The sequence below is a fragment of the Perna viridis genome, chromosome 2 (genome assembly GCF_037379345.1).
Source record: "Perna viridis isolate PV_CMFRI_1.1 ecotype Kerala chromosome 2, ASM3737934v1, whole genome shotgun sequence".
NCBI classification, from domain to species: Eukaryota; Metazoa; Mollusca; class Bivalvia; order Mytilida; family Mytilidae; genus Perna; species Perna viridis.
The window spans coordinates 31,112,099-31,184,187 of NC_142446.1; the positions used below are offsets into that span (position 1 = coordinate 31,112,099).

At 33.5% G+C, this 72,089-nt stretch overlaps 4 protein-coding genes and 1 long non-coding RNA gene across 16 annotated transcripts in view; 2 read left to right on the forward strand and 3 right to left on the reverse strand.

The window, feature by feature from the left end:
- Window positions 1–1,295: 1,295 nt before the first annotated feature.
- On the reverse strand, window positions 1,296–27,947 carry LOC148624620 (uncharacterized). 6 transcript variants are annotated; one of them, XM_088567369.1, is made up of 9 exons: window positions 27,802–27,947; window positions 25,231–25,781; window positions 24,116–24,152; window positions 23,586–23,657; window positions 22,151–22,243; window positions 7,042–7,232; window positions 2,636–2,810; window positions 2,293–2,366; window positions 1,296–1,601 (listed from the first exon to the last, which is right to left on the reverse strand). In XM_088567369.1, the coding sequence occupies exons 1-7, from the start codon at window positions 27,860–27,862 to the stop codon at window positions 2,793–2,795; spliced, it is 1,023 nt and encodes a 340-aa protein (XP_088423495.1). In that variant the 5' UTR covers window positions 27,863–27,947; the 3' UTR covers window positions 1,296–1,601; window positions 2,293–2,366; window positions 2,636–2,792. The 6 variants fall into 6 exon arrangements, with proteins under 6 accessions (XP_088423495.1, XP_088423496.1, XP_088423497.1 ...); XM_088567370.1 differs by having other exon boundaries at window positions 1,296–1,611; XM_088567371.1 differs by lacking the exon at window positions 2,293–2,366.
- A 2,215-nt stretch (window positions 27,948–30,162) lies between these two features.
- On the forward strand, window positions 30,163–31,762 carry LOC148624621 (uncharacterized). Its single transcript, XR_015920169.1, has 2 exons — window positions 30,163–30,444; window positions 31,596–31,762. It is a non-coding gene; the product is annotated as an uncharacterized LOC148624621 (long non-coding RNA).
- An 8,242-nt stretch (window positions 31,763–40,004) lies between these two features.
- LOC148624622 (uncharacterized) lies at window positions 40,005–44,082 on the reverse strand. The gene is made up of 4 exons (XM_088567373.1): window positions 43,324–44,082; window positions 42,295–42,331; window positions 41,925–41,993; window positions 40,005–41,366 (listed from the first exon to the last, which is right to left on the reverse strand). The coding sequence occupies exons 1-4, from the start codon at window positions 43,963–43,965 to the stop codon at window positions 40,990–40,992; spliced, it is 1,125 nt and encodes a 374-aa protein (XP_088423499.1). The 5' UTR covers window positions 43,966–44,082; the 3' UTR covers window positions 40,005–40,989.
- Window positions 44,083–51,170: 7,088 nt separating this feature from the next.
- On the reverse strand, window positions 51,171–65,275 carry LOC148624623 (metallo-beta-lactamase domain-containing protein 1-like). Of its 6 annotated transcripts, none has more exons than XM_088567377.1 (8): window positions 65,206–65,275; window positions 62,045–62,165; window positions 61,200–61,276; window positions 60,859–60,926; window positions 58,778–58,876; window positions 57,982–58,145; window positions 54,596–54,710; window positions 51,171–53,488 (listed from the first exon to the last, which is right to left on the reverse strand). In XM_088567377.1, the coding sequence occupies exons 4-8, from the start codon at window positions 60,908–60,910 to the stop codon at window positions 53,223–53,225; spliced, it is 696 nt and encodes a 231-aa protein (XP_088423503.1). In that variant the 5' UTR covers window positions 60,911–60,926; window positions 61,200–61,276; window positions 62,045–62,165; window positions 65,206–65,275; the 3' UTR covers window positions 51,171–53,222. The 6 variants fall into 6 exon arrangements, with proteins under 6 accessions (XP_088423503.1, XP_088423502.1, XP_088423504.1 ...); XM_088567376.1 differs by having other exon boundaries at window positions 61,969–62,165; XM_088567378.1 differs by lacking the exon at window positions 62,045–62,165.
- Window positions 65,242–72,089, forward strand: part of LOC148624624 (metallo-beta-lactamase domain-containing protein 1-like) — an 8,722-nt gene continuing 1,874 nt past the window's right edge. The window contains exons 1-6 of one of the 2 annotated variants that reach the window (XM_088567375.1): window positions 65,242–65,319; window positions 66,154–66,219; window positions 68,069–68,167; window positions 68,788–68,951; window positions 70,108–70,222; window positions 71,918–72,089. The exon at window positions 71,918–72,089 is cut by the window's right edge and continues 1,874 nt beyond it. In XM_088567375.1, the coding sequence (XP_088423501.1) occupies window positions 65,298–65,319; window positions 66,154–66,219; window positions 68,069–68,167; window positions 68,788–68,951; window positions 70,108–70,222; window positions 71,918–72,089 (638 nt within the window). In that variant the 5' untranslated portion in view covers window positions 65,242–65,297. Of the gene's footprint in view, window positions 65,320–65,489; window positions 65,548–66,153; window positions 66,220–68,068; window positions 68,168–68,787; window positions 68,952–70,107; window positions 70,223–71,917 lie in introns of those variants that run through there. The other variant, XM_088567374.1, reaches the window with a different exon arrangement.

A 72,089-nucleotide genomic window follows, 5' to 3' on the forward strand; every position in this document is an offset into this window, starting at 1 on the left:
AGCAGTAATTAATCATTATCTTTTCCGCGTATGATTACTTAAGTGTCACTCTCTTTCTGAACGAGGCAGTTGTCGAAACATGGTATGGAAAAAAAATGAAAGTGTATTTTACGGTGCCCTGTTAGTGCCATGCAATAAAAAAATAATTCAGTAGTGCACACGCAATATGAAGTCGTGCGCATGAAATTTTAAAATGTGCGTATGAAATTTTAAATTGTGCGCAGGAAATATTAAAATGTCCACACGAAATAAAAAATTGCGCGCACGAAATACAAAATCGTGCGCACAATATACCATATTAAATATGTCAAGGCGTGTGCACGAAATATTAAAATAAGCGCTCGAAATAATAAATCGTGCGCACAATATACTATATTAAAAATGTTAAGGCGTGCGCATGAAATCATAAATTGTGCGCTCAAAATACGAAGTCTTGTGCACAAAATACTATATCGTGCGCACAATATACCATATTAAAAATGTTAAGCCGTGCGCACGAAATACTAAATAGTGCGCGTGATTATGGGAAACAAGATATAGTCAAAATATTAGGGAAAGGAAAGTCCTTGCATGCGCATTAATATTTTGTGATTTATTACTTTATGTGCACGATTAAGTATTTCGTGCGCATGACTTAACATTTTGATATGGTATATTGTGCGCACAACTTAGCTTTTCGTGTGCACGATCTAGCATTTTGTGCGCATAATTTATTATTTGATGCACACGATTGAGTAATTCGTGCGCATGATTTAGTATTTCGTGCGCACGATTTAGTATTTCACGCGCACGACTTAACATTTTTAAACTGATATATTGGGCGCACGATATAGTCTTTAGTGTGCACAATCTAATATTTCGTGCGAACGTGCGCACGGTTTCATATTTCGCGCCATGACACTTACAGGGCTCCGTAATATTTTGATTATCTGTACCATCAGAATAAAGGAAACAATACAATATTTTCTATATCATTTAGTTAAAATGGGTTATAATTTTATTGAAATGAATATAAAAATGAATATTTCAAGGGCAGATAACTCTGTCAAAAACCTTATTTTTCTAATATTTTCTTGTGAAATCTCTGGTCAAATCCATTGGTTGCAGAGTCGAATAGTGGTATTTTCAAATAGAGAAAGCCTTTCTTGAGTGAAATTATATTGTCAGATTGATGTGGTTTTGACTTGCATGTTTCTGATTTTTCCTATTTTGCCTGATTTTTACCCCAAAAAAACTTACACTAAACAAACATATTTCGATGTGTTGCAAGACAATTAATGAAAAAAATATACGTGTCACGTCGTATCGCCTTTTATTTCTTTTGAAAGGTATTTAACACAAAAGCTTTAATTTTATCAGCACGTCCATACCTTTTCCCTGAGGGTTCTCCAAAGACACAATTTTTTGAAATGTCACAAGCGTATTTTAAGGCTGGGGCCTTACGCCCTTATACCTCTGCAATTTCTCTGAACAGTGATGAACAATTCCACAACATAATCCAATATACTGGACACCAGCACATTTCGCGTCCTCTGCGAAGTGGCGTATATCTGCCGAATTGCAGCACTTACTTTCAAGATCTTGTGGGTATAGATATTTTCCTGAAAAACACTGGTGAAATTAGCAGATTTCTAGGTTATGTCCAATAAAAATGAAACATCAGATCCTTCTCCTAAAAATCAAACTATATTATCGTTGACCCACAACATGTTAGGCTGGAACGTCTGTAAGTTAAGGTTGAAATCCAATAGGGCGATAAAAAGGGTGATCTCGGAACAGTTTTTGTACACGAGGGACACATATAAAAGTGTTTGTACATAGATAGGACCAAACAACGTCTCTTGGTGTCTCCCCCTTTTTCACAAGGGTGACAAATTTCATTATTGTCTGTTTCATTAATATATAAAAATAGGAGATATAGTGATTGTTTAAGTCATTCCAAATACAATTATTATTATCAAACTGCGTTTGTACCTATGAGGATTTTTGGTATGTGTATGTCTAAGTATGAAGATTGTACCAAAGAACCCATATCAACAGAATCCACTTGGTTCAATCTACAAGTACCTGTGGAATGACAATATCGAGAAAAATGACGAATTTCTAGGCTCACCAAACCCTTTTTTCCACGGAGAAAGGAATTAGGCAACCTAATGCTTTGTCCTATTTCTCCGTTTGCCCCTTCTTGCGTTGTCATAGAGTGAAAACAAGGCTTAGTGTTCAACAGATCACAATAATTTCCCATTAACAGTTTTGAAAGTCCAAAACGAAGGAAAAACTACAAAAAAATACCTGTCTCGGGGTCTTTCAAGATTTGGAATGAGCGCGAATCACCGAAAGGGAACGGAAACGGCCGCTACCGGTCCCTAAAAATTAAAAGGTGGTTTACAGTTTAGTGATTCAAGTACAAATTTGAAGAACTTGTACAGTATAACAATCAATCCGCAAATATTTTCCTTTTTGGAGGTATGTAGTAAAAATGCAAAAGTCATGTTCTTTGGATTGGTTTTTAAAAAACGTACAAATGTACACAAAAAAAAGTATTTAACCGACAGCTTCATTCCGTTGTCAAGAAAATTCGTTTACAACAATATACAAGGAAACAATTCAGAGGATGAAAGATAGTATTTATTACCTTACTGGCTTTCTTGATTTCTTTTATCAACGGCATCATAGTTGTAGGGCCCCTTGAACATTTCAGTCCAACTACATCTGCGCCTGCGTCCTCTAACTGCTTCATTGCTTCCGGATAAATTAATTCACCGTCATATCCGTTAAGTATAGAGTCATTGTTATAACTGCCGGTAAACCTTGGAGAAAAATAAAAAGTGGTAATACAGGACGGGAGAGCTATACTATATGAACATGTTGCGTTTTGTACCAAAAAGTGCCATTTCAATTATAAGAGGTGATGTGATTACATGGACTGATCGCCTGTTGAAGGGATAGTTTACTTTTAAATGCACGGTATTCCGAAAACTTCTAACGAAATATTTTGCGCGCGTTAGAAAGATCGCATCTGTGATTGGACTTCTAGTATACAACACAGCCAAATCGACTTATCAGATACTATTAGACTTGCCGTTCCCATATTGTTTAATACACTCTTAAGCGAACATTGCTTCATCGGAATCGTTGTATGTTTCTCCAATTATGTAATCAGCCTTCTCGTCGACTGCCCATCCGATTTGCTCCTTTTATGAGAAACAATTGACTGTAATAATGGTATACGTATGTCCACTGCATTGCATTTGGGCACATTGACATTTCAAATGGGCGCATAATTTTTTTCAATGGTATTTTAACATGTACATTTCATTTTTGTAAGCTTAGATTTGTATGACTCGTAAATATATAACATTGCCGTTTTTGTGGTCATTTGCCAGCAAAAAAATCTCATCCTTGTTGGTTTGAATTGTCATGGCATCCAAAGCAACACGAACATCATCCCTTGATTTCGGAAGTGTCGGTATCTCTCGCCGGTGCTAGCGATATACAGCAAGAGCTACGTTTCTGGCATCTTGTGGTTGAAGGCAGGAATCTGGGAAGTCCTGAAGCTCCTGTCGAATGATTTTGGATGGTTTTGACGATATATCATCAGAAGCCTTTCGCTTAACAAACACACGCAATGTTTAGTCTCAACTTTTCTCTCTGAATTGTCATGGTTGTGCTCTCCCGTTGCCTTTAATATAACGTTGGATTCAGCATCTGTTCAAATTCTCGGCTTATATGTCGTTTTCTTTCAAAACGCGGTCAATTCAGAAGGTAATTTCATTATAAATCAAAGACTTTTTGCATCTGTTCGTCTCGGACACTAAAACATCCATCTTGATCGAAAATTGATATAAATAAAATGAAAAAGATACATTTCTTAGTCTTTTGAACACTTTATATACACGTTTTTTTAACCTATTCATATGCTATACCAAATTTACTGAACCTACCTGTAATTATAATTACCTGTAAATACGCCCAATTGAAAGGCGGAGATTCAAAATCTTTGCGCCCATTTGAAATAAAAAATAATGCGCCCAATTGAAAGGAAGTAAGTTTTTAACATACGCTCAAATGCAATGCAGCCCGTATGTCTCAAAATTCACAAATCAACACAAAATACAAAACGCACATACACACATATTTATAGGCGATTTTAAACTTGCCGAGAATAAGGTAGATCATACCTAATATTCATAGTAGATAGATTTTCCTATTTTTTCTTAGATGGCATTGAATTGTTATGCTTTAGAAACATATAGGTAACCGAACTTGATTTCGAGATAAGTAAGCAATAATAATGAAGGCAATTTTTTTACAATATTTCATATGGATTCTGTAGGAAATTATCAATATTTCCTTCACTACGGTATTAAAAAACTGGTTGATAAAATTCCTTTTAAATCTAAAAAGAAACAATTAACTGGCATTCTTCCAGAATTTTTTCAGAAAGAAATTCGGGGGTCACCGAATTTTCTTGTAATAATAAAAAAAAACCTAAAATTCCCATTAGATCTCTAAAGAACATTTTCCCACTAATTATCCTTCCTTGAAAATGGCTTTTCACAGTTTTTTTTGTCATATGAACTTTTATGTCAAATATATATTTTCAACATTTTTTTATCATTTGAACACTATTCAATAATTGAATATATATCTTTTTTTTGTTCGTTTGATCAAATGAACACAAGAAAAAATATCTGTTTTTATCATAATATGTAAGACTGTCGTCACCAGCCACAGCAGGAATTTCTATATTCATTAAACAAATAAGGAAGGAGATGACACTACATTTATACTAAATAAACCAGCATTTAGGGAACTGCACATGTTTCTTAGCCTGGTATGTATAACATTAACTTTCCTTTCAGCAAAATTGTATTACTCGGGTTTTTTTCCCGTTGTCGTTTTTATGATTATTTAGAAAATGCTTATGTTCCTTGCATTTGTTGTCTCTGAAGTTAGCTGATTCCAGTCTCTTACTGTTGTATAGAAAAATGACCTTTTGGTACTAGTTAATCTGAAGTGGGGTATGATATAATTATACGACGAAATCTGTTAAGTAAGTGGAAGCATAATATCGCTTACATGTACGTATTGTGGAAACAGATGTTTATGAATAGAATAAAATTTGTTAAGACGTTTGAATCGTATTTTATATCCCCTCCTTCGGCTAGTTGAAATCTAATGAATCCCCTAACTGAAGTTACTGATTAACTTTTTCAGCAAAACTGGTGACATATTTTCTTAATTAATAGCAATAACAATTCAGCGTTTGAATTTAGAAAATAATGTAGAAACAACTTTTTATGAGGTTTGTATTTCTATTTATGTATATGAAACGGAAAATACGCAAATCCGACGTGTCATCGGAAATACATCCTTTAATTTCTATCTTCTCAATCTATCAACAATAAGACCTATCGGTTTTTCCATTCAGTCTTTACATGTAGGCCTACATGCTGTGACTAAATAAGTAAAACAAATAAATGCAGACATTATTAAGCTTAGTACCTGTGTACCTAATTGTACTTATACATTATTAAAGTGCTAGCTTTTTTTCTGTAGTCATGTTTGTCTATGAAATAAAATGTTTGCTGGGGGCAGCTGTCGAACTCTGAGCTACTGGAGCAAGAATGGACACACCACTCAAGCTTGATGTAGCTCTAAAGTTTTATTACGATAAAATATTTGCCACAGGAAACAAATTTAGCCAGAATTTTGTCGGGCCTTTTTGACTGCTAATACATAAGTGGTTACGATTACAACCTTCCAAAATCTATCAAAGCCTTTCGATGGCTGTATGGCACACTGTGGATAGAGATCCATTCCCTTATTGTCAAGTTACCGTCTGGAAATTATGAAAATGCTCGTTTCTGTCCCTTTTTGGTCCAGAATTCCTAAACGGTTCAAGTCTACCAGACCCCTAAACAATTCCAGACTTCCTTTTAGGGTACGACATCTTGTGGTACACTTTTCAAGAAATCGTTCGCTTATAGTCAAGTTATTGCCCGGACATAATAAAAATGCTTGTTTGTAGTCCTCTTTGACTATTTCAAATTAAACTTAATTAAAATTAATCCTAGCCTTCCTTTGGATTTCTTTCAGAGTTGTCAACTTTCCTTTCATCTGTGACAACATCCCTTCAGCACCTACGTATGGAGTGTTCATATCATAACTCATACGTTATGCCACAGCTTGCCGAAACTACGCAGACTTTTTGTGTCGCACTAGAATTCTAACAAGTAGGCTTCTTGGACAGGGTTATGTTGCTACAAGATTGAAATCATCACTACAGAAGTTTTATGGTCGTCATCATGAACTCGTGTATCGTTACGATGTATCCATCTGCGCCATGAAAACTGATTTGTTCAACGTGTCATAGTTTGCCTTTCCTCTTTCGACTACCCCGGACTTGACTTTTTATGAGCAACTCGGCGGCTGTTTCTAGAAACACAGAGGACGTTTACCATGCCGGTGCACCTGGTCCATGCTACAAGTTTTAGTGGAGTTCGAGTTGCTCATTTGCTTTTGTTACTTTGTATGTATTATTTTAGTTACTTTATGTTCTTTGTTGTGTATGTTTGTTTTCCATGTCTGGTCTTTGTCCCTGGATTACATTCTTTTGATTACCGCTAAAATCTTGGTTCCTTGATTACTCTTTGATAGTATGGGACCTTATGCTACAATTTCATAAAGATCTATACTTATAATAAAGATATTGTCCTCGCATGAATTGTCTACGGACGACGATAACGACGCCAACGATACCGATAGCATGATACCATTCAAAATACGGACGGAGCATTATCAACGTTTTTCATTGGTTTACAAAGATGAATTATTCTGTTAAACTTCCCTTCCGTCAAAAATACCGCCCGCTCGTACCTATTTTTTATTCCTCCGTCCCGTTGTCTATTTTTTCATACTTACGAGAAAACATAACATCAGACGATAGTTTGTTAAGAATGGAGAATGAAATGTAAATGAAGAACCTATCTAACACGAACTTTATGATATTCAGTATAATATAACAGTAAAAAGTACCGTAAAAGCTTGAACCACGTCAGATCCAGAGTGTACGAACTCGCGGTGCATTTCTTCAACGAGATGAGGATATTCAAGAAGGACTTCCGGAACGTAACTGCCGTACTGTAGGTAGCCACGCCTGCCGAATTCCCACATGTATCCTTCAGCATTCAAAATGGACCCTCCATTTTTGAGAATATCTCGTATATCTGAGCAAAGTTAAAAGAAAACGTAAATTATGTTTGGTTTAATGTCATGAATAATTTGTTAGTTTTGTCGTGCAGATACCAGTAACTGTTGTTCACTGCCGAAATTGCATAGACGTGATTCTTTAGCAAGAAATAAAAACCCACTGAGATCATAAATACTTGAGTATTCGACTCCAGAGAGAAATTATAAAGAGGGATGTTGAGTACCAACAGGAAGAGCTGTTTCCATATATTTCACGGATCGATGTTCAAAATTATTGGTGGTCCGAGGTTCGGGACCCCCGATATCTGACTTTGGAGTTTCAAAATTTATTTGACATGGGTCCTTGATATTCAACCCAATAAATCGACAATTTTATAATGTGGACTACTAGTATTGCATTTTTTCAAGTGGAATCTCGATTTAAAAAAAATGAAAAATACCCAAACCCTCCTGCTGTATCAACCATGGTTTCGTAGTAGCATTTACATAAATTAAACCTAAGCTTTCTTTATATTAAACCGACTTGCCGAGAAAGAATATTCTATTATTTTAGTCACACACAGAAGATATTTTATCTTTCATCCCTTTTAAATGAATAAAAAACAAATTATAATATAATCTTAATCTTAACAGATTTTAGTAGGTTGTCATTTCAACGACTGTGTTTTACTGACAATTTCGACAGTCGGCATTCCAATGGGAACACATCGTTCTCCTCTACTTGCTGATCTATTCCTTCAATCTTATGAAGCTGACTTTATAGCCGATCTGATCGTAAAGAAAGAATATCGTTTAGCTAGATATTTTAATCTCAGTTTTCAATATATAGATAACGTATTATCGTTAAACAATCCTAGTTTCGGGGATTTGATATATCGCAGCTATCCCAAAGAACTTGAGATAAAAGAAACTACAGACACTGCGAAGACAACCTCATATCTTGACCTACACTTAGAGATCGATGGTAAAGGAAAAGTACTGACCAAACTTTACGACAAACATGATGACTTTTCATTCAGCATTGTCAACTTTTCTTTCATCTGTGGCAACATCCCTTCAGCACCATCGTAAGGAGTTTTCATACCACAGCTCATAAGTTATTCCACAGCTTGCCGTAACAACACAGACTTTTTGTATCGCGCTAGACTTCTTAAAATTAGGCTACTGGAACATGGTAAAGTTGCTACAAGATTGAAGTCATCACTACAGAGGTTTTATGGTCGTCATTATGAACTCGTGGATCGTTATGGTGTATCCACCTGCACCATGAAAACTGATTTGTCCAACGTGTCATAATTTTCCTTTCCTCTTTCGTCTACCCCGGACTTGACTCTTTATGAGCATCTCAGCGGTTGTTTCTAGAAAAGCAGAGGACGTTTACCCTATCGGTGCATCTGGTCCATGGTCCCAGTTTTAGTGAAGTCCGAGTTGCTCATTTGCTTTTGTTACTTTGTATGTATTTATTTTAGTCACTTAACGTTCTTCGTTGTATTTGTCTGTTTTCCATGTCTGGTCTTTGTCCCTGGATTACATTCTTTTGATTTCCGCTAGAATCTTGGTTCCCTTGATTACTCTTTCGACCTGAAGGGCGATAAATTGAATTACGACTTGCACATATAGAAACGGGAAAGTGGCAACTAATAGTTTGTAGTTTATTTATGCAGGATGCCGGACAGTTGTGTGTTCATTCATCTAAATATTTCAGGTAAATCGACAAAGATCCTGAATATTGCACAGACTGGCGCACTGCTGCGGTGCCGCCTGTATTTTAGTGTGATTTTTAAAAGATAAATAGAAAGTCATTAAAGAACAACATCAAGAATATCGCTCGATTAGTTGAAGTAGATCTCCATTCCTTCCTTTTATGTTACGCCTAATATTGCAATTTGATATTTTTAGGTGTAGAAATTTAAACAATCAATAAAAAATGATTCAGTACACGAGTACTTTGACTTAAATTTTATGTCGCCATTGAAAACTGAATCACTGTGAATTCTGAAAATAAGAAATTTAGCGAAATAAACAGCACATTTTTGGCTTCAAACGTAAATATTATTTGGACTATAAAGGGATTATGTGCTTAAAATCGACTAATATATTGGTACCTTTTAGAAATAAACAAAGAAATGTTTAAAACCAAGAATGAGTTCAACAGAACCCGAACACTATCAGTGTATCAAATTCCTTTATGCTAATAATTTATTTAGCCTAATTGTATGATTAAGTCAATAATATCAATGATCCTCCTAGAGTAAATCAGGATATCCTACTTAATCCTAAAGTAGGAATTGAAATTGTTATTTGAGCTGGATTAAACTAATAGTACGACAAATTGTAATGTTCCACTATAAACTATGAGGGAAAAAGAGATTTTAATATTGACCCATATGAACCATTTAAGCATTCAAATAAATATCAATCGATAATTAATCGTCACGAATCTGAAGAAATAATCCGATTCACACACAATTAAGTATGATAAATCACCGGATCATGATTAGCAGCGATTATGAGCTACGTGCAGACATATATAGGTTATTCACCTATGGAACATATTATTCCGTCTGTGAAAATGTTCGTGCAGTCCAGGTCTTCCCTATTTTAATCATGCATCATTGTCACAGAAGATTTAATACCAATGCAGTGCTCAATTTGACAAATATGGTGAACATCCCGAGAAACCAATATAATTTTATTGAGACTTATTTAAATAAGTTGTGTACATGACTAGTACTAAACTGCTTAAGTTCAGCAGTTGCAGATTACACCTGTACATTCAGCTAATGTTGACTGCACATAACATTTGTATGATTATGTGTGCATGACTTTGAAGCGAATTGGTTTACGTGAAGAGATTGTCTTTTATGTAAATCGCACACATGTGTTAATATTTACCTTTAGTAGCCATTATTCCTTTCGCCTACACTCAACAGTTCTCGTAGTAAAAAAGAACCCCTTTTGTTGATAAAAAAAAAAATTGAAGAGATGTATGGAAGCCCATTCCGGTCATAAGCTTCAAATTGTGTACATTTAAATCGTAATTGAAAAAAATGATCACTTGCAAAAGCACAGTCTCTATAGTTTTGATCTTTTATGCTTTCTTTTTTAAATCTAAGACGCTCCATCTTTTTTTTCTTCTGATGGCCGTAATATTGGTCTTGTCCTTAAAGTCCTCCCATACAAAGTATGTAATTTTTACCTTATTTAACGTTGCCGACTATCTATATTATTTACAAGGCGAGATCTATAAATAATCACAAGCAATCATATTGATTCAAATGAACAAAGACCTGCGCACGTACCAGATTCCCCTTCATTTTTCTATTTTCTTTTTAAAAAGCCATAGTGCCGACTAACTAGTGCTGGTATTTATATTTTTCTCTTGATTACTCCTTCACGCCACTGGGTCGATACCGCTGCTGGTGGATTTTGTCCACGAGGTTATCATCAACCCAATAATACAATTTTAAAATTAATGGTTTTAACAAGAGGAATGAAAGAAAAACTGGCTCGGACGTCCCCCAGTATAAAAAGGTCCGAACCTGACAGCAGATCGGACACACCGTTGTCTTGTAAGACTGTTGTGTCCCCAGATGTGAATCTTAGCACGCTCACATCTGGTATAGATAGTGCCCCGACCATTCCAACAAAAAGTACCCAATCACACGTTCAGTCTGCAGACCATCTATTCCAGTTCAAAAATTCTCACTATTTCAAAATAATCAAACCATGTTCCATTACTTTACATGATATATTTGACTACAATGATGACGAACCACATTGTACTACATCAAAATGTGGTATTAAAAATTTTAAAACATGCAACATTCTAATAAAGGACTCTTACTTCCATACAAAAAGTCACGACGACTTAAGTCGCAAATCAACAAACTTAATATATGGATTAGAATGCGACTTATGTGGTTTTGTATTTGTCGGTGAAACACAAGAATGATTAAACAAAGAGTAATCAAGGGAACTAAGGTTATAGCGGTCATCAAAAGAATGTAATCCAGGGACAAAGACCCGACATGGAAAACAGACATACACAACAAAGAACATAAAGTAACTAAAATCATACATACAAAGTAACAAAAGTAAATGAGCAACTCGGACTCCACTAAAAACTGGGAGCATGGACCAGGTGCACCGGTAGGGTAAGCGTCCTCTGCTTTTCTAGAAACACCCGCCGAGTTGCTCATAAAAAGTCAAGTCCGGGGTAGACAAACGAGGAAAGGTAAACTATGACCCATTGAATAAATCAGTTTTCATGGTGCTGATGGATACATCATAACGATCCACGAGTTCATGATGACGACCATAAAACTTCTGTAGTGATGACTTCAATCTTGTAGCAATATAACCCTGTTCCAGAAGCCTATATGTTAGAGTTCTAGCACGATACAAAAAGTCTGCGTAGTTTCGGCAAGCTCTGGCATAACGTATGAGTTGTTATATGAACACTCTATACGCAGGAGTCGAAGGGATGTTGCCACAGATGAAAGGAAAGTTGACAATTCTGAATGAAAAGTCATCACGTTTGTCGTAAAGTCTGGTCAATAGTTTTCCTTTACCATCGATTTCTAATTGTAGGTCAAGATATGAGGCTGACTTTACAGTCTCTGTAGTATCCTTTATCTCAAGTTCTTTTGGGTAGATGCGATGTATCAAATCCCCGAAATTAGGATTGTTTAAAGATAATACGTCATCCATATAGCGGAAACTGAGATTGAAGGATCTAGCCAAAACGATATTCTTTCTTTCTGATCATTGTTTTTGTATGCAAAACGTTGTACATCCAATGTTTATTATCAGAGGTAGATGTAGAAAATAATAGCAGTGATAAGACCTATACTGCTACCACACTCTCCAAAAAAGAGATTGTGGAAATCCACAAATCTGTGGTATCCTCTTTTGGTCTCTCTACCAAGGACGACGCTTGTGATTTACCGTCTATGTAATGGATTCCTAAACTCCACAAGAGTCCATACAAACAACGTTACATAGCTGGATCTGCACTATGTACCACCAAACCTCTGTACTCACAGCTCTCAAAGAGGGTCTCCAGTCCTACCACAACACTTGTTACTCCTGTAGTGGTATTAATTCAATGTGATCCTGAAAAATTCGAAAGATCTTTCGGAGACAATCAGTTCAAGACTATTATCAGAATATAATAGCATTAAAAACCTCCATACCGATCCACAAGATCATGATGACGACCATGATACTTCTGTAGTGATGACTTCAATCTTGCATATGACATAACCCTGTTCCAGATGCCTAGCCGTAAGAAGTTACATAAAGTCTGCGTAGTGAACTTGCATGGTATTTCTGATTAGACCAAAGTTTTAGACGGAATTTACAAAAAAATCGCAAATGAGTGGAGTCCGGGGTTTGGATTCATAGATCAAACAAGCATGTCAAACAACAAAATAACATGACAATTGTGACACACAGAGGTGGTTGTTAGGAGATTTGTTTTGCTGGGGGCGGTTGTTAGTGGTTACAGTATATTATTACTATTACCAGAAACAAAACCGCTCTAAAGCAATCACCAAGTATTGTAATGTATTGCCTCTTTACATGCCTTTCGGGATGCAATTAATATCTTGACATTTTTTAAAAGATAAAACAGATATATATCGATTTGACATGGATGTTTATATTACTACTGAATGATTCATATTTCTTCTGTGAAATTAGTTTTCCGTGTCGTCGCGTTACTTGTAAATGTTCGTGAAAATTTTTATTGAATAATAATTTTTTTAGTGAAAATTTTAATTTTTGCATTGTTTAATTTTGTTATATAAGAAATTGAATTTAAAGATTCTCAATGTTATCAAAACTAAATTCAATTTTTTATGTAACTTTTTTTCTTGTGTATTTTTGTGTTACACTAAGAAGTTGTCCTAGTATTCCTGTATATTGCCATAGCATTTAAAATTAATTTGTCGCAACTGTGATTTTGCCCACAGACTGGTGTGCAGATCCGAAATTTTAAGGGGTCAGAAAAAAGAGTGTCACAGGCAAATTTCATTTACGTAAAGAAAACAATATTTTTAAATGATTGGGTTCCACCGGACACCCCCTTCCACCTTGATTTGCCAAGGGTCTGACTTTCACTAAATGTATCATTTCTTGACTTATATATGTGAACATGCTGTTATGAAGCCATCCTTTTAGATTTCGTCACACTGACATGTAATTTATATTACTGAATTGGCTGAATAGACAGTTACAATGATGACCCGTATACTGCGGTGAATGAGTCACCAACCTTTTAACCAATGTCTTATTACATTGAAAACTATGTTAAGTGATATAAAAAATCAGATAGCTGGATAATTCATCTATTTGACACAACAGACAACGATGTTCACACCTCGAAGACCGCTACGGAAAAAACAAATGCATTACCCCTAATTAAAGAGATAAGTATAAAGCAAAGTGAAACATGAATAACATAAGGAAATAATTCAACATTTCAAATTATTCAAAAGTAAATACTCCTTATGTGGTTAGCACATCAGTTGGTGAATAAGAAGCCTGAAATGGAATGCCCATAGCCCAAGACGGTTTCTACATGTTCGGCTGTAGTTAAAAGAAATCAAAATTATATATAACAAGGCAATGTCGTCGGCGAATGAGGGTTTCCGCATGCAATTTCGTTCAGTAAAACTGCAAATGGCGAACATTCTAAGCTGAACAAAAAGTTATCAATGTATAATTTGCACAAGAAAGTAGATAAGACTCCTCCCTGCCGCATACCTCGGTTTATTGGAAACCATTATGACCGTTTACTATATTCATCATAACTGCATTGCTCATGTTTATATAGCTTTGGTCAATAATGCGTAACATTGAACCTTTAATCCAAGGATCATATAGTTTACTAATCAAACCGGCATGCCACACCGTATCAAAAGCTCGTTTTATTTTCAAAAACGCTGAATTCTTCTCTAACATTGTTATAATAGTTTCGGTACACACAAACGACGGACAGTTCAAGTCCTTTGTGAAACCTTGCTGCTTTTTGTTTGGAAATGAGTCAGCATACAAGTCACACTATGTTTGAGTTCTTATGAGTAAAATACTTCGAAACAATTTGTAAAATGACGATAGAAGTGCAATTGGTCTATACGAGTCACATTTGTGCATCGGCTTAGATTCGCCTTTATGAATAGGAATGATAAACGCCTTCTTCCACGATGACGGGATATAGCCAACCGCCACGATCGAGTTAAGAAGTTTCGTGATGGCGATGATCAGTTGTTATCCAGCATACCGTAGGTGTTCATTTTGGATTCGGTCAACTTTGTTTAGCTTAAGTTTTCGCACATGAATAAAAGCTTCCTCAAATGTGATTATACTATCGATCAGTGTATCTTCTGGTTTATCTGCTATATCACCATATTAAGCATTATAACTGTCGTCATTACTGGAGGATATTTCACTATAGTAATTTACAAAGCATTCTACAATTTCAGTAGGAGATCGGTAGGTTAAATCAGAAAATCTGATTTCTTTATACACGTGTCATTTAGCTTTTTCATTTCTATGCCACATTCTCCAAAATGGGCGTATGTCACTCTGTGGCTTCATTCATTTTTGGGCAACGTTATCTAAGGACTTTCGATAGGCCGCATCGTACGTATTTTTTCATGTTCTTTTCCCATGTTTATAGGTCATGTAAGCCACATATTCAAACCCTCGTGGACGCCCTGTGCTATCCACATTTTTCTCATATCTCTAGCAGTCCTGTGAGCTTCCCGAACATCCTTTGTCCAGAATGTTTTCTCACTATTGTTGAATCTAGATACTGGAACTGTTTCATTTGCCAAATCGACTAATATGCGTGTGATTTCGGTATTCAGTTTTCGTTATATTCACAGTTTTCAGTATCATCATACTTCATAATGGCACAGCGAATCTTGCAGTCAACATGTAGCTGATAATTAACGATGTTCTCAACAGTAGATTTCTTCCAAAAATGTTTCTCGTTGTGATCAAATAATGTATGGTAACGGTCAACAAGAGTGTTAATTTTGCATAAGATAGGTGTATAATCAGATACCAACTCAGCGTCTTCATTTCTTTGTACAATGCATGTACTGACACAGTCAATAAACGGTTCAAGATATAACCCAGAGTAGTCTTTCTAGGTGTAAAAGTGTAGCCAAGTCCTTTGCACAGGTCAGCTTTGTTGATTGGAATCAGTGTATTATTTTGCTATGAAGGTAATATGAGCCGAGACTTGCGTTGAAGCACTGAAGAGATCGGAACAGTGTCATATTGTGCATTAAAATCTCTGTACCCAGATGAGAGCAGTAGTTATACAAGTCGTTAATATATTCAACACAGCTACTATTCAGCCCCGTGCAGGTAGCTGGGGGCTAGGGCGCTCTGCCCACAGAGCAACTGGGTTGTGTGCAAAAGGTGGTAGAATGGGGTACCCCTGACGTGTAACATGCTGGGATTATCAGGCTATAATACGGAAAACCTGACCGCAGACCATATTGGTGCACCGTGTTGGGAAAGATGCCACGTTCCTCGCACGATAAAGACCCCTACAGTGGTATTCTCCCGGAGTAGGAACCATAGGGCTCCGCCAAAGGAATTTAAATTGCCCGACCCTACCCACTTCTCCCTATTTCAAGTGACAATTAAATTTTGTCGACCCCTTTATCATTGTGTCCCATCCCATTTGTCATTTCCTCATCATTTCATGTTCATTTTATCATCCACTTCATGTTCATCGTCTGAATATAGCTGAAATATTGCTGCTCGGGCGTTAAACCCCAACAATCAATCAGCTACTGTACATATCAATATCGTTGTGGTGGAATATATACACCAAACACAAATATTGAACTGTTAGTGTTAGTTATAATGTCAAGCCCTTGAAGACGTTTTGTGAGGCCAGTTTCAATAATATTTATACCATAATATATGACCCGCTTCACAAGAATAGCTCATTTTCCGCTACCAACAAAAAATCTTAAGTCTGATTTATAGGTCGTACACAATTCGTAGTTTGGATGAAGTGATTGAAGAAACGAACAACTTTCACTTAGTCTGAGTTCTGACAAGATAACTACATCACACTTAAATTGTTCAAGAAGATTGTTTAAGCTACGAGAAGATGAAATTATCTCCCTGACATTCCAAGTAAGAATAGCCAGTTCCATTATGGAGATTAGAACAAACAAAATTTCATTGTTCTATTCATTATGTGTTCATGTATCACCAATTTGTATCGTTTGAACCTGCTTGATTCCGGTCCGGATCATATCTATAGGCTAAAAACCACTAATTCCACTTCCCATAGGCTTCTATGCTAATTTCACAATATTCAATGGCTTCTCTGGACTTTACCTTAACTTTAACCTGCAGAGGACTATATATCAGCATGATTCTACATATGTCAGCTCACAATCCTCAGAATGGCATGTGGGGTTAGCAGACTTGCAGTGCAGTACTGGTCACCGGAAGTGAAGGGTCTATAAATAGCATGGGAAATCCCAGTGTTTTCACAAGATAGGGGTATATTTAAAAATCATTATGGAGATTAGGCTTCACATCACAAGAAGCAAAATTCACCTATAAAATGTACAGAAATGTTTTTCCTTTCAGAAACTGTTTCAATTTTTTAAATAAGATGAGAACTTTTTTCACAGCACTACGAGGAACAGGGGTAATTTCTGCGTAGGACTATTTTTGCGTACGTTCCAAATGCTCATTGGTTGAATTGGTGGTCTGTAACCTAAATAGTCACTTTTTGTCTTAGAAAAAATAAATAACTATACAGGTATCTTCCTACACACATACTGAATGCATTTGCAAAGTTTCAGTGAAATGTGACAAGCACTTTTTTAAATATTTGATTTTTAAATATAGGGTAACCAAGTTGTGCGAGCAAAAAAGTGACAATATTCTACCATACTTAAATGCATTCAATATTTGCAAAGAACTTTTTCTGACTTTTCAAATAAAAAATATCAATCACAACTTGTTTTTTAACAATATTAATGAAGAAATAGTTTTAAAAGTAATCATTTTCTGAGAAATTGGTCTATTTTTAAAAATTTATTTCTGACATGCCTCCCCCTTTTTCTTGATCACATGTCAAAAATCCTAAATCTTTAAATTTTCACAGAAGGTGATATATTTGGCTTTAAATTTGTAAATATAGTGTTTTCACATTAAAACATGACCAGTAAAGGGCACCTAAAGCAAAAAAAGTGCTCAATAATGGATTTTCCATGTTGTCATAGGGGAATGCTTGTATGGCCTTAACCGCAATAATGAAAGTGAGTTTTTCCTCATTTTTAACCTAATTTTTGCTCAAATCTACACAAAACTTGATTTCAAGTGCTTATTACCACCATATTTAGATAAATATAGCCCTCAAAGTTTAATATTTGATATTTTTACTAAATTTTCTACACTTTTTACAAGATAGGACATAAAAATCAGCCAAAAAGACCAATTTTCCATAATTTGGACCTATAACTTAAAAAAATGCATATTTTGAAGGATTTTTGTAGTGTATTCCTCTCATGGCAAAGTTAACAAGATCTTCAAGTAGTTTAAAGCTATTTCAAGAAACTTTTCATTTTGCCATGGCTTCATCTTAAGGCTAAAAACCACTAATTCCACTTCCCATAGGCTTCTATGCTAATTTCACAAAACTGTTTCAATTTTTTAAATAAGATGAGAACTTTTTTCACAGCACTATGAGGAACAGGGGTAATTTCTGCGTAGGACTATTTTTACGTTCCAAATGCTCATTGGTTGAATTGGTGGTCTGTAACCTATAGCGCCAGTAGTTAGCGGACATTCAACGTCTTATTCGAATATTTGGGAACCAAAAGTCAGAGTTTTCAAGCTAGCTGTGGGCCATTATCCGAGTCAATGTTGATTTTGGCTAAAAGTGTATTGTTCCGACTATTGAACATAGCGACGTGGGATGCCTCTAAATCTTTATTCTCAATAAAAATCACAATACCAGCTTTAGTTGATCTGGCATCTATGTTTCCGGTTACAGAAAATAAGCGGCCTTTTACGTCGAACTACTCAAAGGAACAAATCAGAGTTTTCTGCACAGTTACTAGATTGGAGGATGTTCCGTCAATGCAGAAAGGGATCATATAATTAGCATGTTCATTGTTCACTTTAGTTCCGTTGCGGATCAATGAGTGCTCATTATTGCGTTCAATGTAGATCGTTCGGTATAAATTGTGCTGATGTGTGTATTGTGATTAATGGGTGGATTGAACTCTACAGATGACTGGTGGACAGAACATTTTGTCAGTCTTCACGGCATGATGATTTGTGTGACTTGTGTTCAGTGTCAGCTTTAGTATCAGTCGTGTTGGTCTTGTGGTGTGTTGGGGGTTCACTAAGGGATATTTCTTTCAAGATAAATTTTATTTTGTTGTTATGTGGCTTGATACTCTGCTATAATGACGGCATCATCTATTCAAAAACATCAAAGTTAAATTCGCCGACAGCTTGCAGTTTAGCATTCACAGTTTTCTAATAAGATACTGGGATTACAATCTTAGATTCAACGTCGACAGAATGTTTTTACAACGAAGTCTGAAGCTCGGCGATTTTATCAATCGCGATTTTCAATTCGATGGACATCCGTCGGACAGTCTTTTTCTGGTCTTTTAGTTCAGATTCAAGCAATACGATTTTGTCAGCTAGTGAATGTACATTAATATTGTCAACTGAGTTTCTGGGTTGAACAGCATTACTGCCTAACGGGGTCCCCGTAAAAGATTGTGTATTGGACTTACGTGAATTTCAGACAGATTCCCCAGAATAAACTGATTCAACACAAAACAGTCTTTTGTATACTTGTAACTGCTTGTCTTATTCTCTTGTTTTTCTGTTGACAAGTTTACCTTTTGAGCAATTGACAATGGAAGCTGCTCGACTAGCACGCATTCTTCCATAGGTTATCGTCATAGGTCAGCATCTATTTTATCAAGATGTGTTTCTATAAATGCATCACGGGACAAGTTAAGCAAGGACTTGTCGAGGTCAAAAATAAATGACTGATATGGTATTTTACAGAGCAAGGACATGGGACTTTCATCATGGTGACTGATATTTTGAGTAATCGGAGTGATAGGCGCATGCAAATTTGTATTGCCTTCACTAGTGGGCCTAGTGGGAGTGTCACCAAACATTACACTGGAATTATCTTACAATAGAAATCCTTCAAGCTGGACTTTTGTCCACAGAACCAAATGAAATGTCACATAATTCCGATTTTTCAATATCGTCCTGATCACAACTACCGCGGTCGCCATCTTTGTTTTACCTAGTGAAAGATGAATCGATGAAACGAGGTTCATAATAGGCAAAAGTGAACGTAAACATTTCACCACGGAAAAAGCAACATACTATTTTTTTTATTTTCTTCGTCACAGTGTACAAATACTAAAAAGCTGTCAATTTCCAGTAAAATGTATAATATTAAATACAAGTAAAGTACAATTAAAGGGAAAGACCACATTTGTATTAAGTTCGGTTCTTGTGATAAATCATACCAACGTAAACAAAAATAAATAACTTTTAACGCAAAATGCGCTTTTATAAAATGCTCAAGGCTACACAAAGTTCGAAATCTTTGGAATATATGTAAATAGCCATCTTACAGAGCTCTCCTTTCTGAAGGATGATCATAAGCAGACTTTATTGATTTTAACCGATAGCTTTCGATTGGCTCGTGACGTCACTAAGTCGGTTTGGTACTATTACAAGTACTGCATATAATGTGAAAACAAAGAATATTCCGTTAATATTTCTACGATCCTGTTTATCTAATCACCAAAACATGTTGTCTTGTAAAGCTTACGATTGCATGAATGATAAAAGAGAACATTCTAAAAGTTTTTGATCGGCAACACGAACATTCTTTGGATGTAGATTTTCCTATGACACACTATAGTCTTCTGGGAGCAAATCCCGTTGTTCGTCATTGTTGTCTGACATTTGCTTATATGTTGTGCCTCATTCTCTTAATTCTTCTGTTTACTCGGGGTTGAAATTATACGGGAAAAGTCCCAAATTTGAGATTTCTTCGGACATCGTAATCAATTACCTACTTTCACTTTACAAACCGACTTCGTGACGTCACAACTCAACCGATCATGGTGGCGCCCATAGACGCGGGAAATTCAACTGGCCTAATTTTAAATCGCGATTAATTAGTTAAGAAAAGTAAATAATTTTGTTTCAATTTAATTTTCATGAACATTTAAAAGATTAGTTTCGATATTTATGACTTGCACAATAACATGGTCTTCTCCAGTTAATTTACATATAATTCGCAGATTGGTCATTTATCAAACTGATGAGTCGCTACAAATAAAAAACATACAAATTGACACACTGACCTTAATGCATGTACGGATTTCCTTTGTTACGATACTCAACAATTTGAAGTCCTTTGAACTAAACTAATTTTGCTTTACACATAGCTGGAGCAAAGTAACGATAGTACTCTGTAAGCAACAATCGGATGCTTTATTGGCAACAGACTGAATATTTGTTGTGCGTAACATGGTAATTGCATTTATTTCACTTGCAGATAGTCAAAATTAATACAAGAAGTACTAATAAAAAGTATTAATAGAGATGAGACATTTTAAGGAACGGGATCGTGCGAAAAATAAGTACAAAACATAAAGTAACAAAAAATGAAAAAAAAAACAAAAAACAAAAACAAAACAAAAAAAAACAAAACAAAACAAAACACGATTCAAAAATGTGCATTTAAATAGTGATTAAGTTATACACATGTGTATTAAAATTACAAAATATTTACAAAATTATACACCTTTGTTGGCATTAAGATGCTTTCCTTATAAAAAAAATTCGGTTAAATTATGAATTTTTAAGTCATAAAAACAAAGACATAAACAAAATGATATCAATATCAACTCAAAAAAGAAACTTTGTTTTTTTTTCATAAAATTTGCAGTTGTAAAAATATTCTAAAATCTTTTACATACAAAAGTAATGTACAAGAAAATAGAATAGTATATATTGTGAAAGTTTTACCTACTATAAGATCAACCACTTGGTTTCAAGGAAAAGTTCGCCAAAATGGATTGTTTTGTGTTCATTTCAAGTTGATATTAAAGTGTCCCCATAATGAAAACTAATGGTTTGTTGTCTACAAAACGCTTAATTATGTACAGTGACACCTGTCTCAATCAAGCGCTGGGTAAACCAAACCAAACATCTCTATTAAAAGTCCATATCCGTTTAAAATATACATTGAGCAATTGCGTATGCCTAAATCGAACAAATGGTAGACAGGTTTAGGCAGGTTTCATTGAACGTATGATGATCGATAAATACACAAAATTAAAATATCTTCACTAGAACACATTCATGTAAAACTGACAATATTTTTGTAAAGCAATTGTTTACTATACAAATTATCTTGACTCATTTTCACACCGATGGCTCTATCAACGTGAGTGATAATCTCGACTACATTCTTGTAAATGCAGTCACAACCTCTGATTGACCTTTTCTGGCAATACCCGAATTAATTCCAAGCTAACATGTGTACTCAGACAAGTAACTTTAACGAGGATAATCATCCGATAAAAAGCTTTCAAACCTCACAGCATAACTATAAATAGTTTGTTGTGGTCATTAATCGATTTGAGAGCACTACGATTGTCTATCCTTGCCGATATCTTAGTTCCGTTTTTCAATTCGCTATATTTAACAATCTGAAAAGGGATATTCATAATTTTAGTATGAGTAATCGGTCTGCACTCTTCGGACTTCTCTCCATTTGCGGTTTCAAACATCAAACAAACTAAAACCCGGATGTAGTTTTTATGTAGATTATCTGAATATGTGTTTGTTGTCAAGGAAAGCGTAATGACATAGGTACCTTCATTTGTAAACGTAAAATGGCCAGTTTCTATGTGGTGTGATATGAAGGAGTTCGTATTTACGCTTCCTGATGCTCTCCAGTGAACCAAATCTAAAATAAAAGAATACTTTAATCAAAATACACTAATGACGTTGTCGTATTTCTCAATCGCTGGAACATTGGTGTCCGGCTCTGGAATTCCTCCTATTCCAACATATATTTTCATATGTTTTAAACATTTGGAAATATGCTTTATTAAAAGAAACTATATGGAAACCACAATGATCAAATGTTATATACAATATCATATATTTAAATGAATATGTAAGGTTTTATTTGTACAATAAGTGATTTTTACACCATATTTGAACATTTAATTGCATATCCTATTTCGCATTTTATACATAAAACTCCGTTAAATTAGATAGGAAAGCTTAGTGGAACCGCCTAAGGAACACTTGAAGCGTGTAACATGAATATATTCTTATTGCATAAAAATACACTGTTTAAGTATAAAATACACATTTTTTTCATTTACTACAAAAGAGAGAAAACCTTAAGATATGTATTTCTTTATTTTACACAGCTGATTAATAAAGGTGTCATTTATTCGTATTGGTCTTGAATTATGTGCTCGGACAACTCGAACTGGGCCTTGTTTAGCTGTATTTTGCCTAAGCGTTGTCTCGGCTCAATACCGGTACAGCAATCCTAGGCTCGATACGACTGTCCTTGGACACAATACAGGGCCAATATGACAAAGCATATTCTATAATAACCATACAATATTTAGCATGTTTTTCCTTCACCTTTAAGCTTGATAGTGTTTTTCATCTTGATTCATGAAGTGATTGTTAGAAGAAAGCCATGATTTATATATAAAAATGTACTGAATATTACATGTCAAAATCTGTATCGCATGCTATATCAACCCGAGACACCCATTTTACCACAAGGGCCACCGGCCCGCGGTTTGATATAGGTCGATTGTTGATACAGCATGTTATACAGATTTTGGCATGTCATATTCATTATATCATATGTTTCAATTATACTTCAAGAGTTGTCTGTGAAAGGGTGCTATATATCGGGTATGCGATGTAGGTTTAGGGGTGTGATATAGAGTATGCGATATAGGTCTAGAGGTGTGATATAGGTTATGCGATATAGGGTGGACGATATAAGGTTTGAACAAACGCTTATGATGCACATACAAAAAAAAGTTATATTTTAATCTAAATATATGATACATAAACATATATCATATATTTCATATTAGATCGGTGAATATTCTATGTGCATGTTTTAGAACTTACTCATTTTGCCCGATTCCTTCAAGGCCCTGTAAAACCACCTACCTAATTCTAACTAATTGAATGATATGCACTTAAGGAGGTAGACCTAGGGTAAGGGACATAACTCATGAAATCATGAAAAAGCTTATGACACATACCAGTATTTCCTATGGTCCAGTTCCTGGAGAAATCTGCTTCGAATTCTACGATGCGGGATCCATTATAAGTGCCTAATTAACACAATGTCATATAAAGTTGTTTTTCTTAAGATGCTTATTGTGATGAACTGCTCCTTTTGTTTTAATACTTGAGGTGGCTCATTTCTTTTAACATTCCGAAGATAAGGTCTCAACTGATTCATACTCATATATTGCATGGAATTTAATCGTAATTTACAGAATAACTTCTCATTGCGTTTAAGAAAATCTTATATATTGGAATGGTGTTTCTCAACATATAGTACTCAATACATTGTGCATTTTAGAAACCATGGAATGCGAGGGAATGGGCTCGCTGAAAATGTAAAATCACGGACTGCATATTTCGTAACTTTATGATCGATTTTGTGTTCGTATACATGTGTTTTTTCTTTTTACTAATGATGTTTGTTTTTTTTTATCTTTTAATCGGTACATTGTTAGTTTACTTTTATTACCCGGCCCCTGGTCCTATGATTTGTAACACTTACTGTGACCTGAGCGGAGGCCTGGAGTAAACTTTGTTTCCTAAAAAAAAAGAGAAATAAATAAAATAAATAAACACGAAGAATATGAAAATACCTCAGTCACCAAACGTACGATTAGTCTGACTTATGATTTGAAAGATTACATTTGGGCGTAAAGCAATGGGAATGTTTGTTATTTCACAATGTTTCTTACACTGTATATTTTATTTTGTTTGTGGAACTTTTGTCATTTGCAATTGTTAGTTTCCTCGATCCTTAGACAACACACTTAACGTATTTGAATATCTTCCCGTTCTTTTAATCATTGCTTTTTAAAAATGCATTATTACATAATACAAATCAAAACTATCATGTTGTATACAAAAGGTGAAGGTCATATTTAAAAGTCGCAGGGGTATTCCCAAGGTGGAAACCATTTAACAACACATACGCAAAGAAATTTCCTTTCTCGTAGATTAATTGATATTTCATCTCGATTTCATACCTTTCTCACACATAACTATTGTTGAGGTAATGATTTAAATCTCCATTTTCTTTGCAGGAGGTACTGAACTTCTCTGAAGATGAACCATTAACTACTTATTTTACAATGACAAAGCTCTCTATACATCAATTCCAGCTTCCTGTAGTGTGGTAAATCCAGTGGTTTACGGTTAACATCGAATCGTGGCATTTTTGTCTATTATTGAAATCTAGTTTGCATTCTTTTCGGTAAGGTTCATGATACTATAAATATGCGAGATATATTCAAACCGAAAGTGCTTGAGTTCTGAGTTAGATCCGTAAAATGGCAAAATGTTGAATAAATAGCTGTCACATTTTAACGATTATTTTTTACATTTTGCTATCAATTACAATACATTAAAAACGCGTAGAACCATTGACTACATGGGCAGTGAAATAGAAAAAAAATCGTTAAAGCATCATTTAATTTTGCCATTAATGGGTCTAACTCATCAACTCAAGTCCATACATGTGATTCAAACAGCGAATTTTGCTATCGAGTGCATCCGAAATCTGGATGTCATTACGATAAAACCTAATTATATAATCATGAAAAAAGAAGCGGACATCGTATCTTACGCTCGTGCATTTTTAACAGTTTAAGGGATACGTACTTTATACTCTTTGATTGGATCGCTAATACAGCACATGCCATTTTTCTTTTGCTTTTCCTGAATGTTTTTGGTAGCGTCACAGGTATAACAATACAAGTTTGTTCTATTGTCCGAGTCGTCACTAGTCTTGATGAAGCTCCAAATTCCTAAGAAAAGTCCTATTGCGCATCCCAATGCCAGAACTAAATTTACACTAGTCTGTGGTCTAGTTAATAACTCGCCGAAGCTGGAACATCTCTGAATGGATTTCTTCTTTGGAAATTGAGGCTCGTCTAATGAAATAGGTGTAACACGCCCCTTCTCGTCTTGGTATTTAATCATTTCATGGCAGTGTCCGTCTTTTGGAGGCATATAAATCACCACGTTGCCATTAACTTTCAGCTCCTTTGTCGAGTTTACAGCATTGTCTTTTTCGACATCATTTAAACAAGTGGTAAGCTTTGACAATCCATGTTTCTTCTGTGGGGTTCCGCCATCGATTTCATCACTTCCAGACTTTTTCAAGAACGGGTCGTTTTCATCATCTGGTTCAATTTTCTGCACCTTGCTTTCTTGACGAATAAAAATGATATCATTTGTAGATTTCTTGGTTATACTTGCCATTCTTATTCACTATTTTGTGATTAACCAAGTTTGACAACGTTAAAGTCACCTGATATTATAATTTCATAAAAAGAAATAATATAAAATTTTGTTCCGGTCTTATGGTATCAGATTTTTGTAGTGATATCTACTAAGATGGTTAGAAAATTTAAGAAAAATGAAATATGCAAAGGTATGACGTAGGATGTTTGTTTCGGAAAATCCCTCGATCTTAGTTTCCGCATGTACTTAGTGACAAAGTATATAGTTTCAGTTTTAAAATAGGTCAATACTATACAATTAACTATGGGATTGCCCACATGAATGGAGAATATGATCACGTGTACAAGGTTATGGTCGTGATTGACCGATATATTTTATAAAGAATAATGATTTGTGTTACTTAAGACACAATACAATTTTATTTTCGGATGATGGGTTTTCGTTTAGTGATTTTTACACTGTAAAAAAATAATTGGCTTAGGTTTGAAATATCTAATGAAGAAAAAAAGTAAAGCTCTAATGAAATGGTATGACTAAGCACCCCGAACTTTTCCCGACACCAAGCAGTAAAATGTACTTTTTAATACCGACTTTTAAAGTTAAGACTGGTCAAACTAATATTCAATTCATATATTTGAAACTTTTATCTAGATGTGCTTACTGTCCTAGTGTGGATTAGTTTACTTGTCGCGTTTTGTGATAAAATTTGTTCTTTCTTAAAGTAAAGCCTGGCAATTTCTTTTAAAATATAAAACATCGTACCCCCGTGCACACCTTGTTAAACATTCACCTTACTTGTTGCCCTTGTTCTTCACGAAAACTATTAATAGGTGTTCCTAATCAGTCCATTTAAAGAAGTTAGAATTTTGTTTATTTACATTGACGTAATCAACTTGTTTACTTTTCTACCTGGTGCCCTAACCGTTACCAGTTAGCTGAATTTGGACCAATGAATATCTTCATTGCCTTTTGTTAACAAATACCATTTTTTTTTGTTTTTGTTAAAATACTTACTGTGAAATCTGTCAAAACCGAACCAAACATATACATCGGAAACGTGTCGAAAACAAGCGCTATTTGTATGATATTCAACCACCCCTGTCTAAACTAAACAGGATTACAAAATTTCGAGGAGTTTAATAAAAAAAATATATGTTTTTTTTTCCAATATTAACTTTTTAATTTTAAGGACATAAGTATTTAATCAATATGTCCCAGTTCTGAAACATTAATAAACTATCTTCATATCAAAATTCTCTAGAAATCGGATCTTAAATGTCGTGTGAGCAATCAAATATGTTGAAGAAAGACGGGAAGGATTGAAAATTTAGCTCTATTATTTGACACTTCGAACTAAGATGGTCTTAGAAATGATGAAGGTTGAGTGGAACTGTATCTAGGGTTTTAGGAATATAGATATTCATTTTTTGTCGGCCAGTGAAAGCCACTGTAACGGGTAGTTGATTCCATTCATCAATTGACAGTTCTGGCCGGTCTTTACCAAAGAAGGTCAGAAGTGCACATGTTTGCTTTGTATATGACAGGAATAGTTCAATTTTTTTCATACAAGAATATCTAAGGCATAGACCCTAAGGATTACCGAGTTCATTTAACGACTATCATGTATTCTGTTTTTTCTGTGATTTTTTTTACCAATGTTAAAATATGAAAAAAATAGCACAAAATTCTGCAGATTTCTGGTTTCTAAATTTTTGGTTAAAGCTTAAAAAGTTATAACTTCCATCGCAGTGTATATGGTTGGTTGATCTACTATTGACCCTTGCATCCGGGCTTGCAGTTACACCATAACGTGAACTGATAATATGTTTGATTAATGTGGGTGTCCCTTTTTTTTTGTTTTTTTTTTGTTTTTTGTTGTGTGTGTGTTGTTTTTTTTTAGTACTAGAAACAATAAAAAAATTAAAAATAACAATAACTGCTTATGAATTATATCAATTATGTTGTGAATTTAAAAAGACAACTTACGTTTGTGATATGTTCCCAAGTTAATGGAAAGCAACAGGAATATCATGAAATTTAAATACATCGTCGTAAGTCTTTATTTAGATACAATGAAGTTTGGAGTTACCTTTGGTCCGAATCACAAGTCTGAGTCACAGAGTAATTTGTGGTTTCTCTGTGATTCACGTTCTAATGGCGGTCTTAAATGTCTACAGCAAAGAGAAACCTGCTGTTTATGACATTACCAATATATCTAGCTTTCCAAAATGAAATATTTTAGAATGAAATGAAAAGTAATTTGATGTAAACTGTTCGATATTCACATTTTACGCATTTAGTCATTTTGACTTGTCTAGCTAGCATGTATACCTTCCTATGGTCATACATTGAATGAGTATATAAGTAAACCATGAACATGGTAAAGTGGCAAAACACCAATAATTGAATTTGAAAATTTGTTTTGCAATATTGATATTTTACATAATTTTACATATACACGAATTCAATATTACGGACAAATCCCATAAATAGGTGGTTAAATGGTTATCTGACATCCTGCCCTCAAACTCTGGAGAAACCACATTGTTTGTAAAGAGAAAGTAGATATGAATAACCTCCAATATGTGTTAATTAGTGGGGGATCTCTGGTCAACATTGTGCGACAGAAATATCCTTGTGCATACACCTCTGTTACATGACAACGTCTTATTCTGACATTTCTTAGAAAAATGTTTTTCGTCTAAGTCTTATAGACTTAAAAAAGTTTTTTCATATCCCCGACTTTCACTTCGCTTTCTCAGCTATTTTAAGCAAAGGGAAGTAACCTTCCAACCCAACAGACTGGTCTACTGTCCGATTGGAGCAATGGACACCAGTAAACTTCAAATTAAAATATTTGACTTATTGTATCTGCGGTAAGTACTTGGTTACTGTTGAATTAATTTTAAACCATTTAGCTACTTACCAAGGTGTTAATAGTTTCAAAGAAAAATGTTTACTGTTCTTCCTTTCCCCAACGAGACCGCCAATCAGGTTGTCGGGTATTGGTGGGTTACGTCCCTTTGAAAGAGTAATCAAGGGAACCAAGGTTATAGCAGTAATCAAAAGAATGTAATCCAGGAACAAAGACCAGACATGTAAACACATACACAACAGAGAACATAAAGTAACTAAAATCATACATACAAAGTAACAAAAGCAAATGAGCAACTCGGACTCCACCAAAAACTGGGAGCATGGACCAGGTGCACCGGTAGGATAAGCGTCCTCTGCTTTTCTAGAAACATCCGCCGAGTTGCTCATAAAATGTCAAGTCCATAGTAGACGGAAGAGGAAAGGAAAAACTTGCTAAAATGGCTTGCATTTCGTAAATATGAAAAACGACTAATGAAATTTTGTGCATGTTTGAACGTTATGCCACAGAAAAAACAGCTGAAAGTCAAGCTTGCGACAATGAAAGATACGCAAAGTGAGTACGTATGAGGACGAATCACAGGAGCTGACTATATGACAAAAAGATGGCTTTAAATGAAATGAACGGTCTTTTAACTGTGAATTGACTGATGTATGGCAAGCCAAAGTGGACAAAAATCAATATTTTGTAATATTAGAAAATTAATTTTTAGTATTACAAAATCATTATTTTGATATTAATAATTCATTTTGTAATATTAAAAATTCATTTTTTAATATTACAAATTTCTGATTTAGTAATATTATAAAGCATCAAACATTTTGTAATATTACAAATTGAATTTGTAATATTACAAAGACACTTTGCAATATTGCAAAATCAGTCACATTTTTTAATATTACAAAATGATTTTTTAATATTAAAAAATCGTAATTGAATACGACAAAGCCATTTTCTAATATTAGAAAACAATTTCTAATATTATAAAATCGTTTTTTAATGTTAGAAATTTAATCTATTTTTTAATATTAGAAATCTAATTTGTAATATTGAAAAATTATTTTTTAATATTAGAAAACACTTATTTTGTAATATCAGAAAACTTACTTTTTAATATTATAAAATCATTTCTTAATATCAGAAAATGTTCTTTAATATTAGAAATTCATTTTGTAATATTAAAAATTCATTTTGTAATATTACAAATTCCTGATTTAGTAATATTACAAAACATCACACATTTTGTAATATTACAAATTCAATTTGTAATATTAGAAAATGAATTTGTAATATTAGAAAATCACTTTGCAATATTGCAAAATCAGTCACATTTTTTAACATTACAAAATGATTTCCTAATATTAAAAGATCGTTTTTTAATATTAGAAATTCAATTGAAAATACTAATGTTTGTCCACTTTATCAATATCCAAATAAAAAAGAGGAGGGTTGCAGGGTCAGAGGAAATTCGGACTACGAAAATGGCTGCGATAGGCTGTTGTTGGTTCTGATACGGAAAATGACCGAATATGAACGACATTCACGTGTTGATAATATATGACTGGTGAAAAGTGCTTTATATGTATGGTGAACAGGAAACGACAGGTGTTGATCGTGCCGTTTGCTTGACAGATTTGTAAAACGATGATTTCTATGGATGGATAAGTTGTGAAAGATTCTTATATTGGTGGTAAACTGTGGTGCCCTGACGACATTTCGTGGTTTAAAATTGGACCACGCATTTTAATTTTATGGTAAGTGTTTCTAGTTTCCTAAAAAGTAAAAAAAAATATTTTCCTCCGAAGTCGCATATAGAAGTGATCCCCTCAAACTTAAAATTTTACTTGAAGACACAACACAGGTACATTAATTACTAAGTAAACAAAAAGGGTCAAAGATTGTAATGTAGAACGTACATATACTGTCCTATTGCTTTGTACATTCTTGATATCAATCGTCGTACGGCAATCGTATCTTAAAATCATTCAAGATTAGAGTAGAATATGGTAATAGCTAATGAAAGATTCTTACATACTCACAAGATGACAAGTTACGATTTTGCCATTTTTTGGAGTAGGTTCTATGCAGATTTCATGCTAAGACGCTATATATGTTATTTTCCGAGCACATGACAATCAGAATGCTAGTTAAAATTCGTCACAAGGTTCTATTATAGGCACCATGTTTATAAGTGAAGAAGGGCCAGGTCGTATGGTCTTTTTGAAAAAAAAAAGAGTTCCAAATTCTGTGATTTTTAACTCGTCCATTCATTGAAAAAAAATATAATCTGACATCAAATCCAAGTATACACCCCTCTCCCGCTGGATAAAAATGGTCGGTGTCTTTAGTCATAAACTAAATATATTATTTAAAAATTTAATTTTTAACTAGCAGTTTTTCTTAAAGTGCATCAACATACATGTAGCACAGGCATTTCTTTCTATCAATGATTTAGCTGTATTATCCACATATACCCTGTGAAGATTTTTTCCCAGGGTATATGTACAAATGTACGTGTGGATAGCGACGCGTACCTATAATTTATTCATCATTTAACAAATATAATGGGCAATTGGAAATGATTATTTCTAGTTCCTTAGTATTTCTTAAATATTAAACACTGCAACAACTAACAAATATTCTTTCCAGACCTACATGTAGTAAATTTCTCTATTTCCTTAATGTTATATTTATTTTATGTTTTCTGTGTCTTCCGTAATAGAATTTTCCTATCTATTATCTTGATAGCATTTATATGTAGGTATACTTGTACATGTACGTATTCATGACATATACGCATATATATTTATAGTAACTGTTAACTATTTTAACTAATTATACATACACGTGTATACTATTGTTATAAAAACAGTCAGTGTTACTATATAATGCAGTTATTTTACAGGGAAAGTACAGATAAGTGTCATTAGAACAGCTTGTCGGATTGGATCATGTGTTTATACCCAGATGAACAGCAATAGAAGGAACACATTTATCAAATATGTGAAGAAGTCAAGAACTTTATAGAACAAAAAATGTTTAAAGAAACGAAATAAATTCAATATTTATTTATCACACTGTTACTTCTATGATTCCCGCTATGATCCTGGTTGATATTAACCAAACGAAAATTTCAGAGTTGCATCAAACTTGAATGTTTTGTTAATACTTGTCTAAATTGTTGAGGGTTCTACCTTTACGGTTGTATCAAACTGCAACACGGGAAGCTTTACAATCCCTGTTGAATTAGAATTGGTCAATATTAGGTTGCATCATACTTGTAAAAAGGATGAAACTTTTACAGAAATTTTTATTGTGGGTATTATAGTATTTATACATGTACATAGATAGATTCAATAATTTTGATGAGAAAGAGGTGCGAGATGCATGCTTTCAGCTTTACCGAAAGATTCAAACACCAGATTAGGTTGATCTTAATAACATTTTATAACAGGGTAAAGAAAGGTTTGTATTGATTTCGGGGTTTTGTAGGAATGTCGCGTAGTCCACTGACCAACCAAAATTATGTCACTCGGCACTTACACAGACACCTCAGAATCAAATTTTCAGATTTTCGCGAATAAAACTCCTAGTAAATAGAGTAAAAAGTGTACGCAAATAATATTTGATTAAATATCATTCATAGATGTATTATTGTATTAAATCACTTTTGGTATAAACCATGCCACTTTTCCGACATACACGTACATGTAACCTTGAACTGAATTGTTGACAAGCTTATTGACGGTAAATTTAGATAAATGTATGTCATGTGTACACCGGCAAGCCTTCGATGTCCCGACTCACCTAAAATTTTTCAAAAATAATAATTACAGCTAGAAAAAATCCCAAATTTGGCATGTTGGTAGATACACATTTGACGGACTTGTGTATTTTTTTCCTGATTTTTGTGTGATGAAACACAAAGCGTAATCCAATTTTAATTATACGTACCTCCACTCAAAATCATTTCAATAAAAGATCGAGGCTTTATCTTAGAATTATTTGATACTGTTTTTGTTGATAATTTAATATTTACTAATAATATTTCTAACTTAAATTGAAAATAATAACTTTTTTTGTCTAAAAGTATAACTTTTAACTTAATTAGCAACGACAATAAACAAGAGGATTCACTTTTCCGCCTCAACTAAACGAGAGCGGAGTTCTATTGTTCTCGTCGCGGTAGGTTTCTGCCTGTAAGCCGACCAACTCGACTGAACTTCTACTGTTGGATAAAACTCCTAGTAGACAGTTTAGTTTCGTTTTCTTGACAAAATCTCCTAATCTATAAACATGAGATTTTCAAGTATTTTGAGCTGAAATTCCGATACAGAATTTTTTAACTTCTCCTGCCTCTAATAAAAATAAACAAACCGGATTAATTTAAGTATGGGAATAAAAATATATTGAGCGTGCTTCTCCTTATTGGGCCAATGGGAAAGATAGAGGGTTTTGAATCAACAAGACGGAACAAGAAAGTAGATACAATACATACTAAAGGTACCACAAGAAAAGAAAGGGGAATTGTGGTTCACAATCTAAATTTAAATGCATGAGTAATTGGTGAAAAAAATATTATTTCTTCCTTCTACGTTACATGTCGAAACAATACATGTTATGAAATCTTTAATGCAACACTATTTAAAATGACGTTCAATATCTTACAGTAAGATTCCTCAAGTGTATTTATTACGTTTCTAATACGTGTGTATAATACACAGTGTGGCAGTGAAATTTTTGAAAAATCCACCCCTTTAAAACAACGACGGAGCTATAAACTGACTTTTTCCAATCATATCTTCATTTTCCAAACTAAAAATGTAAAAATGTGACCAAGGTTATAGCATAATGTACCGTTTTTCCTCTTTTTTTTTCTTTTTCTTTTTTGAAGTGGAAGATGTTTTTGCTAAAGGCACACACATTAAAAAAATTATAATATTAAGTAAAATGGTTATAAAATAAAATAAAATGCATTTTTTAAAAGTATGATTATGTTAAGAGTCTAGAATTAATGAAACATTTTGGGTATCAGCACAACTTCTCCAATCATAGTGTCCAGAAGTGTAAAGGAAAGTACACAAAAAGCCAACCTAAAAATAATGAGAATCCAGGAGACGAGAATCAGTATAAAAGGGAAACAGTTTGTGACATGTTTAAACTGCCTTTTTCAAGACAATATTTATCATATAACGATAGCTTTTTGGGAAAATGGGGGGGGGTGCATACGCCCATTACGCCCCCACGTGGACCCGCCCCTGAATATTACCGTTCTGCCTATAGTAATATACTTGCTTAACAAGACAGGTTAGAGATCGACAACTAACCCAAGATTTCATAAAGGGGCAAAATGTTATTTAATTTGTTCAAAACAAATTCTGAAGTTATCATTTTTCGTTGAAATTTTGATCCTGATTGTTATTAAAACCGTTTTTATTAACGATGTTAGAACTGTCAATTTTCCTAAGCAATTTTTTGTCGTTCCCTGCGTGGGACTCGAACTCGTACCGCTGTGACATCTATGGCAACACCACTTGCACTAAATCCAGCGCCCTAGGCCACTCGGCCAGCTAGGTTATATATAAATATAGCATTCGCTAGCCGAGTCATTCCTCCTCGTAGAATTAATCTAGGGCTGTAACTTAGTACACGATGTATGGTAGTACGGGACAGTTGTCTAGGTGTTATTATGTAGGATAGAGGATCAAATTAATGATGCATGTCACAACAAATCAATATTATACAATGTCTCAGAATGTGACGACTCTATTCGCTACACTGCTCCATCGGATCAAATTGATACATGAAAGATAACGTAAACTTATAGCAGGGTCTGCAAAATTCCCAACGATGTTAGAACTGTCAAATTTGCTAAGCAAGTTTTTGTCGTTCCCTCTGCCAGCTGGCCGAGTGGTCTAGGGCGCCGGACTTAGTGCAGGCGGTGTTGCAATAGATGTCACAGCGGTACGAGTTCGAGTCCCGCGGAGGGAACGACTAAAAATTTGCTTCGCAAATTTGTCAGTTCTAACATCGTTGGGAATAGTTTTATGCTGAAGAAGGATATCAGTTATCCGAAATATTCAAGTTAAATTTTACCATCTTCTGGTGATGTTAAACAAATTTAGACGTTTATTTAATTTATTGTTATGTTTCGCATCGTTTTTAACGATCCATCACCCCGTAAAAGTGATTGTTCGGTAACCTGATAATATATATAATATATGTAAAATTATGATCTTTATATAATCAATTGTAACGAACGCCTGTGTTTGAATCGGAAAGTGGGTAATGCTACATAAATTCAATGCTAACCAATCATATTATCTTTTAATGTTAACTTCCTGTTCTAATAAAAAACACGCATAGACATGCGTATGATATGTTTTAAAAAGGTAAGCTGTAGCGACCTTTGGGTCGCTTATGATATTGACTAGGGAACCAGATTAAGCATCCTGCATGAATATTCATAAATATAGGGGCGTGCTAATGCATATGACCTATATAGTCTTGTAACGGGCCTCAGTGACTAAATTGGAAACTTGGATAATGTTCAAAGCTAACCCGTGATTTCATGTCAACTTACCGTTCTCGTACAAGGAAGAAACACACGTGTATAATACTTAAGAGGAACATTTTATCTCGTATGAAGATACAACTATGACGCTATGGCGGTAAACACGGCAAGGATCTGCAGCATTATGTAGCGTATAGGTACATGTTTATGCAAATCATATGCGAATATTAAGTACTGAAATTACGAGTGTAAGAAGTCGCTAACAATATTAGCGACTTAGAAATGAACAATGTGACTGACACAAAATTTAGGCTTAGTTAAATACAGAAACTTTAATAATAAATTTACAAGTGAAGTCACTGATAAAGTTTTCCTTCATTTGATCAAAACGATACTTTTTGACACCATTTCTGAAATAATTAATATTTTGAACTTTTTTTTAATTCCTGTGGCACAGTATTTCAATCTCTTATGGCATTGTAATAAAAAGTATTAGATGAATGACAATTTGCTGATGGAACAAAAAAGTTATATTCACTGTGTCTGGTATTATAATTATGGACATAAGACATCTTCGTAAAATTGCTTTTCATTTAAATTTGACTTTTGTTGAATATATTCTATGCGCATGGTTTAGACACATTTGTTTAACTCTAAACTCAACGTTTAAATATCCAGTATCTAAAAATATTGGATAATCTATCCTCATCCTATTATCAAAACCTTTAATAAATCTTATTATTTAGTTCTGCATACTGTAACTTCTTTCTTAAGGGTTTTATTTACACCACTATACCCAGAAGAACAAGCATACTCAAAATGACATTGTATAAGAGCCATGGTTAAAGATTATCTGGCATTTTCTGACAATCATTTTGCATTTCCATAAATAAATTTCAATCTACCATTTGCTTTTTGTATAATACTTTTGACTATAATGTCACCAGAGAGAAATTGATCAACATTAATGCCCAGATATTTAACACAATTTTGAGCAATAATTTTGTGTTCATTACAACTTACACTTAACTCCTTTATTTTGCGGAGTTTTCTTTTAGAACCAAACAATATACACTCTGTTTTGCCAAGATGGAGCGACAGTTTATCGTCAACTAACCATTCACTTCATGACTTTAATGCTTTTCATAATTTATCAGATATTATATCAGTATTTCTATGAGAATAAAAAAAGTATTGCACTATCATCTGCATAGAGAAGCAGTCTGCAGTCGAACCCACTCTGGTCTATGGGACATGTCGTTCACGTGGCACAAGAAAAGCAGAAGCCCGAGAATACTACAATGGGGACCCTACATTTAATTTTTAGAAAATCAGACTCTGTGCTGTTTTGCAAATCGAGCATAATCATTCCAGTATAGAGTCCGAGTGCAGTCTGCGACTTAATGTTATCAAATAAACTAAGACACGTGTCTGTAAAGTAATTACCTCTGAAACTTGATTGTAGATCATATAACAATTTGAAAGTTAATTTTTGGTCGTTCCTCCGCGGGACTCGAACTCGTAACGTTGTGACATCTCTGGCAACACCGCCTGCGCAAAGTCCAGCGCACTAGACAACTCGGCCAGGTAGGGTATATAAATACCCTAAACAGTTGGAGCAGTTATGAACACACCATTCAAGTGAAATAAGAGTTCTAAATTAATTAGCATTGTGATGGAAAGTAAGACGCATAACAAGATTTTGACCAGAATCCCTTAAATGGTTCAAGTCACAACCCTCAAAATATCACAGCCTTACTTTTGTGATATGGCATCATACCAGCTGTGTCCCTCAATCTTTATGGCACTTAAAGAGAGTTGACCTCTACTCATGCATCTAATGCTATGCATGTATCAACTGTATTCATACTTAATCAGTAAGTATGACCTGCTACACGTCATCAGTAATAAATTAATAATTACTACAATGATGCAAAAATAACAAAAAAATCATGTGAATTCAGCATAGCAATGAAACTAACCACCTTACTTTATTGAAAGGGGTAGTGTGTTTGATAGAGTCAGTGGAAAATTCTATTGACGATGACATTTAAAGAACAACATTGCAAAATTTCTTTGTAAAGCCTAAAGGAAGCTACCAACCTGTATTATCGGATTGACGAGTCATGAAGATACAGCACAAACAAGACAAGAGGCTACCAGGAGCCTGAATCGCTCACCTGGTTAAATTTTCGCTTTTCAAGGACAATATCTCTAACAAGGAGTTGTCCGCAATTTTGACTAAAAGAAGACCTTGGTAGGAATTACCATAAGGATCATTTCTCCAATTGAAAGTTGCATTCTATCTATATTGGCTGAAAAATGTTAAAACATAATTTTTTGCCTTTCAAGGCCAATAACTCTAACAAGGATTCGTCCGAAATCTTTGATCCCCATTTGATCCCCACAAACTTTTGTAGACTTTATCATAAGGATTATTTCAACAACTAAAAGTTTTGTTCCAACTATCATGGTTTTCAAGATATTGACTGAAAACTGTAAAAAAAACCATCATTCTTCAGCTTTCGATGGCAAAAACTCTTACATGGAGTTGTCTTACATCTTTGATTTCTAAAGACTTGTTTTAGGCCTTATAATAAGGATCATTTAAGCAACTGAAAGAATTTGGTTTAACCTACACATGTAACAGTTTACGAGAAATATGCGAAAAACTAATGTCTGACCCCTATGTTCTATATTTAGTTGCGGCTGCCATGGTTTTCGGCCGATCAAAAATCCCCACATCAGTTTTAAGCAAGATTCCCTAAAGAAAATTCTATCAATTTTGGTTGCAATTGGTCAAGTAGGGTCGGAGGAGAAGATTTTTGACTGCTAAAACATTAAAAATAGCAAATAAAATGTGAAACAGGGCACAAACTCCGACATGGCTTCACAGATTAAAACGACCATTTTGACCACAGATAGATCTAATCATGCTGAACACTTTCACCCTTGTCAGAAATTGGTAAAACCTACGGTTTTGGAGATATACGCAAGAAACTGCTGTCAGACCCCTTTGTTCTATTTTTAGTTACCGCAAACGCTCATTTTGTTCTAGATACGTGTATTCTAAGAAACAATCATTTCAACTTTCATCAAAATCCATTCAGTAGTTTCAGAGAAGAAGATGTTTAAAGAAATTGTTAACGACGCCGATGTACGCCTAGTGATGGTAATAGGTCACATGGCCTACGGCCAGGTGAGCTAAAATATTGAAGTCGAAAGGATTGTACAACGATACCGATAAAGATGTTTTAAGAGAATATAAACCAGCAAAATTTTCAATCAACTTATGACCTCTCTAGTGCTAGGCATAAACTGAGTGTGTAGGGTCGTAAATAACGTTAAAACAACTCACTGCATCATCAACTGAATACCTGTGACGTATTTTATATTGTCAAAAGTAAAACATTGAAATCCAAATTTGAGATGATCTTGAACTTGGTAAAAAAATCAACTAGAACGATATATATATTCAAAACTATTTGAAATAATATGTTATGTGGTAACTATCATGGGGAATTACAGGTTTATGACTTATGGAAAAATTGAAGCAACGTCGAAATCTTGAATGTTTGAAATGAAGTTATAGTTAATTTCCGCATAACATTATGGTAATATTCAGGGTGCATTTCCTAACACAAAAAGGAATAATCTGTAAAAATACTGATAAAATCCCCTTTAATTTACAATCAATTACTGACTCATGTGAGTCATCACTGTCTGTAGGAAGTACCTTCCGTGTTTTATTGTGTCCCCAGGTCAGGCGCTGTATGTCGTCTGTATTTAATTGACAGAAAACGCATACATGTACAATGAAGGTCAACAAATTCGTACCCGCCTTGATTATACAGTACTTCCGAATAGTTATATGAATAGTATTTCCACTTAAGTAATTGTATATAACAATTTATTTGACGCATTTCCGACCGGACATTTAAACTACGGGGCATACATACACATCTATTGTGTACTGAATTAGTAAAAATACAAAAAACAAATGTATATATAAGATAAACTGACAACTTCCTTATTGTTCCCCGGCCCGACGTTACATAACTTTGTAGTCATTTTTTAAGTCGATATTAAACTGTTGAAACTATATAAATTTGTCAGATGTTGAGCCTCATGATCAGCTGTTTTTCGATTTAATCCACCATTTCGTCTGAAGTGCCTATACCAAGTCAGTACCATTGCGATTCAGCTGCTCCGGTGGTGTAATATCTATTTTGCCAGATTTATTTTGGACTTGATTTGATTATGAATCGGATAAGTGTTCGGTAATTTTGTTGTTACCCTTATTTAATTATGATGTTATGTATATAGTGTTAATACGTTTGCATTTAATCTCTGTACCTAACTGTTCCTGATGGTGATGAGAATTATGTACGATGTATAATCGATAGTTCCATTCCAAGAAGTTCCTTTTCTTACTAATAGTTATACTACTCTTTTCATTTTTGAGTATTCAACTAATACTAAATAGGAATGTTAATGTAGTAGTTAGGATACTGTTAATGTAGTAGTTAGGATACTCCCAAAATAATAATTAATATGTACGCCGGGATCTGTGCTTTCTTTGTTTCATGTCTATTACATGTTTAATCGTCCCGCATGTGTATTTTTTCTATACTGTACAATTTCTCAGTACAATTTGCTTTTGTTGTGCACAAAATAAAGATATCATATTTACAATCTCCATTACGCATGTTGATATCTTTTTCCCCTTCATTGAAAGCCTACAATGTATTAAACGATATTAATCAAAGGAGTTGGGTTGTACTTCAAAAGAAAATATGCTAAAATATCAATTTTATTGCATATTCAACAAAAAGCAAAGACAACTGGTTTTGTAACTGACAAATATACATTGTATTAACATCAACATTTTCAAATACACAATGCAATTGAAATGTATGTATCTGAATAACAGTATGGAGTATTTTGACAAAATCCTCTTTTTAGAGGGTTAACTTAAAACTCTTACAAAAAAAAACATGAAATAATTTTGGTGTAGTAATATTATAAAATTACAGAAAGTTATGGAATATTCTACTTCCTTTGGAAAAAAAACGAAAAAAAAAATCAGAAACAGGCATATATTATTTTTTTTCTATTAAAAAACATTACAAGTACAGTGTACACAGAAAATTAAGTTTTATTCGTTCCGCTATACAACGTGAAAAAAACCCAAATGGCACTTGGGAGACGATGATTATTTATAGAATAACTTAAACACTTAACAACCTACACAATAGATTGAGCCATTTTATAGAGAAATTAAATAAGATTATCACAGGTTTTGCTTTTTTGAATTGTTCCACGCACTTAACATACAAAACACAAACTGACATAAAAAATGACCATACTAAATTCTAGACCTATACGCCGATAGGTATTATTTTACATTAAACATGTAACATACTATGAATTTCTTCAATCTATACTATAAACATCCAATATTAAACATGATGGCTGAAATGACTAACTACAAATGTCCATGATGAAAAAAAAGTGAGTACATGTATATAAGGCACTATGACTTTGGCATTGAAATATTTTGATTTCTGAATTGGTTATAAAAAAAACAATTCTATTTTTCTATATGTCAATAAAAATATACAATGTATGTAAACTGCATATATTCTCCATCTGAGCTTAAATGTCACTCAAAAATGCTGTTAGTGGTACACCACAACAAAAAATAACAATTTTCAACTAGGACCAAAACAACAAAACAACATATCCATGTAAAACATAATTTGGTAAAGTTGACTTATACATTTTACTGCTTATGTAACTGGACAATTATCAGTTTATTGAAAACAATATTGGAGTCTAACAACGATTTGTCTGTAACAGTGGCGCGAATAATGGTCCCCTTTTCGATGTTTTGTATTTTATGGATATCAAATGGATCGCCTGATTTTGGAAGCAATGTTACTTTCCGGCATTCGTCATCCATGTAAGAACCTTTTTCGAAGCGGAGACAGGACACGAACCGGTAGTCGGCAGTGCCGCGTTGTGGTGCATTGGTTGATAATGTCAACGTCAACATGTACAATCCTGATTCTTTGATCATAATCCCAGTCCTGCCCGGATCTGTTAAATTCAGGAACTGGTCTTTATCTTCGCTAGAGAACATTTTAAAACCCAGTTTTCCTAAAACACCAAGAAACAAAATTAAAGAACATTTTTAAGTGCTCTATATTCAAAATATGAAAGTAATGGAGTAATGGAAGTTTATAACCACAAAACAACCAACATATTTTAGGTCATTGAGTGGGAATTTAAATTGCTTCTCATTTTTATATGATGCTAAGTACTACATTACAACAAAATTAAGTTAAAATTAAAATTGCCAAAAATAAAAAAAATACTTTAGTTTGTTTTTGTTCATGTAAGAATTCATGACAATCACATTGGATTCGATAAGTGTTTGCTTGGCTGTGGTCATCATTCAGTAACTGTATCTCTATCTCCGCTGTGGTCATCATTCAGTAACTGTATCTCTATCTCGAATGATTCGATATCTACTCCTTATATAGGGTAAGGAATATTCCTTTGATTTTTGTACCTGAAATTATCTGCCCTTCACCAAAAAGGTACCATTTCAAACTATCCGACATTTGAAAATGGGAAGTCCCCATTTTGTAGTTCTTCAAAAAATTGGCAAAAGAGTGACTTTTTAAAATGAAGTAACAAAATAGAATGATTTACCTTCATCCGATTTGTCTACATCAACTGCTATCTCTGTGAACTTGACCCTGTGAACTTCTTGGGGTTTTCCTAAAGTTGAACAAAATTCATTTGGTACAATATTTGTTAGAGACAAAAGTGGGGAAAGGGATTAAATGTAATTACAGGTATAAATCATTTCTACAAATTATCTGTTTTGTTTGTAGAAACATGTCTCAACACAATATGTTTTAGTATCTGAGAAAGTAACCATTTTACCTTGATGAGGGCAATCACAAAAAAATAAACTTATCTTGAATTATAATCTTTCTAAATACTCCATAATATGCTGGTTTAACTATATTAAATATACATGTATAGATAACGAAAATAAATTAATAAAAAAACACACCTTTTTCTTCTTTCATGTGGGCAACTACAGGGGAAACCTGAAAAATGGAAACAACGAATTTTAATAGACAGAAAAAAATAAATGCAATGAACAGAACTGACAAATCTGGCAAAACACGTTTTGTGACATTATTTTTTTTCGTAGATTAATTGTTAGAGATCATGGCAAAATATTACGTATGCATATGCATGTAAAATGGTTCACTACAAATCAGTTACGTGGAAGGCTTTCTTAACACAAATTTCTGAGATACTTTATCTTTCGATAGATCACTTCAACCAGTCTTCTACCTGCACACTTATCGGAGGTCACATGTCGGTAGAAAAATACTAGTACAGATGTGAATCTGATATACTTAGAAAACGATCAAAACAAAGAAATGAAATACGTAACATGAACTTCATCAAGTTTGAAGTCAACCTGTTAATGCTACTTTAAGACAAACGATACTTTTAGTCGTAATATATGAAGACGATTCGTAAAACCTTGAACGTTGTGTCATTTTAACATGGGTATATCATGAAGATATTCACAATCCGCAGAGCGTAATTTGTAGTCAAATTTCGTAGAACTACGGCGAAATTGTAATGGTAAACACCTCTCTTGTCAACCCAATTTATAATTTATGACACACAAGTTTCAGTCGACTTTCGAAGAAGCCGTATTATGATAGAAAGGGTACATGTTCTTTAAAAATGCATTAACATATCAAAACACCAACTTCGAAATCAGTGGACCGTTAATTACTCGATCATTTGTCAACAAATAGCACATAATGTAACAAAAGTAAATAACATGAAACAGGGACAGCAAGAATTTCTTTTTGGAATGTACAGATGACGAATCACAGTCAATTCAATACGAAAAAGAGCATACTGAGATTTTGTGTGGATCGAGACAGAACAAATAAGACGTAAACCAGTAAGAAGTATTTGATAGAATTTTGAATATCAAATTGTTTCTGCAGATAAAACTTACAAAACGCAATTTACTTTTGACAAGTTATACTATATTTAATCATGCATTTACCCTTGTTCCTGTATTAGATCGAATCTCAGCGTCTTTACCAACACAGCACATGGAATACTTCTCGTTGTAGGTGATGATATCTTCGGCTTCTACTAAAGGACATGGATAACAGAAAACTGTGCCAAGTTCGGGATCGGTAACTCCTGAAATGACATGATTATAAACTGCAAAACCGAGTGCTGCTGATGCAATAAGGAAAATTATCAATCCACATGTGCATATTGTTAACCACTGTTTTCGTACACGCTTTTTCTTCTGTAAGCGTTGTCTATCGTGTTTTTCATTTTTATTGTAACACAGAGATGCCGCTTCTTCGTCATTTTCAGGGGGTCTTAAATCGATGCCTTCCAGTTCACAATTACCACACGCCCCATTGCAACATTGGTCTAATTTTTTAGAAAAGTGAACACTTTTTGCTCCTGTGTCATAATGTCCATTCGTTTTCTGTATTTTTAAAGATTTTGTGTTCTCATCAGAATCGTCCTCAACAGGTTCAACCCGGCTTCTTTGGCGAACGAAAGTAGCCTTGGAATGTGGCTGTGCCATATTTTCCGTAACGTTTTCTCTTCCCATTACTTCAGAGTCGTCCACGTTTGGGGTCACTGTTTCATCTTGATGACGTCCGTTAATTGGCAAGGGCATACTTCAGTTTAAATTTCCACAAAGAATAGCATAACAACCTAACATTTCAATAGTCGGAACGAAAATGATGACATTGTTACAATCAATGGCTACATGGAAATCCCCCTTACACAAAAACCTATTTTTAGAACCGGATATAACCGTGACCTATGAACTCAAATAAATACCTATACGTAGGTGTTACGCGGCGGGGAACACAGGGAGGTAAATAAAACGAAGACCGTTATCTGTCACGAAAAATTAAGATCGTTTGACGATCCATGATAACTTGTCTTTAAGGAACATGTCAGCCAATGTTTATTAAAATAATTCTAGCCTTTTGAACTTCACGTATTCTGTTTTTTTGATGCATGTAAGGACTGTACGTGTTAGTCATGGCAGTAGTCAATAGAACAGTTAAGTATTGTCATTTTGTAGCTATTTTTAATTGTACAGCATGATATTTGGAATCGTTTTCTAATTTTATAAAATGCGCCGTTTCATAGACTGCCCACAGATTTGGTTAAATTTTAGTTGCGGATCCAAAGTTTTAGGTCAGGGGGCCCCAAAAAATATTTTTTGGACTGGAACACCGGTGATGATGGATCCGAATTTGCTAGGAGGGTTTGAGGGCATGCCCCAAGAAAATTTTGAAATGTTAAACCTCAAGTCCTGCACTCTGAGGGTATCTTGATCAATTTTTCAACAATTTTTAAAAATTGCAATTTCGTAAGCGGGCCCGCCCCTGGATCTGCCACTGAATTTGGCGGATTCTCTAAATTTAACTACAAAACAAGGCTGCAAACACCAACAGTACGCCCAACACAACCACGACGTCTGCGTGATATAGTATGAACGTGCTCATGACAGCTAATTCAATTTCCCAAGTTCGTGTATGCAACACCTTCGCATTAGACTTATTTGTAAGAGGTTTCAAGTGCATCTACCTAATATTTTGTTCTCTCAATTCGACACATTTCTATAAGTTAAGTGTTTATTTCTAATAAATATTTATCCACGATGCAAAGTAATTATAGAAATTTAAATCACGTCATACATTATAATTATATCTGATTATCATTTCAGTTTGTGGTTACTTCGGCTTTGGTTTTGTATGAATCATTCTTGCTTCCAATTTCCAAAAACATATCAACTTCAAAATTTGTACTTTTAAATTGATAAGAATCAACTTCATTTTTTGTAATCTAAGTTTGAAATTCAGTTAATCATGAGAACAAAGATTTTCCTGTGTTGTTGGATAGAGCAGAAGATGCCTCATCGGATCATCGCTATCAATTATCCATGAATTATCGTGATCGTGGGACTATGAAAATCGGGTCATAGGTAACACTCAAATTTAGCATTCAACTTTATTCAACCAGCTTTATCAAATGATCATTGTAAAAAAATCAAGCGTTTACAATTCAAATGTAAGCGTTACTTTGGTGTAAGAATGTTAAAAATTACTTGAATATGGACATGATCAAGTAGAGGTTGAACATCGTCATCTTGGCTTAAAGGTATTGAAAACATTTGAATGAATGTGGCCTGCAATACATATGGCTCTACCAATTTGTCTACAATGGTATATGGCTACATATCAAAAGCACTGTTGAAAAAAACTGTTCATGGCCACTTCATCCAAAGTTGGTATTCAAATATTGAAAATGGTACTAAAATATTACCGACTATTAAAAAAAGATCATGGTATTGACAAATATTTGTACATACTTAATGATAAAGATATTGCAACGTTATGTAAATTTGGACTTAAAATCATGAACTTCCTGTAGAAAGTGGGAGATGGAAAAACATATTAATAGATAACAGAAACCGCCCTTTTTGCGGGGATGGCGATATATGTGATGAATATCATTATATACTAAAATGCAGGTTCTTCATAATGGAAAGAAAAATATAATTATATAGATAAGAAATTTTTAGTGAATTGCAGTGTTTTAAAGTTCAGTGAACTAATGAATACCACAAAAAAGTCTGCACTCCGCAAGTTGTGTCAATTTATCAGAATCATCAATAATTAAGAAAATGGATTCTCTCATTTAGCCACTTACTCATCATCCTGATTTTATCCACCACACACAAACCCACATCTTTTTATATGCTACTTTGTATTTGTCTCTTACTTTTTTTGTTATTTTGTCAATTATACTTCAAACTTTTTTCCTCACTGTATTTATCTTTCTTACTTTTTTGTCTGTTTGCTATTTGTACTTCAATCTTTGTTCCTCAACAACTGTACATTAATATTGTAAAATATGCATGTTTATCTGTATACTAATGTTTGTTCTTAAGAATTGGCTATGATAAAAATTTTGTCTACTGAAAAATAACAAAAAATGTCCATGTGCATATTTTGTTTATTGCACTTCGCGCAATAAACAATATGCACATGGAAAATTTAAGTTATTTTTCAATAGAAAATTTTTTTATCATAGCCAATTCTTATAAATTAATTTTAAAACATATTTTTATCTTTTAACATGAGAAAAGTAGCTCTGAATTTAACTGAATAGAGGCGTGTCAATATTTTTTTATCCATTGAGATATAGCAAAATTATTTTAACCAATCAGATTACTGTTTATTTGTTTGTTTGTTGGGGTTTAACATCCGAGCAGCAATATTTCAGCTATATTCAGACGATGAACATGAAATTGATGATAAAATGAACATGAAAATGTTTGTTTGTTTGTTTGTTTGTTTGTTGGGGTTTAACGTCCGAGCAGCAATATTTCAGCTATATTCAGACAATGAACATGAAATGGATGATAAAATGAACATGATATGATAAAAAAAGGATGGGTCACAAGGATAATAGGGTCGACAAATTTTGATTGCCACTGGAAAAAGGGGGGATGGGTGCGGTCGGGCAATTTAGCCTCCTGTGGCGGAGCGCAAAGGTTCCTACTCCTATCGAATACCACAGCAGGGTTCTTTAACGTGCGAGGAACGTGGCATTTTTCCCAACACGGTGCACCACTATGGTTTGCGGTCAGGTTTTCCGTATTATAGCCTGACAACCCCAGCATGTAACATGCCAGGGGTTTCCCATTCCACCACCTGGGGCACACATCCCAGTTGCTCTGTGGGCAGACCGCCTAGCCCCCGGCTAGGTTTCTGAGCACTATTTAGTCGCCTTTTACGACAAGCTTAGCGCTGCTGCAGGCCTATTCTTTTGACACCCGGACCTGCACGGGGCTGAACATGAAATGATGATGAAATGAAAAAGGGATGGGACACAAGGACAATGGGGTCGACAAATTTTGATTACCACTGGAAATAGGGAGAGTTGGGTCGCACAATTTAGCCTCCTGTGGCGGAGCCCTCTGGTTCCTACTCCGGGAGAATACCACAGTAGGGTTCTTTCACGTGCGAGGAACGTGGCATCTTTCCCAACACGGTGCACCACTATGGTTTTCGGTCAGGTTTTCCGTATTATAGCCTGACAACCCCAGCATGTAACACGCCAGGGGTACCCCATTCCACCGCCTGGGGCACACATCCCAGTTGCTCTGTGCGCAGAGCGCCCTAGCCTCCGGCTAGGGTTCTGAGCACTATTTAGTCGCCTTTTACGACAAGCTTGGCGCTGCTGCAGGCTTATTCTTTTAATACCCGGACCTGCACGGGGCACCAATCAGATTACAGTATTCATCTCAAATATATAGATTTAGCGGAAATAAAGTATATAAAACACATTTTGACGTTTCTTGCATCATAAATGGGAATTTTCAAAGTTGAATTTAATTTTCCTTCCCTTCAAATCGCAAATCCTGTATATCAATTATTTTTTTTAAATTATAACATGCAAATGTTTTATAAGAAAATATCACCTTATTCTTTGGTAGCTTGACTGCTACTAGGCAAAGGACATCCTATTTGTATATACCAGCTCCGATTTCGAGAAAAACCAAGTCTTACGGATAAACATTAAAAATACAAACAAAAGGGGACCAGTCTGATGTAGATAGCATTAGGGGACAAAAAATGGGAATTTTTTGTTGTGTTACAATTTTTTCGCGCAACCAAAAAACTTTTTATCAGCAACCGGAGTTCAAAATTTTTATTTAAAATCTACATTGTTAAGTTATGGTGGAAATAATGAATCATATTTTTCTATAAATGGATGAGTACAAAATGCTAAAATTTGGATTAATTTTATTTGAAAAGAGAATTTAAGCTTGAGGGAACACGGACGGTAATCAAAAGTATATAATCCCAGGATAACGATCAGGCAGGGAAAATAGACACACACAACTATCAACATCAAATCACCAAAATAACACGTACAATTAAGTAACTTAGCAACCCGGACTCCACTAAAAACTGGAAGCATTGACTAGGTGCACCGATAGGGTTTTCTACAACCCTAAGAGTTCCTCATAAAATGTCAAGTCCAGGGTAGACCAAAAAGGAAAGGAAAAGTATGACACGGTGAAAAAAAAATCGGTTCTCATGGTGAAGATGAATACATCATAATGATCCACGAGTTCACGGTGACGACCATAAAACATTTGTAACTAGAAAAACTGTGAACAATGCTCCTTAACTTGATACCCCCACTCTATCCATTGATAACATGCATCTTTTAACCTCCGTTCTGATTTAGATCAAAAATCGTAAATATGAGGTGCACGACGGGAACATGTAATAACGATTCTGTGAAAGTTTCATTCAATTCCCATCAGAGGAGTAACAGATAAGAGATGCCCCCTCCTGTCCGGAACCGCATATTAACAAATAACAACGTCCATGTTTTGTTGAAACTCCCAAATTGATTCTGATCAAAAGTAAAAAAATAGGAGGTGCACAAATGGCATAAGCAAGCAATATTAAGGTTGTGTGAAAGTTTCATTCAATACCATTCAGTGGGATAGGAGGAGTAAAGGATAAGAGATGGCATTGGGTTTCCTCTCGTCCCCATATTAACAAATGACAAAGTCTATGTTTTGCTATTGTGAAATCCCCAAATCGATTTGATAAAAATCTAATAGAAGAGGTGCAAAATGGGAACATGTGATAAAGTTTCTGTGAAAGTTTCATTCAGTTATCAATGATTCAGTGGGATAGGAGGAGTAAAGGATTAGAGGTCCCCTCTACATACATTTGCATTAACAAATGACAAAGTCCATGTTTTGCTATTGTGAAATCCCCAAATTGATTCGGATCAATTTCTAAAATAGGAGGTACACAATAAGAACATGCAACAATTAGACAGTGCCCTTAACGGCTCTAATACCCCGCGACAGCCTGTTGAACCCTGTACATTTGGGGATAAACGTGGACACAAGATTCATATTGGACACAATATTTATGGTGGATAGACTAAGCACTTTTTACAAACAACTTTTCTGCCATTTTAAAACACTAAACTCCAAACCACTATCAGTACTATTTTTGTTGTTGACAAAGCAATGACAGAATATGACTGCAAATTTACTTTAAACATAAATTCCTGACAATTTGCGCATCCTTAAACGGTAATTTAACACCATTAAGTTTCATACTACAGGTAATCCTGCAAGTCGTTGAGGAGGAGCATATGAACAAGTATTGATGAAAAACGCCGAAGTCCAACAGTCGTCATTTCTACAATTTTTGCTCAAACATACTCTTTGACAATATGCACATTCCATTATGGTAATCTAATTTCATTCAAGTCTTGCAAGCGTCAAGGAGGAGTTTCAGACAACCCACCAGGCCAAGTTTTGCTGAAAAAAACGCTGAAGTTCTGCAGCCGTCATTTCGGCTACAATATTTGTCCGAACATAAATTCCAGACGATATACACATCTCCATGTTGTTATATTACACCCACAAAGTTTCATAATAATACTTCTTAGAAAATAATTCGGACAGCTTGATATAATTCTGAATTTTTGTTCTGATTAAATAATATATGTTTCTAACATAGTGAGAATGTGGCCTTCGTTCTTAAAGATTCCATAATCAAATATTCACCTATACTTAAGTCTCAAAATTGAAAATTTAAACAGTCATGGTTAGGTGCTTCATATCCATAGAATTTAGTTTTTGTCATATTCCAAGAAAGATTAATTGGAGACATTTAATTTACTACATCAATGTAACGACCCAAAATAAAGGGCAAAATTAGAATATCAATTAATACCTCGAATTTAATTTTCTTTGAGAGCAAATAAATATTTATTTTAGACATGTACATGTAATTTGGACCAACTGGGCCTAAATAAAAAAAATCTATATATACAGCTAGTTTGGACATTACTGAACCCCTAGGAGTAAAGTTTTATTGTAATAAAATAAACTATTTTTGGATCATCTAGCCCTAGCAGAAGACCAATTTGAAAGTAACTAGTTTGATCCATGATTTCAAAAATAATCTAAATAAGATGCCACACTATTCCCAGAAAATGGGTTTTTGAAGTTAAAAACTTTGTAAAACGATGCCCCATATATTTAGGTATATAAGGGTTTTTCATGGTAAGATTGTAGTCTACTCTTAAAACAATCACTTCCTATGCTATGGGAGTTAGGGAAATCTCCTCGTTAATTCACAGGGTTTCATAACAAAATTTACAAGCCCTACAATTATGGACCCAAAGAATTCCATAAAAGTGAGACTTTTTAAAAATCCACCCTTGCCCCCACTTATACTGATCAAGAAATAAAAAGTAAAATGTAACACAATTATAAAATGCCTATTTCCCCACCTCCTAATCAATCCCTACCTTCCATTTGTAATCCAACAAGTCATACCAAAGCTTCTACATCTGACAAAAACTGTGACTGTGACATACCATTAAAACTGTTTAAGGTGCTGTAAAAAGGGCCAAGGTTATCATAGAAAGATTCAAAAAGATAAAAAAAAAAAAAAAAAATTAAATAGAACATTGTCACATCATCGGTTCAGACTAAAGAAACACACTCTACAGGTAGTTAGTATTGTAAACATAGCATGTAGTTGGTTCTCAGTCTATTTTACATGTAAATCAGTGGGGGGATGCATTATCATTATACTTTTTTACCACTCCTGAAAAAAGTGTCAAGTTATTTCTTTCCTTATTCAAAGTAAGATATGTGAAGAAAGACAAATTATTTTGGTTTTTATTTCTGTTGATATGAAAGTGCAAAATTTGCACTGAGGAACCCTTTTAAAGAGACAACAAATATTCTGAGAACCAAGTAATGAGTTTTAGTAGGCCTAAACTAACACAAAGACAACAAATCTATATCAACACAAAAGTTGTATTTCTTACAAAAACCTGCAGGAATATAAAAATATAAAAATATATAAAAAGGTGAGAACACAAATGTAAAAAGTAGTTAAAAAGTCAAGACTAAACTAAGAGTTAAAAATAGGACATTAATTGAACACTAGTGATACCTGCCACATAATGATGAAAAAAGGGGGATGACAAAATGTTCAAATTGGCCTAAATCGAAAACTACATTTTGTTTTTTTCTGATTTTTTCAACTTTAACTAAATTGTTTGGTACTTAGTAACTGTGCAAAGTTTCAATACAATTCATTGATCCGTTTTCAAGATATTATCTGGAAACTGTCAGGGGACGGACAGACATTCAACTTTTTAGATGGTATCACAAAAATGCAAATTAGTATAAAATATCACACCCATGCTACTACTGATACACTGACTGATGTGTTTTTAATGTCCTTGACTATCCTACCGGGTCTCGCATGAATGGCATATGCAACCAAATGTACACATGTAGTTTAAATATGTACCATACAAATGTGCTACCTGGATAGATTTTATTTTCTAGACTACAACTTTAAACACATTACAGTAAATGTTAAGAAATACCAAAAGAAATTTTAAAGCAAGCCAACGACTCGGTTAATCTACATGCACTCTGTAGTAACTCTGAAAATGTAAGAAGTTTGTGATTCTATCTGCCCATAAATCAAGAGCAGTTTCAGGAGTTGTAACATGCACAAATCATCTCAAAATTGCTAATGAAATGATACTTGTTTCTACAAATCTTGTACACTAGTATACATGGTATGGCCAATTAATATACAATATTGCAGTACATTTTGCTAAACCCCCCTGCCCCCACTTTCCAAAAAAATAAAAAAATAAAATAAAATACCTGTCCCTGAATAGTGTATAGTCAGCCTGGTAGATATCATTACTATTGATGGTTTAACATGCAAATATAATATGAATATTGAATTATATCAAGTACTAGTGCTAAGAATGTCTAGTATCTGTCACTTACATCAATATGTTTCATGTACCAGCTTAAGTATTATTATCAACCCCTGGTAAGTGTCTATGAGAAAAAAAAACACAATAGTCATTCGTCTTTAAATTAAACCTACTTCCACCAAAAAACTAATATTTTAAAAAATCCACAATTTTCCATTTTGCTAATACATGTAGAAGAAGAAATTTCTTAAACATGTTTAAAAACATTTTATATTTAAAACAACATTTTTTGCACATGATATAAAACTTAATTAAGACCAAAACAATTACCAACATAAACATGTAGACAAATTAGTCTATAAAAATAGAAAATAAAGGAGCAACCATTTTTTGGAAAGGGGTGACTAAGCTTTCATATTGAACTGAAATATCCTGACAAAATTTAAAATGAAAAGAAAACAACAGAATTTTCAATCCACCCCATTTATCAAATAGTTGCATGAAAGGCACATTTTGGTGTTAGGTGAATGTGTACAGTCCCATCCCAGGTGTGAGTACAATTATTGTAAACCCTCAACCATTTAAAACATTTGGAGACACAAGAAGATAGAATAATGAAGTATTTGCAATATCACACTGCACAATGTTAGTGTCATTCAATTATGGCTCAAAATCTGCAGTCCATGTGTTTCAGTTTGGTTCACAACAAAATATTTGTAATGAACTTTGACCTGAGTCAGATGAAAATGTGGTACTGGACAGACACTAATTTCTAACTCATTAATGAACAAGAAGGTGAAATGTATCTGAGATTTTAAATGTAAAGCATTCTTGACAAAAAGATAAAATAAAATATATACTTGAGAGAAATTTTTTGTCCAGTCACCAGGGTTATTCGGGTGTTTGGTTACTACCTTAGGGATTAAGAGAACAGCAGAAATTTGAATCATACTTGATCCTCCAATATTCAAAAGACAAATCAAGGTAAATAACAATAATATAACACACTGATGTCAATATTTGACAATTGTTCAAGTTAAAACCACAACTTAACAATGAAATATTGCAACAACTTCTAAATTTACAGGAACAATTAGAACCATCCATTTAATCCGTAACATCTTCTACACTATAAGCAGAGGCCTCTGTGACTTTCCCATCCACATATTTCATACTACATTCCTCATAGTAAACTTCTTGTTGATGCTGTTTTAACTTTTCTGGCACTTTAAACATGGGTCCATGACCAGGGACAATAAAGTCTGCTGTCTGTAACATTTCAATTCTGTTGACTTCCTGTTCTTTTGGGTACTCACTATTTTCCTGCCAGATGCTTGGTTGTTCCAAGTCTTCAAAGCGTTCAAACAGATCACCTGTTAAAATAGGTAAATATACACAAGGGTTGTCCTATTGTTAAAGCTAGCATTTATATCATTAGCTAACAATCATGTTCTAGATTTCTTTACAATGATAAATCACCTGGTTAGTGAAAGCTATACCAAGAGCATTATTCAGACAGTTCACATCCTGCTATAGGATGACCAAATTTGTGATGCAAATTTGTGGCATGGCATCAATCCAGGAGTTTTGATGGACTTTCTGATTACAATACATGTTTAAATATAAATCCAGTAGAAAAATGTGTTTTTAAAGACATATGAAATAATATAATGTCATAAGTGTGTTTTTTTATTTAACAATTTGCAAAAGAATTTCAAATTATAAAGGACAGACTATCACATTTTGTATCTAGAAGTCCACTTTGACCAAGTACATTTCTGCTTTTGAAATAGCCAAAAAAAAAGTGACACTTTGTTAAACTCACTTTTGTAACAAGAACCGAAAAAAGGCATCCATAAAATTTGTACTTGAGATGAAGTCTCCTATGAAGTATAATATTTTGGAGTATTACATATTTTTTTGAGTAAAATGTAAATTGAGAGAATAAATAGTTCCATGTGCCTGTACATTGGTATTTTCAAACCTAAAATGAAAGAAGAATATTCAAAATATTTTGAGTGTTAGATTTAATATCAGGACACTTGCTTTCATTTTTCATATTTTCTTTCATTGGGCTTTTGATCACTCCAAGGACCTGGGGATATGTATATATATCATTATGTGCATTTACAATAACTAAGCAGGTATGTCCAATAGTATTGACAATAAAACTGAAACAATTTTGGGGACCTTTTACAGAAAGTACTTAATACATCCCAGGATTACTTCCAATACAATAGACACTGCAAAACCAGAATAGTAAAGACTGGTCAAATCATTTGAAGATACAGATAAATGCACAATAAATTTCTTCCACATTTTTCTCTGAACTAGAAAAAAAGTTATGATTCTCTCTCAATCACTCAATCTCGGCACTATTTTTAGAGTCATGAAAGTTATCTAAATGTGTTGATTTACGCACTTTAACAACAAAAAGGTCAAAAAACAAAAGTTACATCATATCATCAGTACCTACTCACCTGTAACAGCTATGGTACCCTTACTGGTACCCCTAACAACTACTGAAACATCTTTTCCTGCATGTCCTGGTGTTGCTACAACTTCTAAGTTTTCATCAATTTCATATGGAATGCCCTATAATACATCAATCTGGTTAAACCAGTATTCCCTACAATGCTTTACTACATATACACATATAATACCGGTACATTAGACATCCGTCTGGTTAAACCAGTATTCCCTACATATACACATATCAGACTATTTCATTGTGCTCCATTATTCATTTAGTGATACTTTTTCTGGACAATGTGATATGAACAAGTGATATTAAGATTTGTTGTTGTGATTAGTAAAAAGCAATGTTTTGATGTTTTTGCATTGTTCTCCCGTTACAACAGGAAACATGATATCTAGAATTACTGCTATGGGCAATGCTGAATTTCAATCAGTCAAAACTTGAACATTGCAAAATATAGATTTGTTGTATTCCATTTCAACATCATAATAATCTAACAGTTCTGAGATATAGAAAATATCTTGTACAAATTCACTAGCTGTGTTTAAATGGTAAAATTGGACTTTCATTTCTGCACAAGTGAAATATTTTCCCCCTAATAGTCAAATATCCAGCAAATCTGTTACGAAGCCCAACTCTATTTATCAGTGATTGGACAAAAAAGCATCTTTACCACCAAATCCTTTAAACATTTACTATACCCAGGGACATATATTAGGAATAGTTTGTATATGTCCCTGTTGTAGCTGTCAAATGTATGTTTAGCTATAAGTCAGTGGGAAATGAAATGATAGTCATCAGAGATTTGAAAAATTTCATGGTCATTATTTGTCAATGATGTATTTTAAAGACATTTGACCAACAAATAGCAAGAAAGACAACTCTAATCTGAAAAAAAAAGAAAATTTTATGAACAAAATTAAAACTGACAAAGAAGTAAAATTTATTAAGGGCTTTCCCTACCAGGGAAAGACCTCATTGTTTTTCTAATGTTTTTTTTTCATTCTTCCGTTATTTGCAAAATTTTCTCTGACATGCTCTTCCCTATTCATCTTTCAAGATATCATGACCAAATTTGGACCATCGATAGAGCTCATTAAGGACTTTTACCAGATGACCAGTGAAGAATTCCATTATCCATTGTAGAAGTTATCTCCCTTTTATTGGCGTTTTTTTCAACATGGTTCCCTGAACTCATTTTTCAGGATACCGTATTTGGTGAACATGTAGATGTCATCAGGTTCAATTATGAAATGACCCTTCTAAGGATTTCATTACCATCTTTAAGAGTTATGTCCCTTTAAAACAGTTTCTTTTAATCGCTCATATCTTAAAAACCATGAGAGATAGAATAATTCTGAAAACGGTTTCATGCACATAAGCAGACGGCCTAATTAATAAACATAAATCTGTGCTTTGTTATCAAACCATATGGGAGTTATATCCCTTGAAATATCATACTTAAGTTTAAAAAATTTATTTTGAGAACCGACAGTTGTAGAGACGTGGGGCCTTCATCAATGATCTTTGGTCCATGTGACCTTTCATTTGCACCCAAAGTCAAAGGTCAGAGAGTGCTAATTTTTTTCGCCTTTCAAGATATCATTACAAAATTTGGACCATCAATAGACCTTTCTTAGGACTTGAAGAAGTTATCTCCCGTTTATTGGCATCTTATCAATATATCAATAGGTCCCCTGAACACATTTTTCAGGATATCATTATCATACTTGGTAAACATGTAGATGTCATCATGTTCTATTAGAAAATGAACCTGCTAAGGATTTCATTATCATCTTTAAAGATTTATGTTCCCTTAAAACAATTTATTTCAATCCCTCATATCTTGAAAACCATAGTAAATAGAGTAAATCTAAAAATTGTTTCATGTACACAAGATGAATACCTAATGAATAAACATAAACATGTATTTAATTATCAAACCATACAGGAGTTATATCCCTTGAAATATCATACTTAAGTTTTTCAAATTTATATTTCGAGAACCAGAAGTTGTAGAAACATGGGACCTTCATCAATGATCTTTGGTCCATGTGACCTTTCATTTGCATCCAGGTCAAAGTTCATAGAGTGCTAGAAAGCCTTCTCACTGCAAACTACAGGCCTTGATATTGAAAAAACAATAAGAGGTAAGTGCACTCATACAGCGTATGAAATGACCCTTTCGATAAGCCCTACATTTTGAGACAAAATTTACAACTGTCAGACCGTCTTTTCAAAAGTTATCACAATTTAAATGTTTTGCAGAATCCAGTTTGTGACCTTGACATAAACGTATCACCTTGACCTTGTAAGTTTTTTCAAGGTCAGGTAATCCTAAGATGTATGGTGGTAGTTTCATGTCTCTACGATTTCCAGAGTTTGTTATTGCATCATATTTTAATAATCATTGGGCTCAAGATGAGCTCCAAAATTGCCCAAATTATTTTGTAATTTTGTTGTATATGTTCTGCAAATTATCATACAGTTTTCAGGTTTGACATATCTTGTCAAGTTTTGGATCTATTGAAATTTTAAGTTTTGAGAGCAGGGGTATATATTTTAAAATCCACAGCAGATACACAAATGGTCATTCCACAGAATGAAATATCTGCACAAGTACAACTGTTTCACAAAATACCAAGAACCAATATAAAAAACCAATGACACTGCAACAACTTAAAATTTTCATATTTTCAAATGGTTTGATACATTTCATCAATATCTATTTATAGATTTGATATTGCATCATTTTTTTCAACTTTTCAAAGGGGGTCATGTGATAAATCATTTTGAAGGTCTAAATGAGCACATTTCAAAAATCAGTTTCAACCATGATAAGTAATACATGTTCAAATTGTACCGTCATTAAGTGCAAACATCTAAAGTTCTTTAAGGGTAAGGTTGTTGCATATCAAATGAAAGGTCTTAAATTGTCATCCGAAATATCAATGTTTTGTCTCGAAATAAATGACTTGGGTGAGGTTAATGAGTGCAAAACTTAAGTTGTTTATATAGTTAGGTTGTCGCATATCAAATTAAAGGTCATAATGTGTACATCTCAAATTTCAATTTATTTATATAGAAAAAGAACCCAGTCAGGATTAATAAGTGCAAAATTCTAAAGTTCACAGAAAGTAGGGTTGTTGTATATCTAACGAAAGGTCGTCGAGTTGACATTACAAAAGTCATGATGGGAACAACTGCATTTGACAAGATCACCAAGTGCAAAAAGTAAAACTGTTGTAGATGTTTTAATGTGTATATTACAAAGAGAAAGTTTTCAAGGGAAAGACCTTTCAATTGTTTACCAAACAATTGACATACTAGTTAGAATTGATCTTTTTTCAAACTGATGTAGTTGGTTGTGATATATCTGTTACAAACCTTGTCAAATTGATGCAGTTGGTAGTTGTCTCCTGTTAACACATCATAACATACAATATGTATGGCATTTGTAAATAAGTTGAGATTTCCAATAGACTCTGAAGAACCCTGACAACAAACTACATAATTTATCTTCTCTGGTTTTAATCCATGTTTTCCTAAACCTGCAATAAAACCATGCTTCAACTAAATACTATAAATTTTCTAAATGAGCTAAAAATGTTTAAGCAGAAATAAGATATGTTGTGGCCTATTACTGGGACTCAGATAATGTAAACTGTCAATGCCTTGCAATGACTGTATAGACAATACTTCATTCAATAATATCAAGTACCATCAAAATATATGACAGATTAGGAAGGGTGTATAAGGTGTGTAGACAGAGAGTATGGATAGACTTATTTACTTATATGGGTAAAGTTGGGTTGTGAATAGGCTATGCTATAAAATGAAATATAAATAAGGTCACAGGAAATGAAGTGAGGTAATGAAAAAGCTCACCAATATTTTTTGAGGTTCAATTCTATGACACAAAACTAAACATTTTTTTTATAAACATCTAGACAAGCTGTCTTGGGATGAAACATATTATATCAGGTAATATGATTTTGCACTTTTTTAAAAATAACATTTTGTATGACTTTTTTCCTACAGCCCATATAAAACAATGACCCTTAATTCCCTTTACCCTTTACACAATACAATGTATTGTGAAAATGAGGTCACCCTTTACAATAGAAAATAAATCCTGAAAAACAAAAGTTTGGAATGGTGATTTGGTTCTTACATGCCTTACCTTCCAGAACAAGCTTTGAATCCCAGGCATTACCAGTACCTACAATCACATTTTGGTGACCTTTAATCAGGGTAATGGTGCCAGCAGCTCTCATCAAACCTGAAATGATTTTTGAAATTTTAGATTTATTTGGTAGAACTTGATATTGACCTACTTCACTTTAGCAGTAATATTGGCAAGCCAAGAAATTTGTATAGGATCATTCCAGAAATGGAAAGTTTCTTTTTATCTATTAGTGTTTTCAAGATATTGGCTGAAAACTGTGAAAAAAAAAAAAAATTAAATAAATAAAATAAAATAAAAAATAAAAAAAACCCATCATTTTTCATCTTTCAAGGGCAATAACTCTTACAAGGAGTCACCTGACAACTTTGATCCCTGAAAACTTTTGAAGGCTGTATAATAAGGATCATTTTAGCAATTGAAAGCTTTTGGCTAAACCAAACCGTTTCGGACATTGATGCAAAAAAACTACTGTCTGTCCCCTATCTTCTATTTTTAGTAACAGTGGCCATGTTTTTCAACAGATCAAAATGCCCACATTAGTTATCTGCAGGATACCCCAAGGAACATTCATGCCAACTGGTCAATTAGTGCCAGAGGAGAAGATTTTTGAAAGAAATAAAATTAAAAATAGCAAAAAAATGTCGAAAAAAGGCAATAACTCCAACATGGCTCGATGGATTAAAATGCAAATTTGACCATAGATAGATCATGTTGAACACTTTTACCTGCGTCAGAATTTGGCTAAACCTAATGGTTTTGGAGATACATGCAAAAAAACTACTGTCTTACCCCTATGTTCTATTTTTAATAACAGCGGCCATGTTTTTCAATGAATCAAAAATCCCCACAAAATTTCTATGCAGGATACCCCAAACTACATTCATACCAAGTTTAGTTTCAATTGGTCCAGTAATGTCAGAGGAGAGGAGTTTTGAAAAATTGTTAACGACGATGGACACCAAGTGATGGCAATAGCTCAAATGGCCTTTCGCCAAGTGAGCTAAAAATGACTTATCAATCACAATAATTGGTCATTTATTGCCAAATTTCAAACCCTTTTAGTTAAAAATAAGTTAATTGTTGTGGCAGTGACCCAGCCTATCAGGTACATGAATTTTTTCTGTTTACATCAAATGTTTAAGAACCAATAATTTCAACTGGAATGAGAGGTTACAAGGAGCCTTATTGCTCACCTAGTTCATTTTTCAACTAACTCAAGGAGTTGTTCTACAACTTCAACACAATAGAGTCATTTGTAGGTCTTAACATTAGGATCATTTCATCAATTTAAAATTTCTTACTTCATCCATCTGTAATAGTTTTCAGGGAATTGGCTAAAAATTAAAAAAAAAAAAGACCTGTTATTTTTCATCTCTCAATGGCAATAACTCTAACAAGGATGTCTTACCACTTCAACACAAGAATACTGTGTAGGCTGTATCTGTAAGATCATTTTGTCAATTGAAAGTTTTATCTATCTATTATGTGTTTCAAGATATTGGCTAAAAACATCATCTTGACCTTTTTACGACAATAACTCAAACAAAGAGCCCTAAAAATAACTCTTAAAACTCAGATGAGACTTTTGTAGGCCTTATCAGCAATTAAAAGTTTCTCACTTTTTTATAGTGTTAAGGAAATTGGCTAAAAACTAAAAAAAACATACTTTTTTGCCTTTCAAGGGTACTCTTACAAGGAGTAATCCTACAACTTTCAATCTATAGGGCATTTCCACTAAATGGACTTAGTACAGCTCTTTAAGCTGAACAGTAAATTTACCATCATTTTTCTTGATCCATCATAGTTATTGAGATATATTACCTTGAAATATGTGGTTTTACCATTATGTTCTATCAACAATCCATATGCAAATTTTGTGCATGATACCCTGAGCAATATTCACACAAACTTTTATTAAAACCTGGCAAGTAATTTCACAGTAGAAGATGTTTGAAGTTAAAGCTTACATATAACAATTATGACTGATGCTAAGCGAAGCCTTTGGCCAGTTGAACTATAAAGGACTTTTTCTTTATCTGATAAAATCATACAAAATAATTTTAAAAAATACCAACCAGGACCATCTTGGCTGCAATAACCATCACGAATGACAATAACTTCATACATATCAATCGATCATTCACTGTAAAACAAATGTGACAATTACCGGTAAAGGCAAAAGACAAAGTATCACATCATTGTGATGTGTCCTCATTATGCATCGCAGAGGAATATATGTAAATTATAGAGAAAAAAATACAAACAAAACAAATTGTTCAAACTCTGTCACAAATCTTTAAATTAAAATGAAAGAAATGTGTCTTTACTATATAGTACATAATGTAGAATCAATGTCAATCTTAGTAAATGAGTATTCACAGTTTAAAAACCCTTCAGGATTCTATGGAAAACTAACACTTTGCTCAATCTCCTAGTGAGCCAATGCCACCTCTGCAGTGAACATAAAAATCCTTCAAAATCTTCCAATTTTACCTGTAAAATTGTAACCATTTAAGAATTGGCAATAATAAAAATTTTGTCATATTGTTTATTGCGCGAAGTGCAATAAACAAAATATGCACATGGAAAATTTATTTTATTTTTCAACAGACAAAATTTTTATCATAGCCAATTCTTATAAATTAATTTTAAAACATATTTTTATCTTTAAACATGAGAAAAGTAGCTCTGAATTTAACTGAATAGGGGCGAGTCAATATTTTTTTTATCCATTGAGATATAACAAAATTATTTTAACCAAACAGATTACGGTATTTATCTCAAGTTAATTTATAAAAAAAATGTCATATTGCACAAAGGCTTTAAAATCTGAAAAGTTTCAACCTGTTTTAATCCATTACTCAATAACGTTCTATATAAACATACTTTATAGCAAAAGTAGCAGATCTACGACCAACAGTTCCAGGATTGGACCCCTTTTGTCCGAAATTTTGTTAATGAGCAAATAATAGCCTCTTTTTTCTGGACCCTAGTCCCCTTTTCAAAATCTCTGGATCCAAGTCTGATATAAAGACTTCCTTTATCAATTATGAGCAAAGAACTTTCTATCCAGATTTTAACTACAATTTACATCCACTAGTGATTTAGACAGTTTTACACTGAAAATATGGAGAGTGTTTTTCATATCAACTTTTAATTAAAATTCAATATTTATTATCACTTACCTTTTGATTATATGATGTAAATATTTTATTGTATATAAAGTGTGAATATATACTTGTAATCACATTATTTACATACTTGCAGACAGTTCAAATGACAGCATGCCAGTGTGACATGTACTGAACAAAAACAAAACTACTGAAATCTTCAATTATTGCTTAAAATAAACTGAAAGAAATCTTTTCATGACCTCATTAACCTGAAATGGAGTAATAATAAGTTATAGCTAATTAAGTTTGGATAGTTTTCAGATCTAAAATAAGTAGACAAAGATACATATAATTTTGTTACCTTTGTTCTTACAAATCCTTGGCCTCAAGGTATAAAAAATATACCTAATGGAACAAGCATTATGATTACAGTCAAGTTTAACTATATGCTCATGAGTTTGCACAGAATGTTTTTACATATTTCAAAATATTCTTAAGAACTGTTTTGTCCTTTTGATACTTTTGGTTTCTGGTTGAATGTTTCAGAAAGCAGACTTTTTATGCTATCTACCCCATTTCACAAGAAAAATAGTTTAATATGTGCATTTCCAAACCTGCACCAGCAATCTTTGAGATATTAAGAATCTAACAGCTGTACGAGGGCAAGATCGGGAAATCTAAGACAGCGAAGGGTAACATTTAATGGTTCTCTAAGGAGGCTTCACCAAGTTAGAGAACTATTACATCTTACCCATGGGTGTCTGGAATTCCCAATCTTGCTTGAGAAAAGCTGGTGTTTGATTCTTTTTTACATTTTGAGTTTGTTTTCTTAAATGTTTGAATTGAAATGACCTATATATGCAACAGATGATGATGACATACCAGTGAGGTCAGTGATACATCATGACCAGGTATACAATGTAAAATATGGGTCACTTCAAAACATGTACAAACTGCAAGAAATAGTTACTGATTATTCTCGATAAAAATGTAATTTCAACAGATCTTTCAAACACAAATTGGTGAGATATGATTATTCAGGAACATTTTATTCAAGTGTATTTTTTTTTATAGGAAAGTGCATGTTCCGTCTCAACACATTGGTGAGATAAGGAAATCTTGTACAGCTATAAATAGAAATTTTATTATCTCTTTTATAGTGAGAAATAGCAGTCTTCAAAACATCAACAAAAGTAGTTATACTGGCGTTCAATTCAATTGTCAGCAAAACTGATATGAAGAATATGAAAACATATAAATGACAAAAGTCCTAGATTTTGTCTGTACTGGAATCAGACCCCAAGTGTAGGTAGGAAGTGTATATTAGAGGGAGAAGTCACTTGTAATAATCTACCAGTATATACAATGTAGAACACTGCCATTGCTATTTGGCTGTTTATTAGCCAATTTTTTTTCTTCAAATTTTCCAGTTGAAAAAGGGTAACTTTACCAAGGGTGTTCGTAAAAAACCACTGGATGGATTTTGATGCGTGATATCCCAAATTAAAGATGAAAGATTGGAGAACGGCAAAATACAATTTTTATTTATTTGAAATAAGAGGAATTTAAATACCTCCCATTTCCAAAGTAAGTTTTTTTTAAAACAAATAAGCAAAAAATTCACTTTTTTAAATACATTGTATTCATAAAGTATGAATTGTCATTTAATGTTTAACAATAATAAGTAAGTCTCTGTATCTTAAAGTATGAATTGTCATTTAATGTTTAACAACAATAAGTAAGTCTCTGTATCTTAAAGTATGAATTGTCATTTAATGTTTAACAATAATAAGTAAGTCTCTGTATTCATTGGTAACTTGTTATTATCCTTACTTCTTCGTAGTTTATGATGTTATACAAAAAGTGTGTATCATTTAAATCATTGGAAAGCTAATTTGTAATGGTAATGTTCCATATCTTGAATCATAATGCAAGTACATCTTTCCGTATCTTTTGTCAATGTTTGATACATGGACACGAGAATTTGAAATGGATATCAAATGATCTTATAGAATGGAACAAACTGTTTATAAAATATCAAACAAAACCGATAATGTCAGCCTAGAAACATTTACTAGTGAATGTTGACAGTGTTGTTGCTTGACCCATCATAACATCGTAAGCACTAGGTCTAGGTTTTTAGTTATTGTGTTACTGTAGAGTGTTTGCTCTGGCATCTCTCAAACTTCAAAAATTAAATATTTAGGTTTTTGATAAAAAAAAAAAATGTAAACCAATGTAAATGCCTCTTCAAAGTCCACTTCAAAATTTACTGAGAAAATTTACGCTGTTAGCTATTTGTCCAAGACCAACACTTTTATAAGGGGTCAAATCATCGGGATGTATTCAAACACATCTTCAAGATCTTTCCATGCAAATATTAGGTTTTCCTGTATTTCATTTTGATGGAGAACCTGAACATAAGGACTTAGCCTTGTTGGGACGAGCATCCATTAAAAGCACATTCATTATATAAGCAAGTTAAGACGGCACTTTAGAAAAAGATCAATTACCATACTTTCTGAGTGTTTTCATGACACAGGTGGATAAAGTGCAAAAGAACGGCGTTGCCCCAATTTGGGCCCACAAAGAAAAAAAATATCGTCAGAGATTTAGCAATAAAATAATTTTGGTCGGGCCCTTCAAATCAGGTTGGTCGGTGAACGGCAAACAAACATATTTTTAATTTAGGCCTAAGCTGTCAATCATTGTGTCTTTCTGTTTGTTTAACCATGCAAATTAATTACCAATTTAAAAAAATAAAGAAAGGTCTTTCAAATGATATCATTTTTATTACATAATAATGAGATTTAAATACTTGAATAACAGTTGGAACTTGACCAATTTTATCAAAATTTTCCTTGCTTTAAATGATAAGTAATAATTGATTTTCACAGGAAAATTTTGACATATTTATTATATTTTAGTGAATTGAGAACACATTCTTCCTCGGTATTTTCATCATAACTTTGTCAGTTTTATAACTCTTTAAACTAAAATCATGAAATAATTTCTCTTCCTCTCAGTATGTATGTGTCAAATGTAAATCTTATATGCTTCATGTTTAACCAGAATAGAGACTGGGGAGGCACTGTTATTTTTACACATTATATAGACCCTGTTAGGAGTGACCAGTCCCTGTAATATAAAATAAATTATAAAGTCCCTGGCCCTGGGCTGCCTGGTGTAGAACAACAATTGAAAGAAGAAAATAAATACACTTCAACTCAATTAGGAAGTGGGATTTTATTGTTGATCATTGTCATATTGAATATGTATAGCTGTCATGAATTACAAAGGGAAAATTACCTTATTGAGCAAACACTTTTCCAGAATTTTCGTGTCGTTTCAATAATGGGATTTAAACGGCAAGGGGAGTGAAGTGATGGAAAATAGATTTTATGGTCAATTGTGAACGTGTTTGTAAGTATCTTGCATATCTTTATTTTTTTTCAAATAAGTTTCTACTTTTTAAAATAGACGTGTTTTTACTATTCAATTCGCAGCATAAAAGGCCTCTATATCCCCATTTTTTCCTGTTAAAATCATCGTACCTGGTGACGAGACTGCGAAGGGACGAAGGACAAGTTAACGTACTAGATTATGACTTAGAATATTCCTCTCACACTTTCAGTTGTTCCGTAATTAAAGGTAAGTTTTTCTCATTCATCGTTAGTTTTTATTCACATGAATCATTTAAATAGAATAAAAACTCCTTACGATTTTATTTATGTAATAAATTAATTCAATTTGTTTCTACATCATTTCCATTTATGACCCTATTGAGTATTGTATTAGGGATTTTTTTCTGATTTGGCCCAAATTTTGGGCGTCCGTATTGCCAGAAGCATCCTGAAAAATCTTTATGGTCCTTTAGGGATGCTTATTGTAATATAGAATGCTAAAATATAGTCACTATAAAACTATGCACATATATAATATGTTCTGTGTGCACTTAAAAGTCTGCCTGTATTATTTCAATCATTTACTCTATTTTCTTATTTTTTACTGTTGTATTTTCATGTTCACTCTGTATAATACTCCCACTTGGCCACTGATTTTTGAATAAAGTATGTCTATTCTTGTATCCTGTATCCTTGTATATACAAATTACTTCATTGGTTGGTGCCTAATAAGTAAACACCCACACTGAATACACATCTTAGGTAGGTGTTTTTAGTGTATTTTTTTCAAATATCCAGGTCTTATAAAGCTACTTAGAATATACTTGTATTATCATTTTATTATTTTTTATAGATCTTGTAGGAGATATGTATGAAGTGACAATCTTGAAGACTGGTTACTGTGTTCAGGATGGTCCTGGTAGGTCATATTTGTGTTTCATACTAATTGTGCAGTTGTACTTGTATAAGATAAGAAAACATTGCTTCAATTTGTTGTAATACTAATGCGAATTTAATTAACAGTAAACACAAGCTCTAATGATCTTTTAACATAATATGAACACATAAAATATGACATAAAACACATACATGCATGATGCAAAACATTTACATTTTGTACAAGCACAGAAGTAGGCAGGTCACATACAACATTACATACATGTATGTACATGTACATGTAGATTAAGCACTGGTGTTAAAAGCAACCTAAATGTTGTAGCACTAAGCATTGAGAAAAAGACTACTGAAAAATCAAAGTATAAGCAAAGAAAAGCTGTATTAAAATTTAACATGTAAAATGAAAGATACACATGTATCATAAATCAGCTAAGCTAATACATGCCAACACCTAGGGTTTCAGCCTGATCTTCTGGGATTTTGGCCCTCTTTCAGAGTTCATGGTTGAGAAAAATATTCTCAGGATTTTTAGAAATTGCCAGGGAAAAAAATTCACATCCCTTTTCCCAATCAGAGGTTATCTAACTGAATATTTTATTCTTAAGGACTTCAACTATGAACAAAGTGAATGATTTTGAAACAGTCTAATGGAACAAGTTCAATTTTCTCTTTGGAAACATCATCAAATTTTCTCCAGATTCCTCATTTTCATTTTCGGCTTTTGGGGGGGGGGAAGTTCTCTCCACTCATCCCCCCACCAGGGCTTTGCCCTGGACCCACTGGAAAACTTAAGAGGTCCACAGACCCCTCGCTGATTTTTATCAGGGTTTTCATCATTTTTATGTTGGCAAGTATTTAAGCAAAAAAATTCACCCAAACATAATAACTATTTGCAAACTGAGCAGGGACATTCCGAACCATTCCAGGATTACAAAAGAGTAACATGTTATCGTGTGCATAATTTTACAAGATACCATTTTTTACAAACATAAATATGTCATTTCATTATAAATATATTAAATAACAGAGGACCCAATATAGAGCCTTTGGGAACACCTACATGTATGTGGATGTCAGCCCAACTGCTCAGTTATGTTTTTTGTAATCCCATATCATCGTCAGTGTAGATTAAATTGTAGCTAGTTGAAATAATAGAAATGAAGATAATCTTATGAAAATTAAGATATTAATGAACATGTTATGGTACTCAATTTTATTTGTCAATTCCTTTCCATTAAAATGAGTAATCAATGTCATAGTAAAATGTGTATGTACAAATGAATATGGATTTGCTTTACAAAAAATAACTTTCTAAGACTTTTACTTTAAAATGAATTGTAGTGCATGTGGAAATCATATAAACTATTATTTCAAAAATGTAACATTTATTGGTTGCTTTCATTTATTTCAGTATTCTTATAGGCACATTTATGTTAGACATGTACTTATATACTGCTGTATGTCTGTCTGCCTGTCTGTTCACCCCTATGTGCATACATGTACATACTTATTTCAAAAATGTCATCAAAAATATTTTACTATAACAATGTTAGTCATCATGACAGGAAGCTTATTTCATTTATCAATTTTGTTTCTGAGTTATGGAATTTTTTAGCATAGTTGATCATTAGCCATATCACACAGAACCTCATGTAGATTTGCTTCAAGTTCAAGTCCTTCTCTAGGTCCCTTTAACCTGTTCTGATAATGGTTCACTGATAGATAAACTTCTCAAAGGTAACTGCTCCATATCTCTCTCATAGCATTATGTTTTCATACAATCTTGAAATAATTGGAAAAGAACATGTAGCACTAAGCCTAATGTTAAACCATCATTACCTTCAAGACCTAAAAGTTATTTCATGTTCTAGGTTTAATGAAAGCTGGAGGGACAATTACACTTATCAAGGGCCCACAGAACATCATTGTGGACACAGGTAGTGCATGGGACAAGCAACTTATCCTAGATGGTAGGCATGAAATAAAAATCTTTAGTTTTCAAGCTCCTTCTGAATATTGTTACATTTTTCTATAATCACTCTAAGAGTCTTGGATGTTGTGTGACACCTTTTGCCTGTTTAACTATTAAATACAGGTCAAATTTTATTATTACATACACACGTACTTTGGAAGTGTCATTTTTTCTGTGTGATACCAATGTTTGTGGTTTTTATGGTTAAATCATTGCACAATTTCAACTTCCTATGGCAATGTGAACTTTTGATTGTAGTTTGTAGTGAATCTAACTTATTCAGAAATCCGCTTAATACCTACGAACTGTTGAAAACCCATGAAAAGATACCTGTAAATATAAAGATCTTTACAGTTATATATTTACTGTACAGAAGTTCAGACCACTTTTCACTAGAGAGTATTCATACCGTGAACTTTAATCTCAAGGTAAAATGACTATTATTAGTAACTTTATGCATGGCTGATGTACAGCATTTTTAGCACATCAGGATTCCACATCTTATTGATATCTAGTTGTCTAAACAATCAGTATTGGTGATGAATTAGTTGTTTTCATTGTTTTCACCTTAGATCATTCTGTAAATATAAAAAAAATGTCATTGTCTTTCACTTAAAGGTTTAGCAAAGAATGGACTTGCTCCAGAGAATATTGGCTTTGTTGTGTGTACTCATGGCCACTCTGACCATGTGGGAAATAACAACCTGTTTACCAATGCTATCCACATCGTTTGTTATGATGTTTGTGTTGGAGAACAGTACATGCTTCATCAGTTTGATCAGGTTTGTATGGTAAAACTTTAGTGGAGGTTATCCTATAGTAAAAACCTACATAAGTTTGTTAGGAAACTTGATTTTTTAACTATATAATGATACTCTATATTGAGATTTCATATGTTCAAAATTCAGGCAACTTCATATTCTCATGAGATTCAAGCATTAAATTGTTTCAGTACTTAAACTTTATAAGTTAGAAACTCTTAAGCTTGGATTTTATTTGCCAAAAAACTATCAGTACATTTTTTTTCTGAAATTAAATTTATATAGGACTATACCTAATGTACTAGGAATGCTCACTTTAATTTAAGCATTCTTTTCGAAAAGAATTGCCAATTTGTTTTCCTGAAGATTGTTTCACATCTGAGGGGTGTGTTCTTTGGGATATAAAATTAACACCCCCCTTTTTAACTGCAAAATTATGGTAATAATGAGCAAATGATTCCCCTTGTTTTATTGCAGGATCCATCATTGCTCACTTTTCATGTGACTGTGATATTCATTGTTTTTTTTTACTTTTAATTATTGTAGAATAGTAATTGCATTTCTGCTTATGACTTTTGCGAAACAACTTGATAATTCACATATACCAGTAATTTTTTGCCAGTGACTGAAATACGTTAACACCACCACATTTTGTAATTAATTTATTTTAGCTGGTGCTGTGCTTTCAGATATAGTCATTTATAACAAAGTCCCTTTATAAAATACAAAACACTGAATTTAAAGGTAAAAATGAAAAATAAAAATGCTTTAAAGGGACAAGTAATGGAGCTGCAGTGATACTAAAAATATCAACAATTTCAAATGACAGTACCATGTCAAATGACAGTACCATGTCAAATGACAGTACCATGTCATATGACAGTACCATGTCAAATGGCAGTACCATGTCAAATGACAGTACCATGTCATATGACAGTACCATGTCAAATGGACTGTGATTTGTCGATTAACAGATTAACACCATTTTGCCCTATCTGGCACACTGCAATCTTTTCTATGTTGACTTCCAAACTGTCATTATTCTGTATTTAATGTTATTTTATAAATGCAAAACGGGATATGAATTGCATTGAAAGATTTCATCACAGCAGAATGTGCCTAGAAGCCACTATTATTACCACCTGATTTTTACTTATCCCCATTTTTGCCTTTCTAGGGTATCCCATATGAAATAGATGACTATGTTGAAGTTATACCTACCCCAGGACATACAGGTAAAGATGTCTCAGTACTGGTAAGGAAAACAGATAAAGGAACAGTTGCTGTTACAGGTATATTATAATGTTTTCCAGTATATTACAGTATTAATCTTCAACATTTTATTTTCAGTATTGGGGTCACTGTGATGCTGTAAATTGGAATATTTTTTGGCGTTTTTGGTGGTTTTCTGACAAAATATGCCAATTAAAAGTTGGTGAGTTTTATTTTTGCCTTCCATCAGAGTAAAAAAATCCATCTTATTCTAATGCTACCTGGGACAGATTAATTCCTCCTGTTTTTTCTGTATCAAATAAATAGCTATAAAAACATTTATTATCTATTTTCATGAAGGTAAATGGAGGTCACAATAGGTAAACAAACAACACACTTTGTTATACATCATTTGTCGTTTGGTCAGCAATGATATTATACCAATATGTATTGGCACTCTTAATATTGGCATACATTATATTCTTGTGTGTTTAATTTTGACACTTTTAAGGGGCGCCAAACAAACCAAAATAAAACTACAACCATCATATCCCAATTTACGATATTTTCTTTCTCACTTCAAAACTGCACATGACCTAAAGCTATTAGATGGAATAGCTCACATTCAAGTCAGAAAAACCGGTCCGCAAACCAAGACTGCCAGGCTGCATCTGTTTGCATCTGTAAAGGAAAATGTCTAAAAGGTCCAAAAGTACTTGCTGAACAAAATGTCACAAATGTAACATGTAAATATTGTTGTGGTAATAAATGACATGTCAATGTTCTGATATTTTTTTGTTTTAGTTTTTCATAATAAAATCTTGTAGATTGATGTAATGGATTATAGTTCATGTAATAAAATATTTTTCAAATGTAGTTCATGGAATATCATGTCCAATAACATTCAACATTTTCATAAATCATAAACATATTTTTCTTACAAAATGTTCAGTAATATGTGGAATCCCCCTGACAATTAAATCTAATGTGATTCCAGGTCTTACTGAAATTTAGTAGGATCTGGAATCCACCTAGGGCAAATCGTCGAAATATCCCAATTTGTCTTTGGACAAATTAGAATTCCAATTTTCACTAGGAGCATTCCAGATTCTAGTGGATTACAATTTGCCCTCGTAAATATAACATATTTTAAACTGTTTTAGATTCAATTCAAAATGCTTCAACATTTAAACTTGGTACTTTTTGTTTGCTGTTTCTGTTTATAAAGATGAGTCAAAATGTGACAGATGTATTGTGGAACATAAATATGAAACAATTTCTTGCATTTTAAGTTGAGCATCAAAGTACTTATTCAAATATAATTTCATTATGAAACAAAACTGTAAAAAAAAGATTTCCCTTGAAGCTGCTATGGTGTAATATTTGCTGATGAATAATTTTATGGAATAATACAAGTCTTTTTGTATTTTTGAAACAATTATGATGTTGCCTCATTAACCATGGAATATTATTAAAATATTATATACGCCACTGGGTTATAAAAAATATCTCTCTTTCATCAGAAAGCATTGCGATAAATGACCTCTGATTGACAAGTCCTGACTACTGTGTTTTCTAATATTTATTTCATATTAATTTTGTATTACTTTTATGTTGATAGCTAAAAAAATCAAACGAAATTTAAAAAAAAAAAAAAACATGGATCTTATCTTTTTTTATTAGTAAAAGAAATTTTTTGCTTGTATTTGAAGTTAGGCTTTGAATCTAAACAACAGAAATAGATTGAATAGTGTAAGAATTTGAATTATTTTTAGGTGATTTATTTGAGTGTTTTGAAGACCTTGAACAGCCAAGTCTATGGCAGGACAACAGTGAAAAGCCAGAAGACCAAGAGGCTAATCGCATAGGCATGTTACAGATCGCAGACTATATAATCCCTGGGCATGGACCTATGTTTAAAGTGCCAGAAAAGTTTAAGAAGAATAT

What these genes read in the sequence shown, in the direction of transcription:
- LOC148624620 (XM_088567367.1), bottom strand. Translation starts at nt 27,862, where the DNA reads ATGTATTTAAATTTCATGATATTCCTGTTGCTTTCCATTAACTTGGGA. An exon ending in ATCCAATCAAAGAGTATAAA is followed by an intron (nt 24,153 to 25,230) that starts GTACGTATCCCT and finishes CTTTTTTTTTAG; the next exon opens with GAAACAAAGTTTACTCCAGG. An exon ending in AGGCCTCCGCTCAGGTCACA is followed by an intron (nt 23,658 to 24,115) that starts GTAAGTGTTACA and finishes TGTGTTAATTAG; the next exon opens with GCACTTATAATGGATCCCGC.
- LOC148624622 (XM_088567373.1), bottom strand. Translation starts at nt 43,965, where the DNA reads ATGCCCTTGCCAATTAACGGACGTCATCAAGATGAAACAGTGACCCCA. An exon ending in GATCTAATACAGGAACAAGG is followed by an intron (nt 42,332 to 43,323) that starts GTAAATGCATGA and finishes TCCATTTTTCAG; the next exon opens with GTTTCCCCTGTAGTTGCCCA. An exon ending in CCACATGAAAGAAGAAAAAG is followed by an intron (nt 41,994 to 42,294) that starts GTGTGTTTTTTT and finishes GTTCAACTTTAG; the next exon opens with GAAAACCCCAAGAAGTTCAC.
- LOC148624623 (XM_088567379.1), bottom strand. Translation starts at nt 60,910, where the DNA reads ATGTATGAAGTTATTGTCATTCGTGATGGTTATTGCAGCCAAGATGGT. An exon ending in AACTGCATCAATTTGACAAG is followed by an intron (nt 54,711 to 57,981) that starts GTTTGTAACAGA and finishes GATGTATTATAG; the next exon opens with GGCATTCCATATGAAATTGA. An exon ending in GGGTACCATAGCTGTTACAG is followed by an intron (nt 53,489 to 54,595) that starts GTGAGTAGGTAC and finishes CTATTTTAACAG; the next exon opens with GTGATCTGTTTGAACGCTTT.